The sequence below is a fragment of the Callithrix jacchus genome, chromosome X (genome assembly GCF_049354715.1).
Source record: "Callithrix jacchus isolate 240 chromosome X, calJac240_pri, whole genome shotgun sequence".
Classification (NCBI taxonomy): domain Eukaryota; kingdom Metazoa; phylum Chordata; class Mammalia; order Primates; family Cebidae; genus Callithrix; species Callithrix jacchus.
Genome location: NC_133524.1, coordinates 131,738,103 through 131,808,562, shown reverse-complemented (window position 1 = coordinate 131,808,562; position 70,460 = coordinate 131,738,103). Strand labels below are relative to the sequence as shown.

The following is a 70,460-nucleotide window of genomic DNA, read 5'->3' as shown; positions in this document are numbered from 1 at the left end:
CGTTCATACATCACAGGTCTCATTAGTATCTTAACTCTCCACCCGGGATGTGTTTTTGACTATTATAATGAGCAAAGGGTCAGTGTGAGGACAGGTCAAATCGAAACACAGAGGAAATTCCCGAATGAAGATAGCTTTGCCTGAATGCGCTTCACTACAGTGGGGATGCTGAGCCTTATTGGTGTTGATTGTATATGCTCACCACGACTGCTATGTCCCAAGGACGTGGTCGCTTCCTTGACTCCCTATCCTGCCTCACTGTGTTTACGTTATCATACCTTTGTATATAAAAGAATTTACCTCATGAAAGATTGCAAGAAATTATCGAAAGTCCACATGCTTTAAATTTCTAAATTTAGGCGAACTTACAGGTGTGTATAATGTTGTTACAGCTAACCATAGGCCATCATGGGTCTTATTGGTCGTAAAAATTCAAAACGAATATTTAATGTTTCTGGGAAATCGTGCTAAATCTCGTGAGAACCAAACAAGCAAACCGTGTATTCTCCCTTCTTGATTGTACCCCAGATGTAACCAATTCTGAATGAATGTTTCAGACGATAACGCATATTTACATTAACAACCATGTTATAACAATAGAAGAATTTTTTTAACTTCATTGAAATGAAAAGAGTTGGGTAGAGTCTAGTTTATAAAATGATTAACAAATTAGAAGATTCTAATGGCATAAAAGTACTCAGAGCTAGGGATATGATAAGAGAGCACTTACGGCAGGTGTATCAAGAGTACATAGCTGCCGGAATTTATGCAGAAGTAATTATGCCAAATACTAGACTCACTGGGCTCATTTTTTGCATGATTTCAATGAGTATAGGGAAATTCTTGTGTCTGTTCCTAATAATACATTAAAGTATTTCTGGAAAATATATATTTATGTGAAGATATACTGGGCATCAAGATAACAGCAATCGAGACACTAGAAACTAACTAAAGATGGTTATCAACTATTAAAACACAAGACATGAAATGACATAAAACATTATGCCAAGCACCAAGGGGCTTGTCACATGTAGATTACAAAATTTCGTGGAACTTTTTTTGTTTAATAATGTTTTCTGCCAAGTAGAAGCAGTTAATAGAGCTCTATAATTTTTTTAAAACATAAGGAGGCCAGGTGCAGTGACTCAAGCCTGTAATCCAAGCACTTTAGGAGGCTGAGGTGGGTGGATCGCTTGAACCCAGGAGTTCAAGACCAGCCTGGACGACATGATACGATGCTGTATCTAAGAAAATATATAAACATTAGCTACGTGTGCTGGTGCACACATGTAGTCCCAGCTAATAGAGTGCATGAGATGGGAGGATCACTTAAGCCCAAGAGGTCAAGGTTACAGTGAGCTGTGATTGTGCCATGGCACTCCAACCTGGGCAACAGATCAAGACCCTGCCTCAAAAAAAACCCCCAATAACCACACATACAAGAAAGCAAAGCTACATTTGTTTATAGCAAGTGGAAGAAAGAATCTTTGAAAGTATGTTTCATGGAGGTGAAAGTTTCACAAGATAAAAGAATGCATTTCCTTGATTTGAAAACATTGGGAACAGAAAAGTAGAGAAGTTAGAAATGTCCAAATCACCAGCTAAGAATATAGATCTTACTTCAGATTATTTTGGGAAAACTACAATTCAAACAGAAAGTAAGATGTTTACAGATGTCCTAATTTCATAGTAATAATGGAGATATGACAAGGTAAACAGTGTTTGGAATCTTTACATGGAGAAATATTACTTCCTATGAATACATCTGATCTACAAAAGAAGCCACTGATGTAACTTGTAAATATTTGGTTGATAGGTCTTGTAGATTTTCACCTACAATAATTAGTTTGAAGCAGAACCTAGTATCAATACTTTGTAACACATCAACATCAGGTTTGGATCTTGTAAAACTGAGTCACTAATCTCCCTTTGCACAGTCTTATCCAAATTTAGCCCTAAAATTTTTATTAAACAATACCATTCACAGTGGCATCCTGCAAAAGGACTTTCGGTAAGCTGAGGTTGAAAAAAAATCACCTCAGATCATCATTTTGTCAAGAGAAATTGTCACACATGGCAATTCTTCTCACTGAAAACGAGATCAACAAAGTAGTATATTTTCAAAGTATGATGAGTTTGCTTCTATTAGAGCCAGAAAGTAAGATGTTAATAAATTCTATTTGGAGCATAAATAAAAATTCCTATTTAAAATAATGTTGCAGATGGGCCCAGTGTCTCACGCCTATAATCTCAGCACTATGAGAGGCCCAGACAGGCGGATCCCTTGAGTCCAGGAATTCAAGACCAGCCTGGGCAATGTGGCAAAACCATCCCTACAAAATATACAAAAAGTAGCCACGCATGGTGGTGTACACCTGTAGTCTCAGCTACTTGGGAAGCTGAAGTAGGAGGATTGCTCAAACCCATGAGGTTGAGGCTGCAGTGAGCCATATAGTGCCACTACACTGCAGCCTGAGTGACAGAGCAAGACCCTGTCTCAATATATATATATATATATATATATATATATCTATATATATATATATATATACACACACACACACACACACACACATTCATACATATATATATATATACATCATATATATATAATGTATGTATATATATATATGAGAGAGAGAGAGATGGAGAGAGAGAGAGAGAGACAGAAAGAGAGAGAGAGGGTATTTCAATATCTCTGCGACAACTTTAATGCCCTGGAAACACTAATTGTTTAAAAAATTATGAAAACATGTTCATCGAGGTGCACATTTCCCCTGTGCTTCGGGCTCCAGTGTGACCCCGCTCAGCACGAAGTGGGGGCAGGGGAGTACGGCTCTCCACATCCAGGCATGGTGAGCGACTCTTCCTGGAATATAAAAAGGAGAGAAATGGAAGAAGGTAGGGGTGGCTCTGAAAGCAGAGGTTTTCCCAGGCCATCTCAGATGACATCTCACTGTCAACAGCTGTGTCAGAGGACCACCCACACTGCAAAGGGTTTAAAATGGAAAACGGTTTTTAAAAGTATGCCCAAAACAAAATCATTGCTCCAATAGAGAGGAAGAAAGTGGAATGGGTAGTGTGCAGTTAGGTAGCAATGCCTGCCCACGAATGAGACGCTGAACCATGAAATGGATAGACTGTCGGCGAGTTGTAGTGCTGTGATGAAAATAAGGGGCTGAACTCACTGAGGGTCTTACTTTAGACTGGATGACACAATGGTCGCTCCGAGGGAGTGGTATTTAAGGAGAAATAGAAAAGATGACCAGGCATCGTGGCTCACGCCTGTCATCCCAGCACTTTGCAAGGCCAAGGCAGGTGGAGTGCTTGAAACCAGGAGTTCAAGACCAGCCTAAGCAACAGCAAGACTACATCTCTATAAAAAATGTTTAAATAAAATAAAGAAAAATGGACAAAATGAGAAAGACTGATTTGGGCAGAGGAAAGAACAACTGCAAAGGCCCTGCAGAAGACACATCCCTGTCATGTTTGAGGAACAGCAAAGAGGTCAGAGTGGCTTCAGCACAGGGATGGATGGGACAGGAACAGGTAGGTGGCCCCACGTGTGGTTGGGAATATGCAGCAGAGGCCTCACTATGCAAAGCTCTTTTAACGGCACTTTCTGTGATTGCCTCATCACTCCTTCTTGGCTGAAAGGTCTAAGATTATGGTTTGGGTTTTTGTGTTTTGGCCTCCATCCACAATATCCATCCTGCCCATCACGGAGTTGAGACGGCCAAGGCAGAAGCCCATGATTCCTCCAGTTCCTCCAGAAGCCTCAGCTTGGGACTGGTTTTTCTGCCAACCTGCTAGCTGATGCACAGGGGATGAGGCCTCAGCCTGCGCTCACAGCATTCCCTAAAGCACTTCTCTTTAGAGTTGGCCCGGCTTCTTGGGACTGCGCTTCTGCTCAGTTTCCTTGACCAGTGCCTCTGGACCTTGTAAAATCTGGGGTCCACCAAACCTTTCATGAATTTTTCTAAATTCTGGAATTTCTATAACCTTGCAAATATTATTCCACTGGAGGCCCAAACCTGCTCATTATGTCTCCTTTTTCTTACCTGTTTCTTAAAGAGATTGGCCAGGGAGAACCACCTGGATTGTACTCTTCCAGTAAGCTTGCTTGTTGGGATCTCAGCTGTCCGCTTAGGAAACACAATATTGAGGACCTAGGACCTGCCATCAAACTCTGGCCTTGTAGATGACAGATTCCCGTGTCCCCTGGGCACTGGCCCATCCTAAATCCTTCTTTCCAGTTCAGAAAAAAACCCACAGTGTCCGTGAAGAGCAGATGAAGAATGGCCAAACACAAATGGAGAACGTCTCGTGAAATGTTCTATCAGGGCTTATGAGTACGGCAGGAGCTGGCATCCCAGCGACGATTACCAGGCATCTGTGTGTGTGTGTTTATTAGTTGCGGTGTCCTCCTTGGTTTCCATATGCATGTGTAGTATCATGAAGGGAATAAGGTGGTTTTGTTGAATTATCTTTCCTGGTCCCAATTTGGGGGGATTTAGATCATTATATGGTGTATTCTCCTGCTTTATGGGATAATTTCCCAGAACCTTAGTATCAGTGGGATATACAAGTGGGGTGGACATAAAATGCACTTACCTCACAGCTCAACCTCTTCCTTTGGTTTCCAGATGCTATCATCAATCATCAATCACATCCTCTCTTGGTGAAGAGAGGATGCAAAATAGCCAATCCAACATGATAATTTCTTGTCAACTATTCCACCAAGGCTAGGTCATATGGCAGCAGCTGGTATTCCATCCATGAGTACCAGGGTTCAGTGAATGCTTACCAGTTATACTATCGTACATGGTTTCCGTATGCATGCAGTGTCATGCAGGAAAGAAGGTGGTTTTGTTTTATTATCTTTTCTGACGTATATTTGAGGGGCCCCAGACCACCACCTCACATAGCCCCCTGCTTTATGGGATGATTTCCTAGAAGCTGAGCATCAGAGGGACATACCTGTGGCATTGACATAATGCACTTCACTCGCAGCTGAGACTTCTCATTCAATTTCCAGATGCTACTGTGTCTCACAATATCTGTATAGAGAGAATGTAAAATGGCCAACCGCAACCTGATCATGTCTTGTTTACTGGTCCGACACAGCTTATTTGTATGGCAGCAGCTGGTATTCCGGCCATGAGTACCAGGGATCTTTGTATGTTTGCTTATAAGTTGTACTTTCTTACTTGGTTTTCATATGCATGCACAGTGCCTTGAAGGGAGTAACGTGGTTTTGTTGTATGATCATTTCTGGCCTAAATCTGAGGGCTCTCAGATCAGCAGCTGATAGATCCTCCTGATTTATGAAATAATTTCATAGAAACTGGGCATCAGAGGGATGTACTTGTGGTTTGGCATAATGCACTTACCTAAGCGCTCAACCTCTTCCTTTGGTTTCCAGATGCTACCATCTTTCACAATGTCCATGAACAGAAGATGGAAAATGTCCAACCAGCACCTGAGAATGTGTTGTTGACTTTTCCATCAGGGCTTAAGATGGCAGCCACTGGTATTTCATCGATGAGTACCAAGGATCCAAGTAATTTTGTTTGTTAGTATTACTGTCCTACTTGGTTTTCATATGCATGCATACTATCAAAAAGGGTAGGAAGTGGTTGTGTTGTATTAACTCTCCTGGCCTCAATTACTACTTGCAATAGCATAAGCATTTCTACATATCTAAGGTTTCAAATCCTGTTTTATGAAACAAGTCATTTGTTATCCCTGAAGTTTTAAATTGATATATTTAATACAAGCAAGTAGAAGGAGGGGAATGATGAAAATTAAAGTAGAAGAAAATCAACAACAACAAAAAAACAACAAAGAATGAAATCAAAAGTTGGTTCACTGAAAAGGTGAAAAAAAAAACAACAACCATTTAGCTTGACTGACCAAGAAAAAACAGAAAACTATACAGATTCTGACAATCAAGAATAGAAGGGGGTATATTAATACTGACCTTATAGAAATCAAAAGGAATACATTCTGAACAACGTTCTGCCAAAAATTAACTTGGACAAAATAGAAAAGTTCCTTGAAGACAAATTACTGAAATAGGACTATAGCATAAAAAGGGATTTAATTAGTAGTTTAAAATCTCCCCACAAATACAAGCCAAGCCAAGGTGGCTTTGCTTGCAAATTCTACCAAACATTTAAGGAAGAAATAATACCAACACTTAGCGATGTCTTCAAGAAAATAACGGAGGAAGAAACACTACTTCATTCTGTGAGGCCAGTATTACTCCGTTATCAAAGCCGGACAAATATATCACAAGATATATATGCCTGGCAGCTCCAAATTCATTCTTTTATCCCGCAGAGTGAGAAGGTTCTGCGTTCCTCTGCCTATGTGCGCGGTGCAGTTGATACAGAAGGCCGCCGTTAGAGGGCGCCAGAGTCAGCGAAGGGGAGCGGTCCTCTTCCTCGGTCTGTCTGGGCTGGCGCGCTTGGTCCTGCTGCGTTCGAGGCTTCTCCTCTGGACTCTGGTGCCCCCAACAGGTTCCCAGTGGCCGGCAGCTTCCCTTCCTTCCGTCTCCCTTGGTCACTACGGGATCTGTGCTTCTGGTGAGACGCGACCCATGCACATCACTCCCAGGTGCCCTAGGGGGCACATTTCCCACAGTTCTCAGAGGGCACTTTTCTAGAAAGCTCAACCGGGGGGGAGGCGCCACAACAGTTTCACTGCCATTTTGTGATGTGACGCTTCCGCTTCTCTGGCAAGGTCAGGGCTTCAGGACTGTGAGTGGAGCAGTTTTTCCCTGAATGCTTTCATTTCACCCCGGAAAGGCTCCTTTGTCCTAGGAAAGCCTCTTTTCTGGGGTGCTCTCCGTCGGGTGTGTGGTACGGATCACTGGGCTATGTGTTCCCGCTCTGAGGACACCGCCGTGGGGGAACATTTTCCTTGGGCATCCAGTCTCAGCTATGTTGTGGGACTGGGGGGTTTTCTCGGGGGCTCTCTCTAGGTGATGCGAGGGACTTTTTCTGCTGAAATCACCTGAACCAGGACATAGGGATCCTGCCTTGGTTGCCTGTGTCAGCCTCGGGTTTAGGGGTGTGTCTTCCCCGCTCAGTCGCAGCCCTGAGGGGAGACTCTGCCTTGTGGACTCTGCCCGTGCTCATGGGCCGGGGTGGGGGTGTCTGTGCCCCAGACGCACTATCACCTCTCTGTGGGGTCACTGTCGTGGGCTTTATCTCAGCCCGCGAGGGACTCTTTTCTTCGAGTGCTGATGTCCTCTGTGGGGCGCATTTGTCTTTGGATGTTGCTCATGCTCAGCTAAGATGTGTTGGCCTTTCTTGGGTTCTGCTCGTCCCGGATGGGGATGCTTACCAAATGCTTTCCCTTGGTGCTGGTTTTTTTAATTATCTGTGGGTGCTGTCTCCCGGTGCTGCGGGGGAGTGGGGTGCTTGTTCCTTGGATTCTCTAAGCCTACAGTGGGACACGGGGAGCTCTGTGTCGGCCATGAGGGAGGCCACCTGACCCTGGGAGCTCTGTCTCGCCCCGGATTGGGGTGCTTTTCCTCCATTGGTTGATCTCAGTTCTGAAGGAGCTCTTCCCCGGGGTACTATCTGACCTTTCAGCCACAGCCTGGAGTGTCTGTGTGGGAGTCGGTGTACAGAAATATTCGAAGATTGTGCCACATTCACACACTCGCTGTACAGTTAATCTTTCATTCCAGTTGCTCTGAAGGGTGTGCAGTGGTCTCTCCTTATGTCTGCACTTGAATTTCTCTGCTGATTGAGAATGAGCGCATCTTTTTAAAAATTGTTTTAATTAATTAATTTATTTACTGTTTATTTATTGATTGATACTTGTTTTTGTTTTGAAATGGGGTCTCCCTCTGCCTCCCAGGGTGGATACAGCAGCACTTCCACCTCCCGGGCTCGAGCAATTCTTGTGCCTCAACCTCTGGAGTACCTGGGACTACAACCGTGCACCGCCATGCCCGGCTAATTTTTGTATTTTTTTACGCAGAGAGGGGTTTTGCCAAGTTGCCCTGGCTGGTCTCCAACTTCTGGCTTAAGCGATTCACCTGCCTCAGCCTCCCAAAATGCTGGGATTACAGGTATGAGCCACCAATCCCAGCTATTTATTAATGGTTTGGGAGCACGTTTTTATGTATTTATTGTCATTTAACTGTGCCCTTTAGGAAGTTCCTTTTCCAGCCCCTACCCCCAAATTTTACTGAGATGTTTGTACTTTAAAAATGGATTTACATATTTTCCGGATTTCAGTTATACACACATACACACAGGCATATATGTACATAGATAGAATACACATATAATTTTAATGTCTTCTATAAATCTGTTTTGCTTTTACACTGTCTTGATAAAGTGTTTTTGATGAACAGACTCTTAATTTTATTACTCAGTGTGTTATTTATGGCTACTGCTTTTTATTATTTTAAGAAAGATCTTTGCCTTGCCCAATGCCATGACGATTATATTCTGTTTTCTTCTAGGTTTCAAATTCATCTCAAATAAATTCTCGTTGAATGGAGTAAAGCCAGAGTCTGGGTGTGTTTTACGTGTTTATTAGAGTCATATATAAATGTGACTGTCATGAAGTGTGTATTCAGCTCCCCCTCAAGTTTTATTGGGATGTTTGTTTCTTAAAAATTGAAGTGTAGTTCTGGATATGTTGTGTATTCCACTCGTTTTTTGTCATACATACATACATAGATACGTATATATATGTGTGTGTGCTTGTGTGAGTGTGGTTAATATATATTTTTACATATAACCTATACAATCTAATCTATGATATGTAATCTACAAATATGCTTTGCTTTTTCACTGTCTTAGTAGTGTCTTTGGAGGAACAGACATTTTCCATTTAATTATGTCAAATTAAAGAATTCATTCTTTATGGTTAGTGCTTTTGTATCCTCATTAGAAACATCTTTGCCTGTTCTATAGTTGTGAAGATAATATCTCAAGTGTTTTACTAGATTGTCTCTCCATCTTTAATAATGTTTTTTGGAGCGGATGAGATAAGAGTCAAGGTTTATATTTTCCCTGCATTTATAAAGTGCATTTATTAAAAGCACAGCCCTTTCCACAATGATTTACAGAATCTCCTTTGTGGTAAATCTCGCTCTTTTGTGTTTCCAGACTCTGTGTCCTCTTCCTTTGGTGTATTTGTCTGTCATTGCTCCAATACTACACTGTTTTAATTACTCTACCCTTACAGTAAATCTCATATTTAGTAGTGCATATCTACCAAATTAGTTCTTCTTCTTATAGATTGTCTTGGCTTTTCCAAATCTTTAATTCCCATATACTTTTTTCTTTTTCATTTTTTAAGACAGAGTCTCACTCTGTCACACAGGCTGGAGTGCAGTGGCACGATCCTGATTCACTGCAACCTCTGCCTCCTCAGTTCAAGTGCTTCTCCTGCCTCAGCCTCCCGAGTAGCTGGGACTACAGGAATGAGCCAGCACACCCAACTAATTTTTCTGTTTTTAGTAGAGACGGGGTTTCACTATGTTGGTCAGTATGGTCTCAGTCTCTTGATGTCGTGATCAGCCTGCCTCAGCCTCCCAAAGTGCTGGGATTACAGGCTTGAGCCACCGCGCTGGCAATTCCCATATACTTTTAAAAAAACTATCAGCTCGTCAGTTTTTGGAAAATTTATTTTACATGGTGGAATTTTAAGGAAGATTGGCATGATCATTCAGGGAGAATTAACAGTAACATCTCTTAATAATGTCTTCCATTCCATGTAAAGAATACTTTTTCCATTTACTGCAGCCTTGAATTTCTCTCAGTGATGTTTTATAATTATTGTGTAGTGCTCCAGCACATCTTCATTAGATTTATTCCTAAGTATTTGATGTTTCTGGTGCTGTTTTTAATGACATTTGAAATTTCATATTCTAACTATTTGTTTCTATTAGTTATAAAGAAATACCAGTGGTTTTTATTATATCTAGTAACTTGACTAAGTTTGTTTATTAACCCTAATGATTTTATTCTTTTACATTGTCTATGTACAGAACAGTGTTGTATGTGAATAATAACAGTTTCATTTCTTTCCAGTTTTTAAACCTATTATGTCTTCCTGATGCCACTGCACTTCTTAGATTCTCCAGTAAATTGCTGAATGGATAGTTGATATTTTTGTCGTGTTTCCAAACTCAGGGAGAAAATACTGATATGTCACTATTAAGTATGGTATTTACCATGATTTTTTGTGTGTGCATATGCTTACCACCATTAGAAAGTTGCTTTCTTTTCTAAGTTACTGATGGTTTTTGTCATGAATAAATGTTAAACATTGACCCATCTATGAAAATAATCCTGTGGTGTTTCCCTGTTTTTTTTTTTTTTTTTTTTTTTTTTTTTTTTTTTACTTTTTGTTAATGTGGTGCATTGCATTTATTGATTTTCAAATGTGAAATCAATCTCGCCTTTCTGCAATATGTTTGACAATGGTTGATGAACGTTGTTTCTAAGTACTATTGCATTTTGTTCGCTAAACTTTTGTTTAGAATTCTTGTGTTTAAATTCAGGGTGATCTTGGCTTGTAGTTTTGGCTTGATCTTATCATTTACTTTTTTTCTAAAGTCCTTGTCAGATGTTGTTACCAGGTTTGTATCAATCTCCTAAAATGAGGACAAAGAAAAGGAATCCCTTTTTCTAACAACGGTTGATACAAATTGATTTATAATCTTCAAAGAGTTAATAATAGTTTAATCTACATTTGGTTGATGGTCGCTGCCTATTCTGCAATCATTCTCATTGATTTTGATTAAACTATCTTCCTTCTTTTTAACTTAGCATGCATTAAAAATAGGTTTCTTTTCATGAGAACAGAGTGTTTCTTGGGGCTTGGTAAATTTTGGCTCATGATTAAACGTCAAATTAATGATTCACATTCTTGGTTGGATACACATATGCAGACTGTTTGCCATTTGGTGATTGTTAGATTTTTGTCATGAGTGGGAGGCGTTCATTGATATATTTCAGGAAACCATGACCCATAAAGGAGAGAAGGTGGCTGTAGAACCTGAAAATGTGTTTGAACGTCCCAGGGAATCTGACAGTCCTTCATATCAGAAAAGGCAGAAGATGGCCCTGTCGGCACGGACAGAAGGAGCAGGAGACGGTGGTATTGGACGCTCTGCCATGTCTACGGAAAAGGGTAAGTCAGCCTGTCCTCGCCTCCTTTTCGTGCTGTATCCAGTGCAGCTGGCCTCCTGCCTCTTACCCTCCTGTCCTTGTCAAGGTCAACAGTTTTGGCTTGCATTGCCATAAATTTTACAACAGCATTTGACAGTTGTTCCCTTGCTCCTTCATGGAAACCTTCTAGGATTTCCATTTTCCACAATGTGTACTTTTAAAATTTTCTTATCCTTACTAGTGAGCCCCTGTTTTCTTTTTTCTTTTCTTTATTTTTGAGACAGAGTTTCAGTCTTGTCAGCAAGGCTGGAGTGCAGTATTTCAATCTTGGCTCACTGCAAATTCTGTCTCCCAGTTCAAGTAATTCTCCTGCCTCAGCCTCCCGAGTAGCTGAGATTACAGGCACCTGCCAGCATTCTCAGGAAATTTTTGTATTTTTGGTAGATATGCGGTCTCACTATGTTGGCCAAACTTGTCTCGGACTCCTCTCCTCAGATGATCCACCGATCGCAGCCTCCCAAAGTGCTGGGATCACAGGCATGAGCCACCACTTCCGGCCCCTATCATTCGTTTTTTCTACCTTTCTTTTTCTTCTCTTCTCTAAACACTGTAAACATTCCTTGAATCCCAGCATTTCTCTCTCCTTCTATTCCACTTTGCCATGATGAGTCACTGAGCTACTGTGCTATCTCCATGTCTCCCATTATTGCCCCCATCTAACGCACACCCTCCAGCCCTGCAGCCAGGTCATCGTGTTGGCAGGTAAATGACATCATGCCACATCACTCCTGAAAATCCATCCCCAACTCTCCTAAGCACTCAGAACAGACCGTAAACCAGCTTTGGTCTGCGAGGCCTTCTTCACCCTCTACTAACACGGGTCCTATTCATCTCCTGGCTCTCTCTGCTTATCTCCTTCACTCCATAGTGCCCGGTCCATCCTCACTACAGCCCATACCCTTAGACTCATTGCAGCCTGGAAATCCCCCTCTGCCTCTGCACAGGTAGCCCCACTTCTTCCTCCAATCCCTGCCCAAGGGCACCTCCTGAGAAGGCCCTGCCCAACCAGCGGCAGCTCCTGGGGCTCCCTCTGCTGCTGTCTCCCACAGGCCTGTGGATGTCTTCCCCACCACCAGCCTAACGCTGCTTTCTTTCATTTCCTCATTACGTATGTACTGTCTGACTGCCCCTTGAGGGTGTGAACTCCACAAGGGCAGAGAACTTTGCTCTCTGGGCTGTTTACTACTGATCCCTAGATCCTGGCATGCTGCCTGCCACAGACAATGAAGAAATGAAAGAGGTGACAGACCTGGAGTGAAAGGAAAGTCACTTTTCTGAGGCAGAAAAAAGAAAGAGGAAGATCATATGCTAAACGGGATTTTAGGTGATGAGTGGGTATAGAACTTTCAGCATTAACAGCTGCCTATATTTTCTCAGAATATATTTGACATAGCGAGGAGACAGGTTGAGGTGTATCCAAGTTTTCCGGCTTCCAGCTGAGTAAAGCGTGGCAGTTTGTATGTGAACCTGAAAAATCATGATATCAAGTGAAACTTGCTGCTTTCAACTTATAAAGCATGACAAGCTGACACTAACAGATGAGTACCAGGGACCTGTGAATGTTTGTTAGAGTTATACTGTCTTACTTGGTTTCCATATGTATTTATAGAGCCAGAAACTAAGAAATGGTTTTATTGTTTTATGTGTCCTGGCCTCAATTCATCAGGCCTGGGATTTCCCCCTGGTATACCTCCCATCTATGAAATAAATAATTCCCTAGAAACTGAGGAGCACATAGATATACCCAGAGGGGTGATAAAAGACACATTTCCCACAGCTCAACTTCTCAGTTTGGTTTCCAGATCTGTCGTTCGTGATGTCTATGTGGAGGGGAAAGAACATGGTGAAACTCCAACTGATGGCTTTTTGTCAAAATTTGTTCCACCAGAGCTTAAGGTAGCAGTTGGTATTCCAGCCAGCCAACTGGATTCTCGGATTGATGACTTCACTGGCTTCAGCAAAGATGGGCTGGTGCAGAAACCTGGTAGAAATGCACTTGTAGAAAGAATCATTACCAGCAATTTCTCTGCAGATGACCTAAAATGCAGAGAAATACTCCCTTTTCTAAAAAGCCGAGAAGAAATTAGTGCTGATATAAAATACCAGTTAGTGAAGGAAATTCAATGCTTTGGACAAAGTAAATAGTATAAGAATGTCTGTTTTAAAAAAAATTGAGGAAGTCTCCCTTTCTTTAATTCAGAAGATATGCATGTTGTCTGTTGAGGCTAATTCCTTGCCAGAGTTGAGTTTACCCATAATTTATGGTAATTCGTCTTTTGACTAAAGCACAGTACACCTTTTCTTTCTCTTTTCTCACCGGGTTATGGTTTACAAGACTTTCATTCATAGGTAGGTGCAGGTGTCTTTTTTTATTTTTTAGATTTTGTATGTGCAGGTATCTTGATTTAAGCATTTAAAACATTTTAGCCCATGAAGCAGGATTAGTGAGGTATAGGTTAAGCAAGATTCACTTCTATTCTTCTTTGTATTTGATAATACTCAAGTTTTTTTTTTAACATCTTCAGAATATGAAAAAATCTTCAAATTGCTTGAAGGAGTGCAAGGACCTATAGAAATCAAAAAACAATTTTTTGAATCCAACATCAAGGAAGCAGCAAGGTAGGTAGAGACAGGAACTGTCCAATTTCTTTAAGCACTCGGGTCCAACACAGTACTGGCGGTGAGCATGGGGGAACGGCCTGTGCCTTGAATTTCTCAAACCTTGGCCCTCACTTATACTTACGTCTGTCTCCACAATTACTTAGGTTAATGTCGTCTGAATCTAACTCATTCTTTTAAGCCTATGGAGAATTCAATCTCACCATAGTCTGAGGTAGACATTGTCCCTCAACTGACACTCTTTGTATTTGCTAATTACCTCTTTTTAAGAAATGTGTGTACGTACATAGCAGATGCATATATTTCTGGGGTATATGAGACATTGTGATACAGACAACAATGTGTAATAAACACATCAAGGTAAATGGGGCATCTATCACCTCAAGCATTTATTTTTTGTGTTACAGATAATCCAATTATACTCGTTATTTTTAATGTACAATTAAATTATTACTGGCTGTAGTCACCCTGTCATGCTATCAGATAGTTTGTACGTATTAATCATCTGTAGTTCCGACCACCCCACTAACCTTCCCAGCCTCTGGCAGTCCTCCATTCTACTCTCTATCTCCATTAGTTCAGTTTAAAATTTTTGCTCCCACAAATAAGTGAGAACATGTGAAGTTTGTCTTTTTGTGCCTGGCTTATTCCACTTAACGTAATGACCTTCAGTTCCATCCATGTTGTTGCACAAGACTGAATCTCATTCTTTTCTATGGCCGAACAGCACTCCTTTGTGTCTATGTACCGCGTTTTCCTTACCCATTCAGCTGTTGGTGGACACTTAGGTTGCTTCCAAAACTTGGCTACTGTGGACGGGGCTGCAACCAACACGGGAGTGCAGATATCTCTGCGGTGTACTGACTTCCTTTCTCCTGGGAGTATACCCAGCAGTGGGATTACTGGATCATATGATTGATCCATTTTCAGGTTTTCGAGGAACCTCCAAACTGTTCTTCATAGTTGTCATAGTAAATTATATTCTCAACAAGAGTGTATGAAGCTTCCCTTTTCTTCACACCCTCGCCAGCATTTGTTATTGCCTGGCTAGACTACCCCTTACCATGCAGGTGCATTTCTGTCTCCATGCTGACTGTTACTTCATCCTTCTATCTCCCACAGTGCTTCCTACAGCATAGGTTCTTTGGCTCTCTTTTGGTTAATGACACGTCTCTTTCTTTTCAGGTATGTGCGTGGAGACTTAATTCCGCACCTTGAGAAGAAACTGTAAGAAATGACATCTGGCTACTTGTCCAAGAAGGAACATCAGACCCTAAATGCATAATCTCTTTAATGATTGAGGAGAAAAGAGGATCAAATTGCTGTTTTTTACAATAGAGTAGGATATGGCTGAAACCTCCTAGCATGTGTTAGTGAATAAAATGGCCTCCCAGAGGCTAAGAAATTTCTGTCAGTAAACGTTGGTCTTTTTCCCTAAGCATTTCATTTGAAAGGATAACTTATTTGTTGGTTTGTTGATTTTCCCACCTGTGCTGGCAGACATTATTGACCCATCAAGTAAATACTATTACAGTCGTGGTTTCTGCAGCAGCCCACATTGCTGTAACTGTTATTTATAACTGCCTTCTTTCACTACCCATTTCTCTTTCCCTTTGCCCTAGCGAAAGCATGTCAGCTGCTCGTGGTGCTTGGCCTGGCAGAATGACTCAAACCTTCATTACTGAACAGTCTGAACCATTAGATGTCCTGCCTAGATGGGGTTGCTGTAAGTTTTCATTAACTCTAATCATAAAACATGGGAGTACTAAGAAGCTCTCTAGACATATCAGACATACTGTTCCTTAGCCCATGGTGTAGTAGGAACCCAATATTCATTTTTCTTTCCATCACCCGAGCCAGTAGCAGTCCCCCTACTTTGTCTCTTGGTTGAGAGGAATGAAGAGTTCAAAGCGGTCAGCTTGCAGACACAACTTTCATTTGCTGTAATTTCCATTAACTCTAATCGCAAAACACAGGAGGACTAAGAAGCTCTCTAGACATATAAGACATGCTCTTTCTTAGCCTCTGGTGTAGTAGGAACTCCATCTCCCTTTGATTGTCATTTTCCGTCACCCCAGCCAGTAGCGGACCCCCTTCTTTGTCTCTTGTTTGAGAATGAACTTTCCAAAGGGATCAGCTTGCAGACACAACTTTCATTTCAATGGAATGATTTTTTGATCCGCTATTGAAAAAAAAAATCTCTCAATTTGTAACTAAGATCTCTAGTCCAGCAGAGCCAAATGTTTGCAAAAAGCAAAATTTTACTACTAGATACCCAAAAGTAATAGTGAGAGGAGGCCCTCATCTTGCCTCTTTCATTCTTGAAGACATAGATGTGGCTATAGAAAAATAGCTCCATATACTTGATGCTGGGATACAGCATTGCCACCTCCTAGACTGTTAGCCAAGACCCTTAAGGCATTACCACAAAGCTGGAACTACAAGTCAGGCTTTAGAAGATCATTCCACGGTCCACTTGAGCCCGCCACTTCAGGATGGTGAAGTACATCACGAGACTAGTCTAATTGGCTACCATAGGCCTATTGCCATACTTCATTTCCTGTAAAGTGAGATTCCTGTTTAAAACTAGTACAGTGTGGGATACCACGATGGTGGACACAGCATTTCCTAATACCACAATGTTTGTTTTCTTGAAGTACCATAGGTGAGAATGAAAATCCATATCCAGAATAAGTGTCCATTTGAGCAAATCAAAGTGATGCCCCTTCAATTGTGGAAGCAGATTCAAGTAATCACAGTGCTATCTGGAAGCGGACAGACCACTCTGGGACATGGTTTCATGTTGGGGACTCAGTGTTCGTCTCTGCTGCTGGCAGATTGAATAGCGAGCAGTGGCTATACTGACATAGACCTGGTAAATGAAAGTTGATATTACCAAGACCATGGATATCCTCTATCTCAACCACCATAATCATGATGCACTGTTACTCTTTATAATATGGAAGGGTGCACCTAAGGAAGTCTGGAGGTGATTGATGATAGCATCTGGAAACCAAAGGAAGAGGTTGAGCTGTGAGGTAAGTGCATTTTATGTCAACCCCACTTGTATATCTCACTGATACTCAGTTTCTAGGAAATTATCCCATAAAGCAGGAGAATACACCATATAATGATCTAAATCCCCCCAAATTGGGACCAGGAAAGATAATTCAACAAAACCACCTTATACCCTTCATGATACTACACATGCATATGGAAACCCAGGAGGACACCGCAACTAATGAAAGAACACACACAGATGCCTGGTAATCGTCGCTGGGATGCCAGCTCCTGCCATCTAATAAGCCCTGATAGAACATTTCACGAGACATTCTCCATTTGTGTTTGGCCATTCTTCCTCTGCTCTTCACGGACATTGTGATTCATGATAGATTGTGGAAACCAAATGAGGAGGTTGAACTGTGAGTTAAGTGCATTATGTCAACCCCACAAGCATATCCTTCTGATGGCCAGTTGCTGTAAAATTATCTAAGAATGCAGGAGAGCATATGCCAGGCAGCCATTGGATACCCCTCAAATTGAGGCTAGGAAAAAATATACAACAAACCAACCTTCTACCCTTCATGAAAATATGCCTGTTTATTTGGAAACCAAGTAGGACGGAACAACTAAGAAGCAGACATACACAGATCCTGGTCCTAGTGGATGAAATTCCAGCTGCTGCCATATCACCAAGCCATGGTGGACCAGTTGATAAGATGTTATCATTTTGGGGTTAGCGGGTTTCCATCCTCTGTCAAAGAAAATGTTTAAGCTGTGAGGTAAGTACATTATGACAACCCCACTTGTATATCCCACTGATGCTCAATTTCTAGGAAATCGTCCCATGAAAGTGGAGGATATGCCAGGTGGCCATCTGAAACCCCTCAAATTGAGCTCACGAAAGAAGGTACAACTGAACAACCTCCTTCCCTTGATGACACTATGCATACATATGAAAACCAAGTGAGACTTTCCAACATACACAAACATACACAGATCCTTGGTACTCATGGCTGGAATACCAGCTGCTGCCATGTTAATACACCCTGGTGGAAAAGTTAACAAGATGTTACTAAATTGCAGTTGGGCATTTTCCATCCTCTCCTCACGGATGTTGTGAGTCGTGGTAGCATCTGGAAGCAAAATGACCAGGTCAAGCTGTGAAATAAATGCCTTATTTAAACACACAGGTATACTCTTCTGATGCAGAGCTTCTAATAAATTATTGCATGGAGGAGGAGGACATGACGGCAGTGTTCTGAGACCCCTCAAATTGCACTTAAGGAAGAGAATAAAACAAAACCACTTTCTCCCCTTTATGACACTATGAGCGGATTTGGAAAACAAGTAAGAAAATCCAACTAATAAGAGAAGATACACAGTTATATGGTACTCGTGGCCAGAAGAGCAGCTCCTGCCATATTAGTAAGCCCTGAAGGAACATTTGACTACATGTTATGCGGTTGCGGATTTGCCATTTTCCATCCTCTCCTCATGGACATTGAAATGGACTATAGCATCTGAAAACCAAATGAAGAGGTTGAGCTGTGATGTACGTGCGTTATTTCAACCACACAGGTACATCCCTCTGATGCTGAGTTTCTAGGAAATTATCAAAGAGAACAGGGGTGGATATGCCAAGTTGCCCTCTGATACCCTTCATATTGAGGCTAGGAAAGTATATACCACAAAATTACCCTCTACCATCGAAGAAATTATGCCTGCTTAGGGAAACCGAGTAGGACAGCACAACTAAGAAGCAGACATACACAGATCTCTGGTCCTCCTGGATGAAATTCCAGCTGCTGCCATATTACCAAGCCCTGGTGGAGCAGTTGACAAGACGTTATCAGGTACTGGTTGGCTGTTACTTCTCTTCTCTTCACGGACGCTGTGCGTGACTGCAGCATCTGGAAACCAAATGAAATGGTTGAGCTGTGAGTAATTTGCATTATGTAAACCACACAGGCATAGCCCTCAGATGCTCAGCAGCTAGGAAATTATCACTTGGAGAAGAATATACCAGGTAGCAATCTGAGAACCCTAAAATTGAGGCCAGGAAAGATAGTACAACAACACTAGATTCTGTCCTCATGACACTATGCATGCATATAAAAAACAAGTAGGACATTATATCGAGTGAACAAACATACACTGATCCCTGGTACTCATGGATGAAACACCAGCTGCTCCCATATTAATAAGTGCTGGGGGAATAGTTGAGAAGACATTATTGTGTTCTGCTTCAGCATTTTTAATCTTCTCCTCGCGGACGTTGTGAGTGATGGTAGAATCTGGAAAGACAATGAAGACGTTAAGTTTTGAGTTAAGGTCATTATGTCAGCCCACAGGTATATCCCCCTGATGATCAGTTTCTAGACAACTATTTCAAAAAGCCAGAGAGGATATGCCAGATGGGCATCTGAGAACACTCAAATGTGCTCACGAAATATAATACAACAAAATCACTTTCTCCTACTCAGGACACTAGTCATACCTATGAAAACAAGGTAGGATAGTACAAAGGAATAAGCAAACATACACTGATTCCTGGTGCTCATGGCTGGCAGAACAGCTTTGGCCAAAAATGTAAGTGTTTGTAGAACAGTCAACAAGTCGTTATTAGATGTTGGTTGCTTATTTTCCAGCTCCTCTTCACGGAAATTTTGAGTGATGGTAGCATCTGAAAGAAAACCAACTGAAGAGGTTGAGCTGTGAAGTAAATACATCATGTGAACTGCACAGGTATATCCCTCTGATGATCAGTTTCTAGGTAATCATCAAAAAAAGCAGGGGTGCATATGCCAAGTGGACATCTGATAACCCTCAAATTGAGGCTACTAAGGTATTTACAACAGAGTTACCCTCTACCATTCATGAAATTATGCCTGCTTAGGGAAACCGAGTAGGGCAGCACAACTAAGAAGCAGACATACACAGATCTCTGGTCCTCCTGGATGAAATTCCAGCTGCTGCCATATTACCAAGCCCTGGTGGAGCAGTTGACAAGACGTTATCAGTTGCTGGTTGGCCATTATTTATCTTCTCTTTACGAACATTGTGAGTGACTGCAGCATCTGGAAACCAAACAAAGTGGTTTTGCTGTGAGGTAAGTGCATTATGTCAACTACATAGGTTTACCACTCTGATGGGTAGTATCTAGGAAATTATCTCATACAGAAGAAAGATATACCAGCTAGTAATCTGAGAACCCTAAAATTGAGGCCAGGAAAGACAGTAAAACAACACTACATTCTTTCCTGCTTACACTATGCAAGCATGTGGAAACCAAGTAGGACAGTGCACTGAGTGAACAAACTTACACTGATCCCTGGTCTTCATGGATGAAACACCCGCTGCTGCCATATTAATATGTGTAGGGGAAACAGTTGGGAAGACTTTATTGGGTGCTCCTTCAGCATTTTTTATCCTTGCCTCATGGACAGTGTGAGTGATGGTAGCATCTGGAAACAAAATGAAAAGGTTTAGATTTGAATTAAGTGCATTATCTAAACCCCACATGTATATCAGCCTGATGCTCAGTTTCTAGAAAACTATTTCATAAAATCAGAAATGATATGCCAGATTGCCATCTGAGAACACTCAAATGCAGCTCATGAAAGATAATACAACAAAATCACCTTCTCCCATTCAGGACACTAGGCATGCCTATGAAAACCAAGTAGGATAGTCCAAATGAATAAGCAAACATACACTGATCCCTGGCGCTCATGGCTGGGAGACCAGCTGTTGCCAAATAAGGAAGTCCTTGGAGAACAGTTGCCAAGACGTTACTAGGTGTTGGTTGCTTATTTTCGGTCTTTTCTTTGCAGACATTTTGAGTGACGGTTGCACCTGAAAACCAAAGGAAGAGGTTGAGCTGTGAGCTAAGTACATTATGTCAACCCCAAAGGTATATCCCTATTATCCTCACTTTCTAGGAAATTATCAAAGAAACCAGGCTAGGGTATGCCACGTGGCTATCTCATACCCCGCAAAGTGAGGCTAGGAAAGTACATACAACAAAATTAACTTGTAGCATTCATAAAACTATGCCTCCTTAGGGAAACCAAGTAGGACAGTACAACTAAGAAGCAGACATACACAGACCTGTGGTTTTCATGGATGAAATTCCGGCTGCTACCATATTACCAAGACCTGGTGGAGCAGCTGACAACACGTTGTCAGGTGCTAGTTGGATGTTATTTATCTTTGCTTCACGGATATTGTGAGTGACTGCAGCATCTGGAAACCAACAGAAATGGCTGGGCTGTGAGGTAAGTGCATTTTGTGAACGGCACAGGCATATCCCTCTGATGCTCAGTATCTAGGAAATTATCTCATAAAGAAGAAGGACATACCAAGTAGCAGTCTGAGAAGCTTAAGATTGAGGCCAGGAAAGATAGTACAAAAACTACATTCTCCCCTCATGACACTATGCACGCATATGGAAACCTAGTAGGATTGTAAACCAATTGCACAAAGGTACACTGATCCCTGGTGCTCATGGATGTCACAACAGCTGCTGCCATATTAATAAGTGCTGGGGGACTAGCTGGGAAGGTTTCATTGAGTGCTGCATGGGCATTTTTAATCTTCCCTCACAAACATTGTGAGTGATCGCAGCATATGGAAATGAAATGAAGGGGTTCAGTGTTCAGGTATGGGCATTATGTTAACCCCACAGGTATATCCTCCTGGTGGTCACTTTCTAGAAAACTATTTCATAAAGCCAGAGAGGATAGGAAAACTATTTCATAAAGCCAGCAGGGGTGAATATGCTAAATGTACATATGATGCCCCTCAAATTGAGGCTTGGAAATTATAGACAACAAAATTAATTTGTAGCATTCATCAAACTATGCCTGGTTAGGGACACCAAGTAGGACAGTACAACTAAGAAGTAGACAAACACACACCTCTGGTCCTCGTGGATGAAGTTCCAGCTGCTGCCATATTACCAAGCCCTGGTGGAGCAGTTGGCAAGATGGTGTCAAGTGCTCGTTGGCCGTTATTTATCTTCGCTTCATGGACATTGTGAGTAACCGCAGCATCTGGAAACCAAATGAAGTGGTTGAGCTGTGCGTTATGTGCATTATGGCAACCGCACAGGCATACCCCTCTGATGTTCAGTAATGAGGAAATTATCTCAAAGAAAAAGAAGGACATACAAAGTAGCAATCTGAGAACCGTAAAGTTGAGGCTAGTAAGGATAGTACAACAACACTGTATTCTTCCCTCATGACACTACGCATGCATATAGAAAACAAGTAGGACAGCACGCCAAGTGAGCAAACTTACACTGATCCCTGGTACTCATGGATGAAACACCCGCTGCTGCCATATTAATACGTGCTGGTGGAATAACTGAGAAAACATTATTGGGTGCTGTTTGTGCATTTTTAATCTTCTCCTCATGGACATTGTGAGTGATGGCAGAATCTGGAAATGAAATCAGGAGGTTCAGTTTTGAGTTATGTGTGCTATGTCAACTCTACAGGCATATCCTCCTGATACTCAGTTTGTAGAAAACGATTTCATAAAGCTGAAGAGGATATGCCAGATGGCTATCTGAGAACACTCAAATGCAGCTCACAGAACACAATACAACAAAATCACCTTCTCCCGTTCAGGACACTAGGCATGCCTATGAAAACCAAGTAGGATAGTCCGAATGAATAATCAAACATACACTGATCCCTGGTGCTCATGGCTGGGAGACCAGCTGTTGCCAAATAAGGAAGTCCTTGGAGAACAGTTGACAAGACGTTATTACGTGTTGGTTCATTATTTTCCATCTTCTCTTTGCAGACATTTTGAGTGATGGTAGCATCTGAAACCCAAATGAAGAGGTTGAGCTGTGAGGTAAGTACATTATGTCAACCCCAGAGGTACATCCGTCTGATCCTCAGTTTCCTGGAAATTATGAAAGAAACCAGTTTAGGATATGCCACGTGGCTATCTGATCCCCCTCAAATTGATGCTAGGAAACTATATACAACAAAATTAACTTGTAGCATTCATCAAACAATGCCTCCTTAGGGAATCCAAGTACGATGGTCCAACTAAAAAGCAGACATACATAGATCTCTGGTCCTCGTGGATGAAATTCCAGCTGCTGCCAAATTACCAAGCCCTGGTGGAGCAGTTGACAAGACGTTATCAGGTGCTAGTTGACCATTATTTATCTTCGCTTCACGGACGTTGTGAGTGACCGCAGCATCTGGAAACCAAATGAAGTCGTTGAGCCGTGTGTTTCATGCATTATGTCAACCGTACAGGCATACCGCTCGTATGCTCAGTATCGAGGAAATGATCTCATAAAGAAGAAGGACATACCAACTAGCAGTCTGAGAACCGTAAAGTTGAGGCCAGTAAAGATAGTACAACAACAGTGTATTCTTTTCTCATGACACTACGCATGCATATAGAAACCAAGTAGGACAGCACGCCAAGTGAACAAACGTACACTGATCCCTGGTACTCATGGATGAAACACCCGCTGCTGCCATATTAATACGTGCTGGTGGAATAGCTGAGAAGACATTATTGGGTGCCGTTTGGGCATTTTTAATCTTCTCCTCACGGACAATGTGAGTGATGATAGAATCTGGAAATGAAATCAGGAAGCTCAGTTTTGAGTTATGTGTACTATGTCAACTCTACAGGCATATCCTCCTGATACTCAGTTTCTAGAAAACTATTTCATAAAGCTGAAGATGATATGCCAGATGGCGATCTGAGAACACTCAAATGCAGCTCACAGAAGATAATACAACAAAATCACCTTCTCCCGTTCAGGACACTAGGCATGCCTATTAAAACCAAGTAGGATAGTCCAAATGAATAAGCAAACATACACTGATCCCTGATGCTCATGGCTGGGAGACCAGCTGTTGCCAAATATGGAAGTCCTTGCAGAACAGTTGACAAGACGTTATTAGGTGTTGGTTGGTTATTTTCCATCTTCTCTTTGCGGACATTTTGAGTGATGGTAGCATCTGAAAACAAATGAAGAGGTTGAGCTGTGAAGTTAGTACATTATGTCAGCCCCAGAGGTATTTCTGTCTGATCCTCAGTTTCTAGAAAATTATCAAAGACAGCAAAGTTGCATATGCCATGTGGCTATCTGATACCCCTCAAATTGACGCTAGGAACATGTATACAACAAAATGAACTTGTAGCTTTCATTGATCTATGCTTCCTTAGAGAAATCAAGTCGGACGGTACGACAAAGAAGCAGACCTACACAGACCTGTGTTCCTCGTGGATGAAATTCCAGCTGTTGCCGTATTACCAAGACCTGGTGGAGCAGCTGACAAGACATTGTCAGGTGCTAGTTGGCCGTTATTTATCTTGGCTTCACGGATATTGTGAGTGACGGCAGCATCTGGAAACCAAGAGAAATGACTGGGCTGTGAGGGAAGTGCATTATGTCAACCACAGCATACCCCTCTGATGCTCAGTATCCAGGAAATTATCTCATAAAGAAGAAGGACATACAAAGTAGCACTCTGAGAACCTTAAGATTAAGGCCAGGAAAGATAGTACAACAAAACTACATTCTTCCCTCATGACACTATGCACGCATATGGATACCTAGTATGATAGTAAACCAATTGCACAAAGGTACACTGATCCCTGGTGCTCATGGATGACACAACAGCTGCTGCCATATTAATAAGTGCTGGGGGACTAGCTGGGAAGGTTTCATTGGGTACTGCTTGGGCATTTTTAATCTTCTTCTCACAGACATTGTGAGAGATCATACCATCTGGAAATGAAATGAAGGGGTTCAGTTTTGAGTTACGTGCATTATGTTAAACCCACTGGTATATCCTCCTGATGCTCACTTTTTAGAAAATTATTTCAGAAATCCAGAGAGGATATGCCAGGTGGCGATCTGAGAACACTCAAATGCAGCTCACGAAAGACAATACAACAAAATCACCTTCTCCCATTCAGGACACTAAGCATGCCTATGAAAACCAGGTAGGATAGTCTAAATGAATAAGCAAACATACACTGATCCCTGGTGCTCATGGCTGGGAGACCAGCTGTTGCCAAATAAGGAAGTCCTTAGAGAACAGTTGACAAGACCTTATTAGGTGTTGGTTGGTCATTTTCCATCTTCTCTTTGCGGACATTTTGAGTGATGGTAGCATCTGAAAACCAAATGAAGAGGTTGAGCTTTGATGGAAGTGCAGTGTGTCAACCCCAGAGGTATATCCCTCTGATCCTCACTTTCTAGGAAATTATCAAAGGATCCAAGGGTTGATATGCCACGTGGCCATCTGATAACCCTCAAATTGATGCTAGTAAACTATATCCAACAAAATTACCTTGTAGCATTCATGAAACAATGCCTCCTTAGGGAAACCAAATAGCACAGTACAACTAAGAAGCAGACGTACACAGATCTCTGGTCCTCTTAGATGAAAGTCCAGCTGCTGCCATATTACCAAGACCTGGTGGAGCAGTTGACAAGAGGTTATCAGGTGCTGATTGGCCGTTATTTATCTTCTCTTCGAGGATTTTATGAGTGACTGCAGCATCTGAAAACCAAGTGAAGTGCTTGAGCTGTGAGGTAAGTGCATTATGTCAACCCCACTGGTATGATATCCCTCTGATGCTCAGTTTCAAGGAAATTATCAAACAAAGCATGGGTGAATATGCCAAGTGCACATCAGATACCCCTCGAATTGAGGTGAGGAACGTATAAAGAACAAAATTGACTTGTAGCATTCATCAAACAATGCCCCTTAGGGAAACCAAGTAGGACGGTACAACTAAGAAGCAGACATACACAGATCTCTGGTCCTCGTGGATGAAATTCCAGCTGCTGCCAAATTACCAAGCCCTGGTGGAGCACCTGATAAGACGTTATCAGGTGCTGGTTGGCGGTTATTTATCTTCTCTTCACGGACATTCTGAGTGACCGCAGCATCTGGAAACCAAAGGAAGTGGTTGAGCTGTGAGGTAAGTGCTTATGTCAATGCCACATGTATGTCCTTCTGACAATGAGTTTTTAAGAAATTGTTCCATCACACAAGAGGCTGTATCAGGTGGCGATCTGAGACCCTTCAAGTTTAGGTCGGAAAAGATAATACAACCAAAGCACCTTTTTCCCTGCATGATACTGCAGGTTTATGGAAACCAAGTAGCAAAACGTAGTTAGTAAATAAACATGCAGAGATCCCTGGTACTCGGGGGTTGAACACCTGCTTCTGTGAAATTCCTAAGCCCTGCTGTAATAGTTGACAAGAATTCATGAGGTGCTGTTTTGTCACTTTTTATCTTTTCTTCACAGACATGTTGAGCAATGGTAAAACCTGCAAACCACATGAAGAGTTTCAGCTGTGAGCTAAGTGCATTATATCAGCCCTATAGGTCTATCTCTCTGACGCTCAGTTTCTAGGAAATTATCTAATAAAGCAGGGGAGGATATGCCAGGTGGCCCTGTGAGAACCCTCCAATTGATCCCAGGAAAGTATATGCTATAAAACCACTTTGTACCTTTCATGAAATATGCAATCATATGGAAACCAGTGATGACACTACAACTAATTAAGAGACATACACAGATCCCTGGTACTCATGCATGGAAGAGCAGCTGCTACCATATGACCAAGCAGTGGTGGAACAGGTGACATGAGATTACCAGTTTGGGATGGGCCATTTTCCATCTTCTCTTCATGTACATTGTGAGAGATGCTACCATCTGGAAACCAAAGGAAGATTTTGAGCTTGAAGTAAGTGAATTACGTCAATGCCACCAGTATATCCCATTGATGATCAGTTCCTAGGAAATAATACCATAAAGCAAAAGAACACATCAAATAATGATCTGCGGCTCCTCAAATTGAGGCCAAGGAAGACAATTCACAAAACAACCTTCTTCCCTTCATGGCACTATGCCTGCATATGGAAACCAAGGAGGACAGTACAAGTAAAAAATGAACATACACAGATCCCTGGTACTCATTGCTGGAATACCAGCTCCTGCCATATTAATAAACCATGCTAGAATATTTGGCCAGACGTTATCCTGTTGTGGTTGGTCATTTTCCATCCTCTGTTCATGGACATTGTGACTGACGGTGGCATCTGGAAAACAAATGAAGAGGTCAAGATAGGAGTAGGTGCATTATGCCGCCCCCACAGGTATATCCCTGTGATGCTCAGCTCCTGAGAAATTTTTGCACAAATCAAGATGACATGAGCGGCATCTGGGACCCCTCAAACTGATATCAAGAAAGATAATACAACAAGATCTCCATCTCCCCTTCCTGACAATATACATGCATATGGAAACAAAGTAGGAAAATCCAACTAAAAAGTGAACATACACAGACCATCGGTACTCATGGCTGGAATAGCAGCTCCTGCCACATTAGTAAGTCCTATTGGAGCAGTTGATGAGATGTTGCCATGTTGGTGTTCGCCCTTTTCCATCTTCTCCTTAAGGACATTATAAGTTTTGGTAGCATCTGGAAACCAAATGAAGAGATGTGAGTAAGTGTATTATGGTAACTCCACAGGTATATCTGTGCTCAGTTTCTAGGAAATTATCTCATAAACCAGAGGATATACCAGGTTGCCATCTGAGACCCCTGAAATTGAGGCCTGGAAACATAGTATAACACAACCACCTCCTACCTTTTTTGACACTATACATGCATATGGAAACCAAGTAGGACAGTAATACTAACACACAAACTTACCCAGATCCCTGGTACTCATGGATGAAATACCAGTGCCTGCCATATTAATAAGTCGTGGTGGACGTGTCAACAACACGTTGTCAGGTGCTGGTTGGACATATCCCATCTTCTGTTCATGGACGCTGTGAGTGATGGTAGCGTCTGGAAATCAAAGGAAGAGGTTGAGCTGTGAGGTAAGTGCATTAGGCCAAACCATAATTATATCCCTCTGATGCTCACTTTCCATGAAATTATTTCATAAAGCAGGAGGATATATAAGGTGGTGTATATATCTGGGACCACTCAGATTTAGTTCAGAAAATATAATACAAGAAAACCACCTGCTTCCCTTCAGAAGGTACTACCAATGCTTGTGAAAAGCAAGTAGGACAGTACAACTTATAAGCGGACATATAGCGATCTCTGGGACTCATGGCCGGAATAGCAGTTGCTACCATATTACAAAGCCCTGTGGAATCAGTTGACAAGACGTTACCAGGTTGGGGCTGGCCATTTTTCATTCTCTCTTCATTGATATTGTGAGTGACGGTAGCATCTGGAAGCCAAATGAAGAGTTCAAGCTCTGAGGAAAGTGCATTATGTCAACCCCACAGGTATATCCCTCTGGTGGTCAGTTTCTATGAAATTAACCCATAAAGCAGGACATATCAGGTGGAAAATGAGACGCCAGAAATTCAGACCAGAAACAATAATAAAACAAAACCACCGTTTTCCCTGCATGTCATTGCATGCATACGGAATCCCAGTAGGACAGTATAACTAGTAAACAAACATACGCTGATCCCCAGTACTCAGGGGTGGAATACCAGCCCCTGCGAAATTTATAAACCCTTCTATAACACTTGACAAGAATCTATCAGGTGCCATTTGTTCATTTTCTATCTTCTCTTCACAGACATTCTGAGGAACAATAGAATCTGGAAACCAAAGGAAAAGGTTGAGCTGTGATGTAAATGCATTATGTCAGTCCTACAGGTGTATCCCTCTGATGCTCAGTTTCTACGAAATTATCTAAGAGACAGGGTAGGATATGGCTGGGCACGGTGGCTCACGTCTGTAATCCCAGCACTTTGGAAGGCTGAGGCGGGTGGATCTCGAGGTCAAGAGATCAAGACCATCCTGGCCGACACGGTGAAACCCTGTCTCTACTAAAAATACAAATATTAGCTGGGCGTGGTGGTGCATGCCTGTTATCCCAGCTACTCAGGAGGCTGAGGCAGGAGAATCACTGGAACCCGGGAGGTGGAGATTGCAGCGACCGAGATAGCATCACTGCGCTACAGCCTGGGCGAGAGAGTGAAAATCAGTACTGAAAGAAAAAAAGAAAAAAGAGAGAGATAAAAGAGGAAGGAAGGAAGGAAGGACGGAAGGACGGACGGATGGACGGATGATATGCGGCCATCTGAGACCCCTCAAATTGAGAGTAGGAAAGAAAATACAAGAAAACTGACTTCTACCATTCATGCACATATGCATGTTAGGGAAACCAAGTATTCAGTATTACCAATTAAAAGACATACACAGATCCCTGATACTCATGGATGGAATACCAGCTGCAGTCATATGACCAAGGCATAGTGGAACAGTTGACAAGACTTTATCAGTTTGGGGTTGGCCATTTTCCATCTTCTGTTCATGGACATTTTGAGTGACAGTAGCATCTGAAAACCAAACAAAGAGGTTGAGCTGTGAGGTAAGTGCATTATGACAACCTCACTGGTATATCCCTCTGATCTTCACTTTCTAGGAAATTATCTGATAAAGCAGGAGCAGACATCATATAATGATTCGAGTTCCATCAAATTGAGGTTGGGAAAGATAAGTCACCAAAACGACCTTCTCCTCTTCATGACATTACGCATGCATATGGAATCCTAGTAGGATACTACATCTAATAAACAAACATACACACATCTCTGGTATTCATCACTAGAATACCAGATCCTGTCATATAAATCAGCTGTGACCGAACATTTGACAAGACACTATCTGGTTGCAGTTGACCATTTTCCATCCTTTCCTCACGGATATTGTGATTGACGGTAGTAGGTGGAAACCAAGTGAAGAGGTTGAGCTCTGAAGTAAGTGCATTATGTCAACCCCACAGGACTATGCCTCTGATGCTCAGTTTCTAGAAAATTATCTAAAAAATCAGGAGAGAATATGCCATGTGTCCATCTGATATCCCCCAAATGGAGGCTAGAAAAGAATATGAAAGAAAACCACCTTCTACCGTTCATGAAAATATGCCTGCTTATGGAAATCAGGTAGGATAGTACAATAAAGAAGCAGACATACACAGATCTCTGGTCCTCGTGGATGAAATTCTAGGGGCTGCCAAATTACCAAGACCTGGTGGAGCAGTTGAACAGACGGTATGAGGTGCTGGTTGGCCGTTATTCATCTTCTCTTCATGGATGTTGTGAGTCACCACAGCATCTGGAAACCAAATGAAGTGGTTGAGCTGTGTGTTATGTGCATTATGTCAACCGCACAGGCATACCCCTCGGAAGCTCAGTATCTAGGAAATTATCTCATGAAGGAGGAGGACATACCAGTTAGCAATTTCAGAACCCTAAAATTGAGGCCAGAAAAGATAATACAACAAAATTACCATCATCTGTCATGACGCTATCTTTGCATACGGAAACCAAATAGGACAGTATAACAAGTGAACGAACTTACACTGATCGCCGAAACACAGGGATGAAATACCAGCTGCTGTAATATTAATAAGCGCTGATGGAACAGTTGGAAAGACATTATAGGGTGTTGGTTGGCCATTTTTAACCTTTTCTTCACAGACATTGTGAGTGACGCTAGCACCTGGAAACCAACTGAAGAGGCTCAGTTGCAAGATAGGTGTGTTTTGTCCCATCATCCCGGTGAGACAGCTATGTATGAATCAGTTTCTATGGAATTATTCATTTCACGAAACAGAAGGACTTACCACATGGAAACATATATCAGGTCACATTACACAATAAATCTACTTATGTATCTCTTGGCATAATGATGGTATGTAGTAAGTACAACAGTAGAATAAACATTCACAGATTTCTCGCACTCATCATTTTGTATCATCTTGCTGCCCTTTACAATTCTCATTTGATTTCGCTTTTATAGTTCACCTACACATGCCATGCTGTGCGCAGCAGGAAAGCCAGACTAACTGAGGCCTTGTTAACTTGCCTTCTTTCTACGTCAAATATTCTGAGAAAATAGAGGTGGCTATTGGAGTTGAACACTCTTATCTCCACTCCATCGTCACACATCCCTGGTTTTCACGTGATTCTACAGATCCTCCCCTTTTGCTTGGAAAAGTAACATTCTTTTTACTCCAGGTCTGTCACCTCTTTCATTTATTCATTGTCTGAGGCAGGCGGCATGCCAGGAGCTGGGGATCAGCAGTAAAGAGGACGGAGAGCAACGGTCCCTGCCTTTGTGGGACTCATATCCCCATGGGGCAGTCAGACAGGACATACACAATGAGCAAATGAAACAAGCAGCATTGGGATGGTGTTGGGGAAGTAGTCCACAGGCATGAGGGAGACAGCAGCAGAGGGAGCCTCAGGGGCTCTGGCTCCTTGGGCAGAGCCATCTGAAGAAGTGCCATTGGACAGGGCTTAGAGGAAAAAGCAGAGCCTCCTGTGCAGAGGCAGAGGGAGAGTTCCAGACTGCGGTGAGGCCAAGGGTAGGGGCTGGAGTGGGAATGGACCGGGCACTACAGGGTGTTAGACAGAGGCAAAGAGAGCCAGGAGGATATGGATGGGACCCTTGTTAGGAGAGGGAGAGTTGACGATGGGGTTTTAGGAGGGAAATGGCATGCTGACATAATTTTCTAGCCACAGGGTTAGAGAGTATGCTACAGATGAGGGAAGATTAGAAAGACAGCCAAGAAGATGTTGTACTACCTTGGTCAGCGATCACGGCAGTGTGCACTGGAGTGATAGCGGGAAATGGTGTGATGCAGAGTTTATACTGGGCATTGACTGCTGAACTTGATAAGAGATTGGAAATGAGAGAATAATAAAAGAATGATAAGAGAAATCATAAGTGACTTTAAGTATTTTGGGGTGACCTACTAAGTAAAAGTATACCAGGGATGTGCAGGAGGGGTTAGGCAACCGACTACGGGAGCGGAATGCTGCCAACTCTTCCTGATTCTGGTTCAGTGACCTTATGTCGACAGCTTGAACTAGGCCATGGTGGGATTATTTGTACCGTGGACAGCTGAAAACTCTAAAACCAGGACTTCTGAATCCCCCATACCTGTGAACAGCTGCTTGTTACACCTTTGTGGATGTTTCACCTAATGGACAGTGTCTTTAACTGAAACAGTGAAGGCTGTGAGTAAAGTATTTTTGGAGAGAGGGAGGTCAGAAATTTGAACTTGCAGAGCTGGTTGAAATGCAGATGCCTATTAGACACCCTATAGAGATACTACACGTGTAGTTGTTTATGAGTTTGGATTTCAGGAGCAAGTCGTAGCCTAGAAGTTTAATGGTGACAGTTCTTGAAGTGTCAATCATTTAAAATTCTAAGACAGCATGACATCACCTATGGAGATAGTATATTGAAGAGAAGAGAGGCTAAGATCAAGTTTTGGTGCCCTGAAGTATTTAGAGGTGGGAAGGAAGAGGAGAAAAACAAAAAAGGAGAAGGAAAATGAGCCCTTAGTAACAGAGTAAGAAATCCAGGTGTCTGGGGACCCAAGAAGTTTTCCGTGCAGGAGGGCGTAAACAACTGTGTCACATGCTGCTGAGGAATTGATGTCAAAGTGCAGCAAACATGGCGACCTCGTTGGCACTATTTTCATTGGAGTAGACTAAGAAGAAGCCATACTGCACTGGGTTAGAGAGGAGTGTGTGGACAGGCGGAAAGTGAGCAGACCTGTCCTCTTGTTGTGCCCACCACCTCCTTCTGCCTCAGGAACCTGCTTTATTCATCTCACGCTTGCAGCAACTGCAAATTGTTTCACCTAAATAGTACCTTGCCCTTCCACTTGCAAATGTGCCCATATCTGTTCATCCTTCAAGGACAAGGGCACAAATGTCCTTTGACACGATTGAAGCCCAAAGATTGGATTCCCCCTCAGCTTCCTGTTGGTGTAACCACAGGGACGTACCCTGCCTTGTCGTAGAATAATAGCGTCTCTTGGATTTTCTGGAACGTCTCCTTTTCCTTCAATGCCTTCTTGCAGCCTGATTTACTTTGTCACTCCTCATTTGCTGAAAAACATCAGTGAACATATTCCATTAAAGACAAATACAACCATTGCAAAGTCACAGTCTTCATATGCATACACAGCCATGCATTTATATCATTAAGTTTTAGCCAAAGGTCAAAGATTCATCATCACACACGGTGCTCCCAGAAAAGGCAAGCCAACTATAATGTAGTTTCAGTGAAACAAGCGAAGGCAAAATACAAGGTGTTTTCCAAAGTCAAACATGGTACAGTCATGATTAATCGGAGTGCTTGGGGATTGAGTGGCTTTCATCAACCAAGGCAAGAAACATGCTTATCTCTCTAATGTAGTACACATAATTGTCTCTCAGCCCTTGTTAGGGGACAAATAATAGCAAATACCGTTTTTATTTTTTAGTTGTTGAAAGTTACTTATTAACAAATACTGATTAATATATTATTAGATAATATAGGTAGACAGTGAAAGGTAGCATCGATTGAAAAGGTAAATTTTCCCACCTCCAACCTTATGGAGACTCAAATATGTTCATTTTGGAGCCAGGCAGGGGCAGGAGGTGCTTTGAAATACTGGTGGTAAATAAAACATGAAATTGAAGGATATACTAGGTTAACTAAAAGGTCCTGCCATCAAAAGATAACCCGAGAATATGCTCCTGCCTACTTAAAAAGTACAATTTGGCACTATTTCTACTGAAACTATATCAAAAAATTGAAAAGGAGGGACTCCTACTTCATTTTAGGAGACCAGCATCATCCGGATACCAAAATCTGGCAGCGATACAGCAACAACAAACCCTTCAGGCTGGTGTTCCTGATGAGCAATGACACAAAAATCCTTAATAAAATACTGGCCAACTGAATCGAAAAGCACATCAAAAAACTTATCTACCATGATCAAGTTGGCTTCATTGCCAGGACTCAAGGTCAGTTCAGAATAGGTAAATCAATCAATGTAATTCATCACATAAATAGAAATAAAGGCGAAAACCACATGATTATCTCAATGGATGCAGAAAAGGCCTTTGATAAAATTCAACATTCCATTATATTAAAAGCTCCTGGGCCGGGTGCGGTGGCTCAAGCCTGTAATCCCAGCGCTTTGGGAGGCCGAGGCGGGTGGATCACGAGGTTAAGAGATCGAGACCATCCTGCTCAACATGGTGAAACCCCGTCTCTACTAAAAATACAAAAAATTAGCTGGGCATGGTGGCGCATGCCTGTAATCCCAGCTACTCGGGAGGCTGAGGCAGGAGAATTGCCTGAACCCAGGAGGCGGAGGTTGTGGTGAGCCGAGATTGCGCCATTGCACTCCAACCTGGGTAACAAGAGCGAAACTCCGTCTCAAAAAAAAAAAAAGCTCTAAAGAAACCAGGTATTGAATGAATAGAATCTCAAGACAGTAAGAGTCATATATGACAAACTCACAGCCAATATCATATCAAATGGGAAAAAGCTGGAAGCATTCCTCTTGAAACTTGCACAAGACAAGGATGCCCTCCCTCACCAGTCCTATCCAACATAGTATCAGACATTCTGGCCAGGACAATCAGGCAAGACAAAGAAAGAAAGGGTATTCAAATAGGGAAAGAGGACATGAAGTTATCTTTCTTTGCAGATGACATGGCCCCATATATAGAAAATACCATCATCTCAGTCCAAAAGTTTCTGAAGATGATAAGCAACTTCAGCAAACTCTCATGATATAAAATCCATGCGCAAAAATTGCTAGCATCCCTATATACCAAAAACAGGCAAGCAGAGAGCCAAATCATGAATGAACTCCCATTCACAATTGCTACAAAAAGAATAAAATACTTATGAATACAGCTAACAAGGGAAGTGAAGGACTTCCTCAGAGAGAACTTCAAACCACTGCTCAAAGAAATCGAGGAGGACACAAACAAATGGAAAAACACTCCATGCTCATGGATAGGAAGAATGAATATCGTGAAAATGGCCATACTGCCCAAAGTAATTGAGAGATTCAATGCTATTCCCATTAAACTACCATGGACATTCTTCACAGAAGTAGAAGAAACCCTTTTAATTTTCATATGGATCCCCCCAAAAAAGGCCACAATCGCCAAGACAATCCTAAGCAAAAGGGAGAAAGCTGGAGGCATCATGCTACCTAACTTCAAACTATACCGTGGGGCAACAGTAACCAAGACGGCATGGTACTGGTAGAAAAACAGATACATGGACCAATGGACCAGAACAGAGAACTTGGAAGTAAGATCACACAATGATAAACATCTGATCTTGACAAACCTGACAAAAATAAGAAATGTAGACAGGATTCCCTATTTAATTAATGATACTGGGAGAATTGGCTAGCCATATACAAAAATTGAAACTGGGCCCCTTCCTTACAACTTATACAAAAATTAACGGAAGATGGATTAAATACTTAAATGTAACATCCAAAACTATAAAAACCCTATAAGAAAATCAAGGCAATATTATTCAGGACATAAGTTCGGCCAAAGATTTCATGACAGAAATGCCAAAAGCCATGGCAACAAAATAAAAATCTGACAAATGGGATCTAATGAAACTAAAAGCCTTCTGCAGAGCAAAATGAACAATGATCAGAGTGAACAGACAACCTACAGAATGGGAGAAAACTTCTGCAATCTGTCTATCTGACAAAGGTCTAATATCCAGAGTCTACAAGAAACTTAAACACATTTACAAAAGAAAACTAAACAACCCCATTAAAAAGTAGGCAAAGGACGTGAACAGACACTTCTCAAAAGAAGATATTCATGCGGCCAACAAACATATGAAGAAAAGCTCAACATCACTGATCATTAGAGAAATGCAAATCAAAACCATAATAAGATACCATCGCACACTAGTCAGAATGGCGATTATTAAAACGTCAAAAAACTACAGATGCTGGCAAGGTTGCGGAGAAAAAGGAACATATATATATTTGGAAAAGCTAAGACAATATTTAAGAAAAAGAACTAAGTTTGTAGACATACACTACTAAACATGAGATTTACCATAACGGTAGAGTAATTGAAACAGTATGGTATTGGAGCAATGACAGACAAATACACTAAAGGTAGAGGACATGGAGGCCAGAAAGGATCTAGAAATGGAAAACAGCTAGATTTACCACAGAAGAGTGGAAAGACGAGTGTTTTTAAAAAATGCACTTCATAAATGCAGGGAAAATACAAACTTGGACTCTTACCCCATCCCACTCCAGAAAAAGTTACTAAAGATGGATAGTAAATCCAGTAAAAAACATAAGATATTAGTGTTACAGCTTTAGAATAGGCCAAGGTATTTTTGATTAGGATAAAAAGGCACTAACGATAAAGAATACATTGTTTAATTAGACATAATTAAATGTAAAACTTGTATTCCTCAAAAGACAGTCTTAGGAGTGAAAAAGCAAAGCATATCTGTAGATTACATATTATATAATATATAGTATAGGTTATATATAAAAATATACATTAATCATATGTATGTATATATCTGACAAAAAAATGAGTGGAATCCAGAATATAACCAGAACTACAAATCAATTTTAAAAAATAAACATTGCAATAAAACGTGCAGGAAACAGCTGAGTACTCATTCATAAGAGTCATACTCAAAGATGACTTTAATCATCACATAAAATATACCCAGACTATCACTTTACTCCAATCCATGAAAATTTATTTGAGATGAATGGGAGATCTAAAAGACAGCTTAGAATATTATCATCATGGCATTGGGCAAGGCAAAGATTATTCTTAAAATAATAGGAAGCACCAGCCCTAAACAAGAAACTGATTAATAAAGTTAAGAGAATCTGTTCATCTAAAACACAATATTGAGATAGTGTAAAAGCAAAACAGATTTGTAGAAGATACTAAAATTGTGTGTGTATTTTAATACATGTACATATATGCCTGTGTGTATGTGTCTAACTGAAACCCAGAACTTATATGTAAACCACGAATCCATTTTTAAAATACAAATATCTCAATAAAATTTGGAGGAAATGTGCTGAAAAGGGACGTCGTAAAAGACATATTTAAATGGCGAATAAACACATTTAAAAAGTGCTCTAAAAATAATAAATAGCTGGGCACAGTGGCTCATACCTGTAATCCCAGCACCTTGGGAGGCTGATGCAGGCAGAGGCCACTTGAGCCCAAGGGTTCGAGACCAGCCTGGGCAACTTGGCGAAACGCCATCTCTACCAAAAAATACAACGATTAGCCAGACTTGGCGGCATGCCCAAAACTGCAAATGCAGACATAAGGAGAGATCACTGCACACCCATCAGAGTGGCTGAAATGAAAGACTAATTGCACACCCAGGATGTGCATCTGGAACCTTCAAACATTTCTGGACAGAAATGTTTCCTACACAGACACCCGATGGGTACTGCTGAAAGGTGAGATAGTTCCCGGGGAAAGAGCTCCTTCACGACTGAGAACCAACGGAGGAAAAGCACCCCAACCCGGGGCCAGATAGAGCTCCCAAGGTCAGGTGGCCTCCCTCATGGCTGACACAGAGCTCTGAGAGTCCCACCATAGGCTTAGAGAATCCAAGAAACAGCACCCCACTCCCTCGCAGCACTGGGAGACAGCACCCACAGATAATAATTTAAAAACCCAGCACCAAGAGAAAGCATCCGATAGGCGTCCCAATCGGGGATAAACAGATCCAAAGAAAAGCCAACACATCCTAGCTGAAAGTGAGCAACATCCAAGGCCAAATGTGCCCCACGGCTGACATCAGCACCCAGCGAAGAGTCTCTCGCGGGCTGAGATAAACCCCGCGACAGAGAGTGAACCCACAGGGCAGTGATCATGTGTCCGCAGGACAGCCACCCTCACCCCAGCCCCGAACACAGACAGAGTCCCTAAGGCAGAGTCTCCCCACAGGGTCGTGGCCAAGCGGGGAAGAAACACCGCCGCACCCGAAGGTGACACAGGCGACCAATGTAGGGTCCCCACCCTTGGGTTCAGTCATTGCAGCAGGAAAAGTTCGCATCACTAAGAGGGAGTCCCCAAGAAAAGCTCCCCAGCCCCACAACATAACCGAGACGGGGTGTCCAAGGAAAAGGCTCCCCGACAGCTGACACACGCGCCCATGGTAGTGTCCACAAAGCGAAGCGGTACCACTCACCGGACAAAGAACACCCCAGAAAAGAAGCTTTCCTAGGAAAAAGGACACATTCGGGGGAGAAATTAAAGCATCCAGGGAAAAACTGCCCACTTACGTAGTCCTGAAGTCTTGACCTTGCCAGAGGAGCTGCGGCTGCACTTCCCAAAATGGCAGAGAAGTTGTGGCGCCTCCCCACTGCTGGAACTTTCTAGAAACTTGCTCTCTGGGAGTTATGGGAAGTGTGCCCCGGATGCCTGTGAGTGATGCTCCTTGGGAGGCGTCCCACCAGAAGCACCAATCTGGTAAGGCTCAAGGGAGGCAGAAGGCAGGGAAGCTGCCGGCCACCGCGGGCCCCGCCCCAGCCGAACACTGGGAGCCTGTTGGGGGGGCCAGAGTCCCGAAGTGAAGCCTCGTGCACTGCGAGACCGCCGGCGCCAACCGGAAGAACCGGGAAGCGTGGCGTCCCCGCCCTTCGCTAACTCTAACCCTCTTTATGCGCAGCCTTCGGTATCGGCAGTACGGCGGACATAGGCAGAGGAACGCGGAACCTCACACAGCGGAATCAAAGGGTGAATTTGGAGCTGACGGGCAAAAATATCTTATAATATGTTTGTCTGGCTTTGATATCAGGGTAATATTGGCCTCATAGAATGAAGTAGTGTTCCTTCCTCTTTTATTCTTTTGAAATCCTTTGCTAAGTATTGGTATTACTTCTTCCTTAAATGTTTGATAGAATTTACATGCGAAACCACCTCGGCTTGCCTTCCATTTGTGGGGAGATTTAAAATTACTAATTAAATACCTTTCCATGCTATAGTCCTATTGCAAATTTCTATTTCTTTTGAGTCAGTAATTTGTTCTCTAGGAATTTCTCTGTTTCACCTGCGTTGTTTAATTTGTTGGCATAAAGGTGTTCATAATGTATGTCTTTAAATTTCTCACTTTCTTTGTGTGTGTGTGCACGTGAGACGGTGTCTCACTCTTTTGCTGAAGATGGAGGGTGGTGGCGCGATCTGGGCTCATAACTACTTCTGCCTTTCTGGATCAAACACTTCTTCTGTCTCGGTCTCCTGGGTAGCTGGGGCTACAGGTGGCATCATATCGCCCGGCTAATTTTTTGTGTTTTAGTAGAGTCAGGGTTTCACCATGTTGGCCAGGCTGGTCTCAAACTCCTGACCTCAGGTGATCCGCTGGTCTCGGCTCCCCAAAGTGCTGGGATTACGGGAGTGAGCCACCGCGCCTGGCCCCTTTTAATTTCTGTAAGGTCAGTATTCATAACACCCTTTTCATTCTTGATTTTGGTAATCTGTGTAGTCCTTTCTTTTATTCTTGGTCAGTCAAGCTGAAAGATAAGTTAGTTTTTTTTTTTTTTCCAACTATTCTGTGAACCAATTTTTTATTTCATTGATTTTTATTTCACTGATTTTCTTTAATTTTCATCATTCCCCTCTTTCTGCTTGCTAGTATGAAATACATCAGTTTAAAACTTCAGGAATAACAAATGGTTTGTTTCATAAAGGAGGATTTGAAACCTTAAACATATAGAAATGCTTATGATATTGCCAAGTAGTAGTCATTTTCGACCAGTTAACCAGAAGGAAATTTGGTATGCTGAAACCAGACAAGTTTTTTGTACCAGGTTTTATTAATTTTGAAAATATAAATCTAGTTGGTAAGAAGGTGTTTTTTGCATGAGAAGTTTGTTTTTTTAATATTTAGACTTCTCATTTTCACTTAATCCCCCAAATTTATTTTTTTAAAGCTTCGAAGTATGTATCAACCAGCACATTCACTATCCTCTTTGTGCTTTATCTCTGATAATCCTTATAAGAGCACCATGAGTTAGGTACTGTTTTATGCCCATTTTACGGAAATAGAATCTTAGGGTGCACATTTAAGTAGCTCTTTCAGGTTTAACCAGTTGGAAAGTGACAAAATCTAGGTATGTCAGATTCCAGAGATTGCACACACAAATACTATATCACACTGCTTACTGCTGTGAGTTTGGCAGAGAATTCCTTGTTTATATGGAAATCACCAAACTGATAATATCCAGGATAATTGGCAGCAGTTTATAAACCCTCTTTACCGCTAATTTGGTGATTTTGTGTGCGGTCACCTGTCCACTAATCTAATCGGATCTTAGGCTGGTCACACTTCTGAATTTGCACACCAAGTTTGTGTGTAAGGGTACTTCTCCAGGGGAAAATATCTGTAGATTTCATCAAATTTTCCAAAGAGGGTTAGGCCCGCTACTCAGCGTTCCCTGGAAGGTAAGAGAATGCCATGTAGCCTACACCCTTCTCCACCTGAACAACTTCATACAGTTGGCTATGGCTTTACAAATGATGGGCAGGTAGGACAACTAGGAAAGTGTATGTGCTCATTAATACATACTTCTCCTTTAAGCCTGAAAAGATGAACTTGTGGAATTACAAAAATTGGCATTCTAAATATTTAAGTATTACTATTTAGAATTATAGATCTTTTAGTCGGGATGGTGGCATAAGGAAGGTCATTCTGTTCTCAAACTAAGCTGGAGGCATAAGGGATTTGTTTAACCTAGTGGTGTGAACCTACAGGAAGTCGTGATGGTAGCGTGAGTCATCACTTAGATAAAGTGAGATTTAGAGATCACAGAACACGATATAGATTCTAGATATGAGATTCTAAACTCTGTTTGCTACCAAGGCACCCATTGCTAAAACAGTCTGTGATCATGTGCTCTCAGGAGGATCATATATTTCAGCTATATAGTGCCAATTTATGTGCCAGTTATGTTCCAGGTATAAATGAAAGTGTTCTAGTAACACACATAGATAATTATCAGACATATCTGCAGATGCCGGTTTCTCCACTTCAGACGAGTCAGCCAACTCCACCTGGAAAACGTCACACTGTTGGCTCTGTGCTTACAAATGATGGCCAGGTAAGATAACTTTCTATTTCTGCCCTAATTGTGACATTCTTAGTATAAGTATTTTCTCAGTGGAAAGATGAATATAAACTATATGTGTTAATTCTCTTGATTTAAAAGATAAGAATATGACACAGGAATTCTCATGTGAACATAAAATGGGAACTTTTTGGTCCAAGAGTAGATTCATTGGACTAGGAGCTGATGTTTTTAATGATCACATTTAATGCTCATAATTGTTCTGCAGATGTGTATTACTATCTCGCCTTTAATGAGAAATCAAGGCTGACAGCGGTCAAATGGCTTGCCCTACGTGACACATGGTAGGACACAGAGCCAGGGTTCGAATGCATATCTTTCTGACTCCAGAGTCTATATTCTCTCCCACTCCTCAATTAATTAGACTCTTCCCTAATTTTCCGTGCCTTTATCTTCGCTTTCTTAAGGAAAGAGATAAGAATCACACCTCACTCATAGGGATTGGCCAAGGATTGAGTTAATACATGCAAAGCATTTAGAACAGTACCTGGAGGGTAGTAAATGTTCAGTAAAAATATCTTCACACATTCTCAGCTCCTCTTTCATAGGATGTGAAAATGCTTTGGAAAATTTTAAAATCAAAATTATATATTATATACGTTCTATATATTACATGGTATATATACATATATTATATGTATTTCTTGAAATATATGCTGATACTCTTTCCTATTTAATGCGGGAGCATATTCGTTATTACTTCACCTATTATTTTAAGTTCTGGGGTACATGTGCAGGATATGGAGGTTTGTTACATAGGTAAATGTGTGGCACGGTGGTTTGCTGCACCTGTCAATCAATCACCTTGGTATTAAGCCCAGCATCCATTAGCTATTCTTCCTGATGTACTCTCTCCCCCCAGCCCTCCCCCAGAAAGACCCAGCGTTGTTGCCCTACCTGATGTGTCTGTGTGTTCTCATCATTCAGCTCCCACTTAAAAGTGAGAACACGCACTGTTTGGTTTTCTTTCTCTGCATTAGTTTGTTGAGGATAATGGCTTCCAGCTCCGTCAATGTTTCCGCAAAGGACATGATCTCATTCCGTTTTATGGCCGCATAGTGTTCCCTGGTGTATGTGTACTACATTTTCTTGATCCAGTCTATCATTGATGGCCATTTGGGTTGATTCCACATCTTTGCTATGGTAAATAGTGCTGCAATGAATATACGTGTGCATATATCTTTATAATGGAATGATATCTATTTCCTTGGGTGTATACCCAGTATAACTTGATTGGTGAATCAAGTTATATTTCTGCCTCTATATCTTTTGGGAATCACCACACTGTCTTCCACATGGTTGAAGTAATTTACATTCCCACCAACAGTGTAAAAGTGTTCCTTTTTCTCCGCAACCTTGTCAGCATCTGTAGTTTTTGACGTTTTAATAATCGCCATTCTGACTAGTGTGCGATGGTATCTTATTATGGTTTTGATTTGCATTTCTCTAATGATCAGTGATGTTGAGCTTTTCTTCATATGTTTGTTGGCCGCATGAATATCTTCTTTTGAGAAGTGTCTGTTCACGTCCTTTGCCTACTTTTTAATGGGGTTGTTTAGTTTTCTTTTGTAAATGTGTTTAAGTTTCTTGCAGACTCTGGATATTAGACCTTTGTCAGATAGACAGATTGCAGAAGTTTTCTCCCATTCTGTAGGTTGTCTGTTCACTCTGATCATTGTTCATTTTGCTCTGCAGAAGGCTTTTAGTTTCATTAGATCCCATTTGTCAGATTTTTATTTTGTTGCCATGGCTTTTGGCATTTCTGTCATGAAATCTTTGGCCGAACTTATGTCCTGAATAATATTGCCTTGATTTTCTTATAGGGTTTTTATAGTTTTGGATGTTACATTTAAGTATTTAATCCATCTTCCGTTAATTTTTGTATAAGTTGTAAGGAAGGGGCCCAGTTTCAATTTTTGTATATGGCTAGCCAATTCTCCCAGTATCATTAATTAAATAGGGAATCCTGTCTCCATTGCTTATTTTTGTCAGGTTTGTCAAGATCAGATGTTTATCATTGTGTGATCTTACTTCCAAGTTCTCTAATCTGGTCCATTGGTCCATGTATCTGTTTTTCTACCAGTACCATGCCGTCTTGGTTACTGTTGCCCCACGGTATAGTTTGAAGTTAGGTAGCATGATGCCTCCAGCTTTCTCCCTTTTGCTTAGGATTGTCTTGGCGATTGTGGCTTTTTTGGGGGGATCCATATGAAATTTAAAAGAGTTTCTTCTACTTCTGTGAAGAATGTCCATGATAGTTTAATGGGAATAGCACTGAATCTCTCAATTACTTTGGGCAGTATGGCCATTTTCACGATATTCATTCTTCCTATCCGTGAGTATGGAGTGTTTTTCCATTTGTTTGTGTCCTCTTGGATTTCTTTGAGCAGTGGTTTGAAGTTCTCTCTGAGGAAGTCCTTCACTTCCCTTGTTAGCTGTATTCATAAGTATTTTATTCTTTTTGTAGCAATTGTGAATGGGAGTTCATTCATGATTTGGCTCTCTGCTTGCCTGTTTTTGGTATATAGGGATGCTAGCAATTTTTGCGCATGGATTTTATATCATGAGAGTTTGCTGAAGTTGCTTATCATCTTCAGAAACTTTTGGACTGAGATGATAGTATTTTCTATATATGGGGCCATGTCATCTGCAAAGAAAGATAACTTCATGTCCTCTTTCCCTATTTGAATACCCTTTCTTTCTTTCTCTTGCCTGATTGTCCTGGCCAGAACGTCTGATACTATGTTGGACAGGACTGGTGAGGGAGGGCATCCTTGTCTTGTGCAAGTTTCAAGAGGAATGCTTCCAGCTTTTTCCCATTTGATATGATATTGGCTGTAAGTTTGTCATATATGGGTCTTACTGTTTGGAGATGTGTGCATTCAATACCTGGTTTCTTGGGAGCTATTTTTTTTTTTTGAGATGGAGTTTCACTCTTGGTACCCAGGTTGGAGTGCAATGGCGCAATCTCGGCTCACTGCAACCTCCGCCTCCTGGGTTCAGGCAATTCTCCTGCCTCAGCCTCCCGAGTAGCTGGGATTACAGGCACGCGCCACCATGCCCAGCTAATTTTTTGTATTTTTAGTAGAGACGGGGTTTCACCATGTTGAGCAGGATGGTCTCGATCTATTAACCTCATGATCCACCCGCCTCGGCCTCCCAAAGTGCTAGGATTACAGGCTTGAGCCACCGCGCCCGGCCCGAGAGCTTTTAATATAATGGGATGTTGAATTTTATCAAAGGCCTTTTCTGCATCCATTGAGATAATCATGTGGTTTTTGCCTTTAGTTCTATTTATGTGATGAATTACATTTATTGATTTACCTATTCTGAACTGACCTTGAGTCCTGGCAATGAAGCCAACTTGTTCATGGTAGATAAGTTTTTTGATGTGCTGCTCGATTCAGTTGGCCAGTATTTTATTAAGGATATTTGCGTCATTGCTCATCAGGAACACCAGCCTGAAGTGTTTGTTGTTGCTGTATCGCTGCCAGATTTTGGTATCCGGATGATGCTGGTCTCCTAAAATGTAATAGGAGTCCCTCCTTTTCAATTTTTTTATATAGTTTCAGTAGAAATAGTGCCAAATAGTACTTTTTAAGTAGGCAGGAGCATATTCTCGGGTTATCTTTTGATGGCAGGACCTTTTAGTTAACCTAGTATATCCTTCAATTTCATGTTTTATTTACCACCAATATTTCAAAGCACCTCCTGCCCCTACCTGGCTCCAAAATGAACATATTTGAGTCTCCATAAGGTTGGAGGTGGGAAAATTTACCTTTTCAATCGATGCTACCTTTCACTGTCTACATATATTATCTAATATAGTATTAATCAGTATTTGTTAATAAGTAACTTTCAACAACTAAAAAATAAAAAACGGTATTTGCTTTTTTTTGTCCCCTAACAAGGGCTGAGAGACAATTATGTGTACTACATTAGAGAGATAAGCATGTTTCTTGCCTTGGTTGATGAAAGCCACTCATTCCCCAATCACTCTGATTAATCATGACCGTACCATGTTTGACTTTGCATAACACCTTGTATTTTGCCTTCGCTTGTTTCACTGAAACTACATTAGAGTTGGCTTGCCTTTTCTGCGAGCATCGTGTGTGATGATGAATCTTTGACCTTTGGCTAAAACTTAATGATATAAATGCATGGCTGTGTATGCATATGAAGACTGTGACTTTGCAGTGGTTGTATTTGTCTTTAATGGAATATGTTCACTGATGTTTTTCAGCAAATGAGGAGTGACAAAGTAAATCAGGCTGCAAGAAGGCATCGAAGGAAACGGAGTCGTTCCAGAAAATCCAAGAGACGCTATTATTCTACGACAAGGCAGGGTACGTCCCGGTGGTTACACCAACAGGAAGCTGAGGGGGAATCCAATCTTTGGGCTTCAATCGTGTCAAAGGACATTTGTGGCCTTGTCCTTGAAGGATGAACAGATATGAGCACATTTGCAAGTGGAAGTGCAAGGTTCTAATTAGGTGCAACAATTTGCAGTTGCTGCAAGCGTGAGATGAACAAAGCAGGTTCCTGAGGCAGAAGGAGGTGGTGGGCACAACAAGAGGACAGGTCTGCTCACTTTCCGCCTGTCCACACACTCCTCTCTAACCCAGTGCAGTATGGCTTCTTCTTAGTCTACTCCAATGAAAATATTGCCATCAAGGTCGCCATGTTTGCTGCACTTTGACATCAATTCCTCAGCAGCATGTGACACAGTTGTTTACGCCCTCCTGCACGGAAAACTTCTTGGGTCCCCAGACACCTGGATTTCTTACTCTGTTACTAAGGGCTCATTTTCCTTCTCCTTTTTTGTTTTTCTCCTCTTCCTTCCTACCTCTAAATATTTCAGGGCACCAAAACTTGATCCTAGCCTCTCTTCTCTTCAATATACTATCTCCATAGGTGATGTCATGCTGTCTTAGAATTTTAAATGATTCACACTACAAGAACTGTCACCATTAAACTTCTAGGCTACGACTTGCTCCTGAAATCCAAACTCATAAACAACTACACGTGTTGTATCTCTACAGGGTGTCTAATAGGCATCTACATTTCAACCAGCTCTGCAAGTTCAAATTTCTGACCTCCCTCTCTACAAAAATACTTTACTCACAGCCTTCACTGTTTCAGTTAAAGACACTGTCCATTAGGTGAAACATCCACAAAGGTGTAACAAGCAGCTGTTCACAGGTATGGGGGATTCAGAAGTCCTGGTTTTAGAGTTTTCAGCTGTCCACGGTACAAATAATCCCACCATGGCCTAGTTCAAGCTGTCGACATAAGGTCACTGAACCAGAATCAGGAAGAGTTGGCAGCATTCCGCTCCCATAGTCGGTTGCCTAACCCCTCCTGCACATCCCTGGTATACTTTTACTTAGTAGGTCACCCCAAAATACTTAAAGTCACTTATGATTTCTCTTATGATTCTTTTATTATTCTCTCATTTCCAATCTCTTATCAAGTTCAGCAGTCAATGCCCAGTATAAACTCTGCATCCCACCATTTCCCTCTATCCCTCCAGTGCACACTGCCGTGACCGCTGACCAAGGTAGTACAACATCTTCTTGGCTGTCTTTCTAATCTTCCCTCATCTGTAGCATACTCTCTAACCATGTGGCTAGAAAATTATGTCAGCAAGCCATTTCCTTCCTAAAACCCCATCCTCAACTCTCCCTCTCCTAACAATGGTCCCATCCATTTCCTCCTGGCTCTCTTTGCCTCTGTCTAACACCCTGTAGTGCCCGGTCCATTCCCACTCCAGCCCCTACCCTTGGTCTCACCGCAATCTGGAACTCTCCCTCTGCCTCTGCACAGGAGGCTCTGCTTTTTCCTCCAAGCCCTGTCCAATGGCACTTCTTCAGATGGCTCTGCCCAAGGAGCCAGAGCCCCTGAGGCTCCCTCTGCTGCTGTCTCCCTCAGGCCTGTGGACTACTTCCCCGACACCAGCCCAATGCTGCTTGTTTCATTTGCTCATTGTGTATGTCCTGTCCGACTGCCCCGTAGTGATATGAGTCCCACAAAGGCAGGGACCGTTGCTCTCTGTCCTCTTTACTGCTGATCCCCAGCTCCTGGCATGCCGCCTGCCACAGACAATGAATAAATGAAACAGGTGACAGACCTGGAGTAAAAGGAATGTTACTTTTACAGACGAAAGGGGAGGATCTGTAGAATCACGTAAAAACTAGGGATGTGTGACGATGGAGTGGACATAAGAGTGTTCAACTCCAATAGCCACCTCTATTTTCTCAGATTATATGAGGTAGAAAGGAGGCAAGTTAACAAGGCCTCACTTAGTCTGGCTTTCCCGCTGCACACAGCATGGCATGTATAGGTGAACTATAAAAGCGATATCAAATGAGAATTGTAAAGGGCAGCAAGATGATACAAAATGATGATTGCAAGAAATCTGTGAATGTTTATTCTACTGTCGTACTTACTACATACCATCGTTATGCCAAGAGATACATACGTAGTTTTATTGTGTAATCTGACCTGATATGTGTTTCAATGTGGTAAGTCCTTCTGTTTCGTGAAATGAATAATTCCATAGAAACTGATTGATACATAGCTGTCTCACCGGGATGATGGGACAAAACACACCTATCTTGCAACTGAGCCTCTTCATTTGGTTTCCAGATGCTAGCGTCACTCACAATGTCTGTGAAGAAAAGGTTAAAAATGGCCAACCAACACCCGATAATGTCTTTCCAACTGTTCCATCAGCGCTTATTAATATTACAGCAGCTGGTATTTCATCCCTGGGTTTCGGCGATCAGTGTAAGTTTGTTCACTTGTTGTACTGTCCTATTTGGTTTCCGTATACATTCATGGCGTCATGAGGGAAGATGGTAATTTTGTTGTATTATCTTTTCTGGCCTCAATTTTAGGGTTCTGAAATTGCTAACTGGTATGTCCTCCTCCTTTATGAGATAATTTCCTAGATACTGAGCATCCCAGGGGTATGCCTGTGCAGTTGATGTAATGCACATAACACACAGCTCAACCACTTCATTTGGTTTCCAGATGCTGCGGTGACTCACAACGTCCATGAAGAGAAGATGAATAACGGCCAACCAGCACCTCATACCGTCTTTTCAACTGCTCCACCAGGTCTTGGTAATTTGGCAGCCCCTAGAATTTCATCCACGAGGACCAGAGATCTGTGTATGTCTGCTTCTTTATTGTACTATCCTACCTGATTTCCATAAGCAGGCATATTTTCATGAACGGTAGAAGGTGGTTTTGTTTCATATTCTTTCCTAGCCTCCATTTGGGGGATATCACATGGCCACCTGGCATATTCTCTCCTGATTTTTTAGATAATTTTCTAGAAACTGAGCATCAGAGGGATATTCCTGTGGGGTTGACATAATGCACTTACTTCAGAGCTCAACCTCTTCACTTGGTTTCCACCTACTACCGTCAGTCACAATATCCGTGAAGAAAGGATGGAAAATGGTCAACTGCAACCAGATAGTGTCTTGTCAAATGCTCGGTCACAGCAGTTTTATATGACAGGAGCTGGTATTCTAGTGATGAGTACCAGAGATGTGTGTATGTTTGTTTATTAGATGTAGTATCCTACTACGATTCCATATGCATGCGCAATATGATGAAGAGAAGAAGGTGGTTTTGGGGAATTATCTTTCCCGACCTCAATTTGATGGAACTCGAATCATATGATGTCTGCTCCTGCTTTATCAGATAATTTCCTAGAAAGATCAGAGGGATATACCAGTGAGGTTGTCATAATGCACTTACCTCACAGCTCAACCTCTTTGTTTGGTTTTCAGATGCTACTGTCACTCAAAATGTCCATGAACAGAAGATGGAAAATGGCCAACCCCAAACTGATAAAGTCTTGTTAACTGTTCCACTATGCCTTGGTCATATGACTGCAGCTGGTATTCCATCCATGAGTATCAGGGATCTGTGTATGTCTTTTAATTAGTAGTACTGAATAGTTGGTTTCCCTAACATGCATATGTTCATGAATGGTAGAAGTCGGTTTTGTTGTATTTTCTTTCCTACTCTCAATTTGAGGGGTCTCAGATGGCCGCATATCATCCGTCCATCCGTCCTTCCTCCCTCCCTCCCTCCCTCCCTCCCTCCCTTCCTTCCTTCCTCCCGTTATCTCTCTTTTTTTCTTTCTCTCTCTCTCTTTTTTTTCTTTTTTCTTTCAAAACTGATTCTCACTCTCTCGCCCAGGCTGGAGTGCAGTGATGCTATCTCGGTCGCTGCAATCTCCACCTCCCGGGTTCAAGTGATTCTCCTGCCTCAGCCTCCTGAGTAGCTGGGATAACAGGCATGCACCACCACGCCCAGCTAATATTTGTATTTTTAGTAGAGACAGGGTTTCACCGTGTCGGCCAGGATGGTCTTGGTCTCGGACCTCGAGATCCACCCGCCTCAGCCTTCCAAAGTGCTGGGATTACAGACGTGAGCCACCGTGCCCAGCCATATCCTATCCTGTTTCTTAGATAATTTCGTAGAAACTCAGCATAAGAGGGATACACCTGTGGGACTGACATAATGCATTTACATCACAGCTCAACCTTTTCCTTTGGGTTCCAGATTCAACTGTTACTCAGAATGTCTATGAAAAGAAGATAAAAAAGGAACAAATGGCCCCTGATAGATCCCTGTCAACCGTTATAGAAGGGCTTATAAATTTCACAGGGGCTGGTATTCCACCCCTGAGTACTGGGGATCAGCATATGTTTGTTTACTAGTTATACTGTCCTACTGGGTTTCCGTATGCATGCAGTGACATGCAGGGAAGACGGTGGCTTTGTTTTATTATTGTTTCTGGTCTGAATTTCTGGCGTCTCATTTTCCACCTGATATTTCCTGCTTTATGGGTTAATTTAATAGAAACTGACCACCAGAGGGATATACCTGTGGGGTTGACATAATGCACTTTCCTCAGAGCTTGAACTCTTCATTTGGTTTCCAGATGCTACCATCACTCACAATATCAATGAAGAGAGAATGAAAAATGGCCAGCCCCAACCTGGTAACGTCTTGTCAACTGATTCCACAGGGCTTTGTAATATGGTATCAACTGCTATTCCGGCCATGAGTCCCAGAGATCGCTATATGTCCGCTTATAAGTTGTACTGTCCTACTTGCTTTTCATATGCATGCGTAGTGCCTTCTGAAGGGAAGCAGGTGGTTTTGTTGTATTATATTTTCTGAACTAAATCTGAGGGGCCCCAGATATATACAACACCTTATATATCCTCCTGCTTTATGAAATAATTTCATGGAAAGTGCGCATCAGAGGGATATACTTATGGTTTGGCCTAATGCACTTACCTCACAGCTCAACCTCTTCCTTTGATTTCCAGACGCTACCATCACTCACAGCGTCCATGAACAGAAGATGGAATATGTCCAACCAGCACCTGACAACGTGTTGTTGACACTTCAGCCAGGACTTATTAATATGGCAGGTGCTGGTATTTCATCCATGAGTACCAGGGATCTGGGTAAGTTTGTTTGTTAGTATTACTGTCTTACTTGGTTTCCATATGCATGTATAGTGTCAAAAAAGGTAGGAGGTGGTTGTGTTATACTATGTTTCCAGGCCTCAATTTCAGGGGTGTCAGATGGCAACCTGGTATATCCTCTGGTTTATGAGATAATTTCCTAGAAACTGAGCACAGATATACCTGTGGAGTTACCATAACACACTTACTCACAGCTCTTCATTTGGTTTCCAGATGCTACTGAAACTTATAATGTCCTTAAGGAGAAGATGGAAAAGGGCGAACCTCAACATGGCAACATCTCATCAATTGCTCCAATAGGACTTACTAATGTCGCAGGAGCTGCTATTCCAGCCATGAGTACTGATGGTCTGTGTATGTTCACTTTTTAGTTGGATTTTCCTACTTTGTTTCCATATGCATGTATATTGTCAGGAAGGGGAGATGGAGATCTTGTTGTATTATCTTTCTTGATATCAGTTTGAGGGGTCCCAGATGCCACTCTTGTCATCTTGATTTGTGCAAAAATTTCTCAGGAGCTGAACATCAGAGGGATATACCTGTGGGGGCGACATAATGCACCTACTCCTATCTTGACCTCTTCATTTGTTTTCCAGATGCCACCGTCAGTCACAATGTCCATGAACAGAGGATGGAAAATGCCCAACCGCAACAGGATAACGTCTGGCCAAATATTCTAGCATGGTTTAGTAATATGGCAGGAGGTGGTATTCCAGCAATGAGTACCAGGGATCTGTGTATGTTCATTTTTTACTTGTACTGTCCTCCTTGGTTTCCATATGCAGGCATAGTGCCATGAAGGGAAGAAGGTTGTTTTGTGAATTGTCTTCCTTGGCCTCAATTTGAGGAGCCGCAGATCATCATTTGATGTGTTCTTTTGCTTTATGGGATAATTTCCTAGAAACTGATCATCAGTGGGATATACCGGTGGCATTGACGTAATTCACTTACTTCAAGCTCAAAATCTTCCTTTGGTTTCCAGATGGTACCATCTCTCACAATGTACATGAAGAGAAGATGGAAAATGGCCCATCCCAAACTGGTAATCTCATGTCACCTGTTACACCACTGCTTGGTCATATGGTAGCAGCTGCTCTTCCATGCATGAGTACCAGGGATCTGTGTATGTCTCTTAATTAGTTGTAGTGTCATCACTGGTTTCCATATGATTGCATATTTCATGAAAGGTAGAAGGTGGTTTTATAGCATATACTTTCCTGGGATCAATTGGAGGGTTCTCACAGGGCCACCTGGCATATCCTCCCCTGCTTTATTAGATAATTTCCTAGAAACTGAGCGTCAGAGAGATAGACCTATAGGGCTGATATAATGCATTTAGCTCACAGCTCAACCTCTTCATTTGGTTTTCAGATGCTACCAGCATTCAAAATGTCTGCAAAGAGAAGATGGAAAATAACCACCCAACACCTAATAATATCTTGTCAACTGTTCTTCAAGGACTTCCTTATTTGGCAACAGCTGGTCTCCCAGCCATGAGCATGAGGGATCGGTGTATGTTTGCTTATTCATTTGGACTATCCTGCCTGGTTTTCATAGGCATGCCTAGTGTCCTGAATGGGAGAGGGTGATTTTGTTGTATTGTCTTTCGTGAGCTGCATTTGAGTGTTCTCAGATCGCCACCTGGCATATCCTCTCTGGCTTTCTGAAATAGTTTTCTATAAAGTGAGTATCAGGAGGATATACCTGTGGGTTAACATAATGCACGTAACTCAGAACTGAACCCCTTCATTTAATTTCCAGATGGTATGATCTCTCACAATGTCTGTGAGAAGATTAAAAATGCCCAAGCAGTACCCGATAAAACCTTCCCAGCTAGTTCCCCAGCACTTATTAATATGGCAGCAGCTGTTGTGTCATCCATGAGCAACAGAGATCAGTGTACCTGTGTGCAATTGGTTTACTATACTACTAGGTTTCCATATGCGTGCATAGTGTCATGAGGGAAGAATGTAGTTTTGTTGTACTATCTTTCCTGGCCTGAATCTTAAGTTTCTCAGAGTGCTACTTGGTATGTCCCACTTCTTTATGAGATAGTTTCCTGGATACTGAGCATCAGAGGGGTATGCTGTGGTTGACATAATGCACTTACCTCACAGCCCAGCCTTTTTTGTTGGTTTCCAGATGCTGCAGTCACTCACAATGTCCGTGAAGCGAAGATAAATAACGGCCAACGACTACCTGACAACGTCTTGTCAGCTGCTCCACCAGGTCTTGGTAATATGGCAGCAGCTGGAATTTCATCCACGTGGAACACAGGTCTGTGTAGGTCTCCTGTTTGTCTTACCGTCCTACTTGATTTCCCTAAGGAGGCATAGATCCATGAATGCTACAAGTTAATTTTATTGTATACACTTTCCTAGCATCAATTTGAGGGGTATCAGATAGTCACAGGGCATATCCAACCCTGCTGTCTTTGATAATTTCCTAGAAACTGAGGATCAGACGGATATACCTCTGGGGTTGACATAATATACTTACCTTACAGCTCAACCTCTTCATTTGGTTTTCAGATGCTACCATCACTCAAAATGCCCGCAAAGAGAAGATGGAAAATAACCAACCAACACCTAATAACGTCTTGTCAACTGTTCTCCAAGGTCTTCCTTATTTGGCAACAGCTGGTCTCCCAGCCATGAGCACCAGGGATCAGTGTATGTTTGCTTATTCATTTGGACTATCCTACTTGGTTTTCATAGGGATGCCTAGTGTCCTGAACGGGAGAAGGTGATTTTGTTGTATTATATTCTGTGAGCTGCATTTGAATGTTCTCAGATAGCCATCTGGCATATCCTCTTCAGCTTTATGAAATCGTTTTCTACAAACTGAGTATCAGGGGGATATGACTGTAGAGTTGACCTAGTACACATAACTCAAAACCGAAACTCCTGATTTCATTTCCAGATTCTAACATCACTCACAATGTCCATGAGGAGAAGATTAAAAATGCACAAACAGCACCCAATAATGTTTTCTCAGCAATTCCACCAGCACATATTAATATGGCAGCAGCGGGTGTTTCGTCCATGAGTACCAGGGATCAGTGTAAGTTAGCTCCCTTGGCGTACTGTCCTACTTGATTTCTATATGCATGTGTAGTGTCATGAGGGAAGAATACAGTGTTGTTGTACTATCTTTACTGGCCTCAACTTTACAGTTCTCAGACTGCTCCTTGGTATGTCCTTCTTTATGAGTTGATTTCCTCGATACTGAATATCAGAGGCGTATGCCTGTGCGGTTGACATAATGCATGAAACACACAGCTCAACCACTTCATTTGGTTTCCAGATGCTGCGATCACTCACAACGTCTATGAAGCAAAGATAAATAATGGCCAACTAGCACCTGATAGCATATTGTCAACTGCTCCACCAGGGCTTGGTAATTTGGCAGCAGCTGGAATTTCATCCACGAAGACCAGAGATCTATGTATGTCTGCTTCTTAGTTGGACCGTCCTACTGGGATTCCCTAAGGAGGCATTGTTTGATGAATGCTACAAGTTAATTTTGTTGGATATAGTTTCCTAGCATCAATTTGAGGGTTATCAGAGAGCCACGTGGCATATCCTACCCTGGTTTCTTTGATAATTTCCTAGAAACTGAGGATCAGAGGGATATAACTCTGGGGTTGACATAATGTACTTACCTTACAGCTCAACCTCTTCATTTGGTTTTCAGATGCTACCGTCACTCAAAATGTCCGCAAAGAGAAGATGGAAAATAACCAACCAACACTTAATAACGTCTTGTCAACTGTTCTCCAAGGACTTCCTTATTTGGCAACAGGTGGTCTCCCAGCCATGAGCACCAGGGATCAGTGTATGTTTGCTTATTCATTCGGACTATCCTACTTGGTTTTCATAGGCATGCCTAGTGTCCTGAACGGGAGAAGGTGATTTTATTGTATTATCTTCAGTGAGCTGCATTTGAGTGCTCTCAGATCGCCATCTGGCATATCCTCTTCCGCTTTTTGAAATCGTTTTCTAGAAACTGAGTATCAGGAGGATATACCTGTAGAGTTGACATAGTACACATAACGCAAGACTGAACCTCCTGATTTCATTTCCAGATTCTACCACCACTCACAATGTCCATGAGGAGATGATTAAAAATGCCCAAACGGCACCCAAGAATGTTTTCTCAGCTATTCCACCAGCACATATTAATATGGCAGCAGCGGGTGTTTCATCCATGAGTACCAGGGATCAGTGTAAGTTTGTTCACTTGGCGTACTGTCCTACTTGATTTCTATATGCATGCGTAGTGTCATGAGGGAAGAATACAGTGTTGTTGTACTATCTTTACTGGCCTCAAATTTACGGTTCTCAGACTGCTACTTCGTATGTCCTTCTGCTTTATGAGATAATTTCCTCGATTCTGAGCATCCGAGGGGTATGCCTGTGCGGTTGACTTAATGCACATAACGCACAGCTCAACCACTGCATTTGGTTTCCAGATGCTTCGGTCACTCACAACGTCCGTGAAGCGATGATAAATAACGGCCAACGAGCACTTTACAACATCTTTTCAACTGCTCCTCCAGGTCTTGGTCATAGGGCAGCAGCTGGAATTTCATCCACGAGGACCAGAGGTGTGTGTATGTCTGCTTCTTAGTTTTCCTGTCCTACTTGGTTTCCCTAAACAGGCATAGTTTGATGAATACTAGAAATTAATTTGGTTGTATATACTTTCCAAGCCTCAATTTTAGGGGCATCTTATGCACATTTAGCATATTCACCCCTGCTGGCTTTATGAAATAGTTTTCATATCCTCTCTGGCTTTATGAAATAGTTTTCTAGAACGTGAACACCAGGAGGATATACCTGTGGGGTTAACGTAATGCACATACCTCAACACTGAACCCCTTCATTTCATTTCCATATGGTGCGATCACTCACAATGTTTGTGAGGGAAGATTAAAAATGCCCATGCAGCACTCAATGAAACCTTCCCAGCTAGTCCCCCAGCACTTATTAATATGGCAGCAGCTGTTGTGACATGCATGAGCACCAGGGATCAGTGTACCTTTGTGCAATTGGTTTACAATTCTACTAGGTTTCCATGTGCGTGCATAGTGTCATGAGGGAAGAATGTAGTTTTCTTGTACTATCTTTTCTTTTTTTTTAAATTTTTTATTGGATTTTAGGTTTTGGGGTACATGAGCAGAGCATGGAAGACAGTTGCGTAGGAACACACATGGCAGTGTGCTTTTCTTTCCTTCTCCCCTTCACCCACATTTGGCATTTCTCCCCAGGCTATCCCTCCCCACCTCCCCCTCCCACTGGCCCTCCCCTTTTCCTCCCAATAGACCCCAGTGTTTAGTACTCCCCTTTCTGTGTCCATGTGTTCTCATTTTTCATCACCCGCCTATGAGTGAGAATATGCGGTGTTTCATTTTCTGTTCTTGTGTCAGTTTGCTGAGGATGACGTTCCCCAGATTCATCCATGTACCTACAAACGATACAAACTCATCATTTCTGTTTGCTGCATAATATTCCATGGTGTATATGTGCCACATTTTTCCAATCCAGTCTATTATCAATGGGCATTTGGGTTGATTCCAGGCCTTTGCTATTGTAAACAGTGCTGCAATGAACACTCGTGTACATGTGTCCTTATAGTAGAACGATTTATAGTCTTTTGGATATATACCCAGTAATGGGATTGCTGGGTCAAATGGAATTTCTATTTCTAAGGCCTTGAGGAATCGCCACACTGTCTTCCACAATGGTTGAACTAATTTACACTCCCACCAACAGTGTAAAAGTGTTCCTTTTTCTCCACAGCCTCTCCAGCATCTGTTGTCTCCAGATTTTTTAATGATCGCCATTCTAACTGGCGTGACATGGTATCTCAATGTGGTTTTGATTTGCATCTCTCTGATGACCAGTGACGATGAGCATTTTTTCATATGATTGTTGGCCTCATATATGTCTTCTTTCGTAAAGTGTCTGTTCATATCCTTTGCCCACTTTTGAATGGGCTTGTTTGTTTTTTTCCTGTAAATCCGTTTGAGTTCTTTGTAAATTCTGGATATCAGCCCTTTGTCAGATGGGTAAACTGCGAAAATTTTTTCCCATTCTGTTGGTTGCCGATCCACTCTAGTGACTGTTTCTTTTGCCGTGCAGAAGCTGTGGAGTTTCATTAGGTCCCATTTGTCTATTTTGTCTTTTGTTGCCCATGCTTTTGGTGTTTTGTTCATAAAGTCCTTGCCTACTCCTATGTCCTGGATAGTTTTGCCTCGTGGCCTCAATCTTAAGCTTCTCAGACTGCTACTTGGTATGTCCTTCTTCTTTATGAGATAATGTCCTAGATACTGAGCATCAGAGGGATATGCCTGTGACGTTCACAGGATGCACTTACCTCACAGCCCAGCCATTTCTGTTGGTTTCCAGATGCTGCAGTCACTCACAATATCCATGAAGTAAAGATAAATAACATCCAACTAGCAACTGACAACGTGTTGTCAGCTGCTCCACCAGGTCTTGGTAATATGGCAGCAGCTGGAATTTCATCCAGGAGGACCGGAGGTCTGTGTATATCTGCTTCTTAGTTGTACTGTCCTACTTGATTTCCCTAAGGAGGCATAGTTTGATGAATGCTACAAGTTAATTTTGTTGTATATAGTTTCATAGCATTAATTTGAGGGGTATCAGATAGCCACGTGGCATATACTACCCTGATTTCTTTGATAGTTTTCTAGAAACTGAGGATCAGGGGGATATACCTGTGCGGTTGACATAATGCACTTTCATCACAGCTCAACCTCTTCATTTGGTTTTCAGATGCTACCATCACTCAAAATGTCCACAAAGAGAACATGGAAAACAAGCAACCAACACCTAATAACGTCTTGTCAACTGTTCTCCAAGGACCTCCTTATTTGGCAACAGCTGGTCTCCCAGCCATGAGCACCAGGGATCAGTGTATGTTTGCGTATTCATTTGGACTATCCTACTTGGTTTTCATAGGCATGCCTAGTGCTCTGAAAGGGAGAAGGTGATTTTGTTGTATTATCTTTCATGAGCTGCATTTGAGTGTTCTCAGATGGCCTTCTGGCATATCATCTCTGATTTTATGAAATAGTTTTCTAGAAAGGGAGCATCAGGGGGATATACCTGTGGGGATGACATAATGCACTTAATTCAAAACTAAACCTTTTCATTTCGTTTCCAGATGCTACCGTCACTCACAGTGTCCATGAGGGAAATATTAAAAATGCTGAAGGAGCACCCAATAAAGTCTTCCCAACTGTTTCCCCTACACATATTAATATGGCAGCACCTGGTGTTTCATCCATGAGTACCAGGGATCAGTGTAAGTTTGTTCACTCGGTGTACTGTCCTACTTGGTTTCCACATGCATGCATAGTGTAAGCAGGGAAGAATGTAGTGTTGTTTTCCTGTCTTTCCTGGCCTCAATTTTAGGGTTCTCAGATTACTAGCTGGTATATCTTTCTTCTGTATGAGATAATTTCCTAGATACTACCCATCAGAGTGGTATACCTATGTAGTTGACATAATGCACTTACCTCACAGCAAAAGCACTTTGTTTGGTTTCCAGATGCTGCAGTCACTCACAATGTCCGTAAAGAGAAGATAAATAATGGCCAACCAGCAACTGATAACATCTTGTCAACTGCTCCACCAGGGCTTGGTAATATGGCAGCAGCTGGAATTTCATCCACGAGGACCAGAGATCTGTGTATGTCTGCTTCTTAGTTGTGCTGTCCTACTCGGTTTCCCTAAGCAGGCATAATTTCATGAATGGTAGAGGGTAACTCTGTTGTAAATGCCTTAGTAGCCTCAATTTGAGGGGTATCAGATGTCCACTTGGCATATGCACCCCTGCTTTTTCTGACGATTTCCTAGAAACTGATCATCAGAGGGATATACCAGTGCAGTTCACATAATGTATTTACTTCACAGCCCAACCTCTTCATTTGGTTTTCAGATGCTACCGTCCTTCAAAGTGTCCGTGAAGAGGAGCTGGAAAATAAGCAACCAACATCTAATAACGACTTGTTGACTGTTCTACAAACACTTACATTTTTGGCCACAGCTGGTCTCCCAGCCATGAGCACCAGGGATCAGTGTATGTTTGCTTATTCATTTGTACTATCCCACCTGGTTTTCATAGGCATGACTAGTGTCCTGAATAGGAGAAAGTGATTTTGTTGTATTATATTTCGTGAGCACATTTGAGTGTTCTCAGATGGCCATCTGGCATATTGTCTCTGGCTTTTTAAAATAGTTTCCTAGAAACTGATCATCAGGGGGATACACCTGTGGGCTGACATCATGCGCTTAAATCAAAACTTAACGTCTTCATTGTCTTTCCAGATTCTACCATCACTCACAACGTCCATGGGGAGATGATTAAAAATGCTGAAGCAGAACCCAATAATATCTTCTCAACTATTCCCCCAGCACTTATTAATATGGGAGCAACTGGTTTTTCATTCATGAGTACCAGTGATCAGTGTATGTTTCTTCACTCGATATACTGTCCTACTTGGTTTCTATATGCATGCACAGTGTCATGAGGAAAGAATCTAGTGTTGTTGCACTATATTTCCTGGCCTGAATTTTAGGGTTCTCAGATTGCTACCTGCTATATCCTTCTCCAAGTGATAATTTCCTAGATGCTGAGCATTTGAGGGCTATGTCTGTGTGGTTTCCATAATGCAAGTAACTCACAGCTCAACCATTTCATTTGGTTTCCAGATGCTGCAGTCACGCACAGCGTCCGTGAAGAGAAGAGAAGTAACAGCCAACCGGTACCTGATAACGTCTTGTCAACTGCTCCACCAGGGCTTGGTAATATGGGAGCAGCTGGAATTTCATCCAGGAGGACCAGAGATCTGTGTATGTCTGCTTCTTAGTTGTGCTGTCCTACTCGCTTTCCCTAAGCAGGCATAATTTCATGGATGGTAGAGGGTAATTTTGTTGTACATACTTTCCTGGCCTCAATATGAAGGGTATCAGAGGGCAACTTGGCATATCCACCCCTGCTCTCTTTGATAATTTCCTAGAAAGTCAGCATCAGAGGGATGTACCTGTGGGGTTGAAATAATGCACTTACCTCACAGCTCAACCTCTTCATTTGATTTTCAGATGCTATAGTCAATCTCAATGTCCATGAGGAGAGGATGGAAAATGGCAAATCCGCAACCGCATAACATATAGTCAAATGTTCCTTCAGGGCTTACTAGTATGGCAGGAGCTGCTCTTCTGGCCACGAGTACCATACAACTGTGTATCTTCTCTTATTAGTTGGATTTTCCTATTTGATTTCAGTATATGCTCATAGTGTCATAAATGGGAGAAAGTGGTTTTGTTGTATTCTCTTCCTTAAGTGCAATTTGAGGGGTCTCAGAACACTGCCGTCGTGTCTTCCTGCTCCATGCAATAATTTATTAGAAGCTCTGCATCATAAGAGTATACCTGTGTGTTTAAATAAGGCATTTATTTCACAGCTTGACCTGGTCATTTTGCTTCCAGATGCTACCACGCCTCACAACATCCGTGAGGAGAGGATGGAAAATGCCCAACTGCAATTTAGTAACATCTTGTTAACTTTTCCACCAGGGTGTATACACATGGCAGCAGCTGGTATTCTAGCCATGAGTACCAAGGATCTGTGTATGTTTGTTTATAAGTTGGAATGTCTCACTTGGTTTTCATATGTATGCATAGTGCCATCAAGGGAAGGAGGTTGTTCAGTTGTACCTTCTTTCGTGAGCTCAATTTGAGTGTTCTCAGATCGCCACCCAGCATATCCTCTCCTGCTGCATGAAATATTTTCCTAGAAACTGAGAGTCAGAGGGATATACCTGTAGGGTTACCATAATATACTTACCTTACAGCTCAACCTCTTCATTTGGTTTCCAGATGCTGCAGTCACTCACAATGTCCATGGAGAGAAGATGAACAATGGTCAAAGAGCACCTGAGAACTTCTTGTCATCCATTACACCAGGGCTTATTAATGTATCAGGAGCTGGTACTCCACCCATGAGTACCAGGGCTCAGTGTATGTTTCCTGGTTGTTTCTGCTTGGTTTCCTACTTGGTTTCCATAATCATGCAGGGTCATACATCAAACAAGGTCGTTTTATTATATTATCTTTTGTGAGCTCATTTTGGGAGGTCTCAGATAGCCACCTGGTATATCCTTCTGCTTAATGAGATCATGTTCTAAAAACTGAGCATCAGAGGTATATACCTGCAGGGTTGTTGTAATGCACTGACCTCACAGCTTGACGTCTTCTCTCGGTTTCCAGTTGCTACTGTCACTCATAATGTCCGTGAAGAGAAGATGGAAAATGGCCAACAAGCACCTGATAACATTTTGTCAGCTGTTCCTCCAGGGCTTATTAACATGGCAAAAGCTGGTATTCCAACCATGAGTAGCAATGATCTGTATATGTTAGCTTATAAGTTGGATTGTCCTCCTTGGTTTCCACATGCATGCATGGTGTCAGGAAAGGGAGGAGGCAATTTTGTTGTATTATCTTTTGTGACCTGAATTTAGGGTTTTCAGAACACCGCCTGGCCTGTCCTCCTGCTTTATGCAATGATTTCCTAGAAACTGAGCATCGGGAATATACCCGTAGGGTTGACATCATGTATTTTTCTCACAACTCATCCTCTTCATTTGGTTTCCACATGCTACCATCACTCACAATGTCGGTGAAAAGAAGATAAAAAACAGCCAACTAGCACCTGATAACTTCCTGCCCACTGTTACACCAGGGCTTAATAATTTGGCAGGAGCTGGTATCATAGCAAGACTACGAGGGATCTGTTTACTAGTTGTACTTCCTACTTGGTTTCCATATGAATGCATAGTGTCATAAAGAGAAGAAGGTGGTTTTGTTGTATTATCTTTTGTTAGCTTAGTTTGAGGGTTCTCAGATCGTCACCTGGCACATCATCTCCTGCTTTATGGCATAATTTCCTTGAAACTTAGCCTCAGTGGAATATACCCGGGGCTTCACATAATGCACGTACCTCACACCTCCTCCTCCTCACTTGATTTCCAGATTCTTCCATCACTCACAATGTCCATGAAGAGAAGATAAAAAACGGCCAACCAGCAACTCAAAACTTCTTGTCAAATCTTCCATCAGGACTTCCTAATATGACAGGGGCTAGCATCCTAACCATGAGTACCAGGGATCTGTGTATGTTTCCTTATAAGTTGTGTCCTACTTGATTTCCATATGCGGGCATAGTGTCATCAAGGGAAGAAGGTGGTTTTGTTGTATTATCTTTTCTTGCCTCAATTTCAGGGTTCTCTGGTTGCCACCTGGTATATACTCATGCTTTATGGGATAATTTTCTAGAAACTGAGCATGAGCGGGATATACCTGTGGGGCTCTCATTATGCACTTAACCTCACAGCTCGGCCTCTTCATTTTTTTTCCAGATGCCACCGTCTCTCACAATGTCCATGAGAAGAAGACGAATAATGGCCAACAAGCACCTGATAACTCATCATCAGCGGTTCCACCAGGGCGTAGTAATCTGTCAGGAGCTGGTGCTTCATCCAGGAGTAGCAGGGATCTGTGTATGTTTGTGTATTGGTTGTACTGTCCTACTTGGTTTCTGTATGCATGCATAGTGTCCAGCAGGGAAGCAGGTGGTTTTGTTGTATTGTCTTTTTTGAGCTCAGTCCGAGGGGTCTGGTATCGCCACCTTGTATATCCTCCTGCTTTCTGACATAACTTCCTCGAAACTGAGCCTCCGAGGGATATACCTGTGGGAGTGACATAATGCACTTACCTCGCAGCTCAATTTTTCCATTTGGATTCCAGATGCTACTGTCATTCATGATATCCAGAAGGAGATAGAAAATGGTCAGACCCCACCTGATGGCTTCCTGTCAGATTCTGCTCCCCCAGAGCTTATAAATATGACAGGAGATTGTATGCAACCCAACACATTAGATTCTTTGTCTTACAACTGCACTAGTCTCAGCAAAGATAAGCTGCTTTACAAACCTGATAGTAACGAATTTGTGGTAGGAGCCCAAAACTACCGTGTCTCTGCAGGTGATTCACCAGTCACAGGAAGGTCTCCGGTGGAAACTGTGCCAAATACAGCACGAATATCTCCTGCTATGGCAAAGAAAGTTAATGATGATATAAAACATCAATTGATGAAAGAAGTTCGAAGGTGTGGGCGAAGTAAGTAGTGCAAGAATGTCTATCAATGAAAGCCTGAGAAGTCTTTCATTCTATGATTTAGAACACAATTATGCTGCCCCTTGAGCTCATTGTTTGGCTAAATTGGATCTGTCTGTAATTTAGCAGGGCTTCTATTTAATTTCACTGAAAATTTCAAATACATCTGCTTAGGTGTTTTTCTTTGTTAGTGTTCACAATAGTTTCCTTAGTAATATACTGATGTGATTTAAGCATTCAAAACACAAACACTGTGTAACATTGTAGCCCATAAAAAATGTATACTGCGGTAGTGGATGCAATGAGATTGAAGTATATTTCATTTTCATAATTTTAGAAATACTAACTTTTTAATACCTTCAGATTATGAAAGAATTTTCATTTTGCTTGATGAAGTACAAGGATCTATGGAAGTCAAGAAACAACTTGTTAAATTTGCCATTAAGGAAGCAGCAAGGTGGGTGCCAAAAGGAAACTCTTCTATTGTTTTAAGCACTTGTGCGCAGTTTGGGACAGGAGCAGGAAGAAATCATGCCTTGTTCTTCCTAATCCCTGGCCCTCAGTCATAGTTCATGCTATTTCCCCAAGCATTTAGGTTGATATTTTCTTATTCTAACCCCTTTTTCCAATGCCATGGAGCCTTCCAAATTTATGATAATCTGGGAGTGGGTGTGGGCCCTCAGGTGACTCACTTGGTCTTTTTCTAGTTTGTATTTTCCATGAGCATGCATTTTCTATCTGCATGTACATTGTAAAGTCTGTTTTGTATCCACTACTACCTCTTACATATCACAGATGCCGTGGGTATCCTCTGGTTAATGGAATACCTCTTTCATTTCAGGCTTAAAAATTTTGCCTTAATTCAGCAACTCAAGAAGGTGCTAAAAGAGTAGATTCCCACTGCCATCTCAGCAAAGTTAAGCACATGAGAAAAAATAATTGTGTTAATGCAAATACCAAGGAGAAACAAGGATATGTGCTGTAAAGTGGTGTACGTCATTGCTGAAGCTTCCTGTAATTTTGAAGTGAAGAAAATTCCCTTCCTGAAGCTAAGAAAAGATGGAGCTTTTGAAATTTAGTAAATTTCTGTTAGTAAAAGCTAGACTTTTGTGGTTTGTTTGTTGGTTTATTCTTCCACCTGAGGAGGGATACGAGTTGATAAATCACCAATGTATTTAGTATTACGGTCATGGTTTCTGCATAGTTGTAGCCGGTATTTATAACTGCCTTCGTTCACTACCCATTTTTCATTCCCTTTGCCCTGAGATAGTATGTCATCTGGTCATGGTGCTTGACCTGGCAGGATGACTCAAACCTTCCTCACTGAACAGTCTGAAGGACCATTAGATACCTGCCTGGATTGGGTTGCTGTACTTTTCCATTAAGTGTAATCAGAAAACATGGGAGGACTAAGAAGCTCTCTAGACACAGCAGACATACTCCTTTTTAGCTCCTGGTGTAGTGCAACTAATCCCCCTTTGATCGTCAGGTTCATCATCCCAAGCCAGTGGATGACCCCCTCCTTTGCCTCTAGATGGAAAGTGATGAAGAGACCAAAAGGGCCAGCTGGCAGTATGAATGTCTTTTCAATGGAATCACTGTTGTGTCCCTTGGTGAAAGCATTTCTTCCTTTGGAAATAAGACTTCTAGTTCAGCAGAGCCTAACGTCAGGAGAATAGGAAACGTTTTTGCTAGTGGGTCACTGGGGTATAGAGTATGAGTAGAGACACCCCCAGTTATACCCCTTGAATCTAGGACCAAGAATCCTGACTATGGGAAAGAAAGCAAACTGTGTTGGATGCAAATATACAGCAAACACTGCTTCCTAAGTGATTTCTCAGATCTGCAAGACATTGCCACCTAGCTTGCACTATAACTGAGTTCCACAAGTCCATTGCACAGTTCTGTTGATCCAGTCATCTTCAGATAATGTGGGACAGCTCGGGAGCCTGACTTGGAGGTCAAGGCCAATGTGGGTAAGCCAATACCACCTTAAAATAAAACCTGATAGAGGATAAGAGAATATAAATATTAAGACCAGTGAATTCCTATGAGGGTGGGCCCATCGCTACACTTTATTATCTGTGAGTGCCTTGTGTGGAATACCCTGGTGGTAAATAAGGCGTTTTTTCTAACTGCACAAATGTTGATTTTCTCAAATTACTGTGGGTGGAAATGAAGATCCATAGTCAGTATACGTGTCTATTTGAGTAAGAACACAGCCCTGTCCCTTCTATATTGAAAGTGGTCCAATGTAAGCACCTGCCATCTGGTAGCTAGCTGATCACCCTGGAGACAGTTGCCATATAAGAGACTCAGTGTTGCTCTCTGTTTCTGGCAGATTGTACACTCAGCAATGACTATGTTACAGAATTTTGTTCCTTAGTTCAGCTGAAACTGAGTTCTTGTCACATGACCAGGAAAGATTAAGTTCACGCACACATTACAGGGTGAGGAGGGGAATGTGTCGGTTGAAAAGGAAAATTAGGGAGGAAAGAACTCTCAGCAAAGCGAGAGGGAATCCTGCTAACAGGCCCCCACCTCCCAGATTGTTTCTGTGCCATCACACAGAAACCGAAGAGACCAGGCTCCCCATTGCCACTCCTGCACGAGACACAACTTTCCCATGGCTCTACCCTCTTCCCCCGGGTACCCGGCAGCATTAATGAGAAAGACTCAGTTGGGAAAGGGCAAGCAAACAGTGACAATCCTTTTTCTGGGTTGTGGGTTTCATTCAAGACCAGCAGTCTGGTTTTTCAACCTTCAGGCCGTTTTAGGCTTGAAAGTGGAGTTTAGCCAGGGACCCTTGGCTGTCTGATGTCTCTATCGACTGTAGCCAGGTTGGCCTTGGTGAGTGGAAGTCCATGCCTCTGAAGCATAATCTCTATCCCTGTCACTTTGGCCACTTTGTGAGCTCATGAGGCTGTGACACAAGTGTTGGGGAGAGAGGCTGATTAATATTTAGATAATAGGTACCTTATCCTTCAGATTATTAAACTTCTGCTCTGCTGAGGTTACCCTTTGGTGAGAACTCTCATGAGACTCAAATATCTTCACATTGAAAGTCCACTCGGACAGGTCTGTCCACATATTTTTCCCCAGACCTCCTTGTCACAGATTTTCAATCATGTGTCCTCAAAGTCCCTAATCATTCGGCCAATAAATGAGACACAGCCTGTACAAGGATACACACTTAAAAGTCTGGCCATCTCTCCTCCACACAGGAGCAATGCTCAAAGTTCTTTCCTCTGGGAGGATTTCCCTTCTCTACTGTCCTTCAGGGCTATCCCAGTTGGTCCTGTCGTAATGCTGCTGCCCACTTCTGGCTTGCGTGGTTGGCAGGCATTATGAACGGACTGAATATGTGTGACCTCTGAGAATTCATACGATGAAACCCTAAATCCCAATGGGATGATATTTGGAGGTAGACTGTTTGGGAGGTCATTAGGTTTAGATGTGGTCATGATGGTTGGGTCCCTATGATGAGATTAACGCCCTTCTAATTAGAGAAAAGAGAATTTGTTCTTCCATGCCTCTTCAAAATGTAAGGATATAGCAAAGTGGCTGACTACAAGCCAGGAAGAGGACCCCCACCAGAATTTGAGCACGCTGGCATCCTGATCTTGGACTTCTAACCTCCAGAACTATGAGAAAGAAATGCCTGGTGATGAAGCCACCCAGTCTGTGGTATTCTGTGATAGCAGCTGGAGCTGACTGAGACAGCTGTAGTCTGATTCCCCAGATTCCCATCTCCCGGATACTCAATCAAGCACTAATCCTAATACTGCTATGGTGGGATTTTGCCGGAGAATTAAGGGGTCAAGTCAGTTAACCTTGAGACATGAGTGTGGTGTGGCTGGGCCAGACCTGGCAGCGGAATCCTTGAAAAGTAGAGCATTTTCATCACACAGGAGCAGAAGAAGAGCTAAGAGAGTCAAAGCACAAGAAGGATGTGACACAGCAGGCCCTCTTTGAGGATAAAGCAGTGCTCCCGAGAAGGTATAGGGTGGCTCTAAGCGTTTAAAGCAGTCCCTGGATGACAGCCAACCAAAACATGGGATCCACACTCCTACCACCTTAAGGAACTAGATCTAAATGAGCAATAACCTGAATAAGCTCGGAAGTGGATTATTCCACAATCTCCACATTAGCACCCAGCCGGCCCATTTAGAGTTGGCCTTGGGAGAGACTCAGCAGAGAGGCCGGTTGAGCCTTCCTGGTCTTGACTTGCAGAACTGTGGATAATACACGTGTGTTGTTTTAGGCCGATTAATGTTCTTCTAATGCTGTTTCCTGCTGAGTGGGGCATTCTCCCTGCCTAGCCTGGGCCCTAACGTCTCTTCCTGCCTGATCCTACGGGGTGGGAACCACATGTTTCACTGGACTGGTGGGCAAGACATGAGATAGCTCATTAGCAACCCAAGGTTGAAAACCTTGCAAGACCATCATATGGACCTGGAGAAGCTGTAAGCAAGAGAGTAAGAAATCAGCATTTTAAACACACTGGGACAAAAAGTCAAAGCTAAAAGTATGTTAACGACTGGCAATGTTAAAGGGAGCAGAGCAGACAATAGCTAATGCTTCCAGTTCCCATGGAAGTTCCTAAAGTGTTCATTTCGTTTGCCTGGGTGATGACATTTCTGATATTTTCTTGGGCTAAACCAGACTGATTGATGTAAAAAGAGCATTCATCTCTCACATACCAACGTGTGTCTTTGACCGTCTGTGAGAAGATTGAAGGCTTTTCGGTTTTGTCGGACTATAATGGCTAGGGAGTCCAGCTGCTGTTGAAGTGTAGGGTGGCCCTCTGCCGTTCGTGGGAGGGCCACCGTCATCTCCTCAAACCGGTTATGCTGGATGTCGAGGCTCTACCTCCCGTAGCTGACCATGATAATCCCCATAGAGAGGGCAGTAGTAAACTTAAGGGAATACAGGGTCTTGCTGGGAGCTGAATCTTGCTACGCTGGTACACGGGGAAAGGGAGAGACGTGTTAGCCCATGTGAAAGTTAGATAAGGGAAACGTAAGTGATAGAGCATCGCCCCTTCCACAGTGGGTAATTGGAGATATGCTGAAGATCCTCAAACCCCCAAAATTTGTTTCATGCTGAAATTTCTGCTGCAAAAGTATTTTGCATTAAAGTGGTGAAAGCAGTGGAGGGCCGATAAAAGGGGTCTCCCGTTTTCTGGCGTATAATTGAAAGTTTCTGTGCCGCTAAGTCGGCAGTGGTTACTGGACCCGTTAATGAATGGTAGAGTTCAGTGGCGGCATTAGTAAGATCTTTCAGTGGACTTCCCCTTTTAGGGTTGGACCACAGGCAGAGTTATCTTTAGACAGGCTATGTTGAGAGTCCCTGGGGGATGCGTTGAGATGGGGCGAACAAGGGCTTTTCATGCAAGGATGGCCTCAGCAAAACCTAGAGGTTGTAGCTTTGTTGACAGGAAATAGAGGTGGTGCCAGTCCAGGGACATCATAGAGCAAAAAAATTGGTTTCCTGGGTGAGGTGTCCACTTATTAGTTTAGTTCCTGCAGATGCATTGACTCAGATAGGTGACCCGGTGACAAAGTTTCAGCTACACTGTCTGTCCTGGAGTTCTACGAAAGTGGGAGCACTGGCATGATTACTGTAAAGGCAGAAGGGGAACTGCTCTGGATAAAAGGTATGTAGGAAAGCACTTTTTCCTTTTGGGACATTTGAACTACTGTTGATAATTAAGAGGAGGAACTTAAGGAACCCATGACTTGATGCAACAAAATCCCTTGGAATTGACTGTTGGGCCTGACATCCCCATTCTTTGGTCCAGTGAGTTTGCCCCTGGAGATGTGCTGGGATGCCAGGCCAGTCTTCTAAGGATCCAGGTCTGGCATATCCCCAGTTTCGGTAGTTACGCAAAGTCAACAAGGTTAAGTTTTGGGTTTGTTTTTTTTTTGTAATAGGTGCTTGTTTTAGCACATTCCTCAATGTTGTTCAGTACCGTGACTCATTGACAAGTGACTGAAACCCTGTTAGCATGGATTGGGCCCAGAAAAAAGAGAAAATTCTCTCATCCTACACCGGTGGTCTCATGTGTAGTTCCCTGTGACCAGTAGACTAGATAATAAAAAACATCATAACTGATTTTCATTTGTTACTTCCGAATATGCAGGCACCACATGTATTAGTTTGTTACTGCGGCAAAAGAATCATCCCCCATTTAGCAGCTTAGAACAATGCAAATATATAAGCAGTTCTGTAGATCAGAAATCCAGGCTGTCTGGATATGATTCTCTGCTTAGGGTCTCACAAAATCAAAGTAAAGGTATCAACCAGGCTGGTGACTAATTGAAGACTCAGAGAAAAAGTCTTTTCAAGCTCATTTGGGTTACTGGCAGGTCTAACTTCTTAAAGTTGTAGAACTGAGGTACCCATATACTTGTGGTCTCCGCCGAGGCCACAGTAAGCTACTTGACCCACATCCATACCTCCTTAGGTGCACCCCGCTATCTTTTAAGCAGTCATGGCGCATCATGACTATGGTGGCTGAGACAGAGGTTGTTCATGGGCTTGGCAACACTAACTTTCATTTACCAGGTCCACGTCACTACAGTAACTGCTGACTATTCCACCTGCTAGCTGCAGAGACCAATGCTGATTCCCCAGTATTGCACCATGTCCCAGACTGGTCAGTCAGCTTCCAGGTGGCACGCTGATTACTTTGGTCTGCTTCCACAGGTAAAGGGGCATCACTTTGATCTTCCTCAAATAGACTTTTCTTCTGCATAAGGATTTTCATTCCTACCCACGGCGCTTCAAGAAAACCAACACTGTGGTATTAGGAAAGGCTGTAACGAAAGGCTGTATCAACTCTCGTGGTATCCCATACTGCACCAGTTTTAAACATGCAACTCACTTTACAGGAAATGAATATGGCAATGAGATCATACTAATGCATTACCCGAGTCTCCTGATGTTCTTCCCCATGCTGAAATGGTTGGCTCAATAGTACAGTGCAATGATCTTTTAAAACCTGAGATTTAGGAATGCCTTCCCGGCAGTGCCTTGGGGGCTTGGCTGACAGTCTAGGAGGTGGCAATGCTGTATCGCAGCATCAAGTATATGGAACTATTTTTCCTATAGCTACATCTATGTCCTCAAGAATGAAGGAGGCAATATGCAGGCCTCTCTCACTGTTACTCCTGGGTATCTAGTAGCAAAATTTTGCTTGTGCTGCAAAACCAAACTTTGATATCAAGAAGCAAACTTTTGGCTCTGCTGCACTAGAGGTATTAGTTACGAATTGAGAAATTTTTTCAACAGGGGAACCAAAAATGATTCCATTGAATTGGAAGTTGTGTCTACAAGCTGACCACTTTGAACTCTTCATTCATCTGAACTAAGAGACTGGCTTGAGGGGATCCACTACTGGCTCGGCTGATGGAAAGTAAAAAACAAAAACAAAACAAACTAAAACGGATATTGGGTTCCTACTAGACCAGGGGCTAAGGAACACTATGCCTGACATATCTAGAGAGCTTCTTAGTACTCCTGTGTTTTATGATCAGAGTCAATGAAAAATTACAGCAACGCCATCTAGGCAGGACATCTAATGGTTCAGACTGTTCAGTAATGAAGGTTTGAGTCATCCTGCCAGACAAAGCACCATGAGCAGCTGACATGCCATCTCAAGGCAAAGGGAATCAGAAATGGGGAGTGAAAGAAGGCAGTTATAAATACCAGCTACCACAATGTGGGCTGCTGCAGAAACCACGACTGTAATAGTATTTACCTGATGGGTTAATCATGTCTGCCAGCACAGGTGGGAAAATCAACCAACCAACAAATAAGTTATCCTTTCAAATGAAATGCTTAGGTAAAAAGACCAACGTTTACTGACAGAAATTTCT

The 70,460-nt window shown here is 42.2% G+C and overlaps 5 protein-coding genes across 10 annotated transcripts; 3 read left to right on the top strand and 2 right to left on the bottom strand.

The window, feature by feature from the left end:
- Positions 1-10,947: 10,947 nt before the first annotated feature.
- LOC144581108 (cancer/testis antigen family 45 member A10-like) lies at positions 10,948-14,083 on the top strand. Its single transcript, XM_078363443.1, has 3 exons — positions 10,948-11,172; positions 13,099-13,347; positions 13,736-14,083. Exons 1-3 carry the CDS (start codon positions 11,004-11,006, stop codon positions 13,831-13,833), a joined length of 516 nt encoding a protein of 171 aa, XP_078219569.1. The 5' UTR covers positions 10,948-11,003; the 3' UTR covers positions 13,834-14,083.
- Positions 14,084-17,172: 3,089 nt separating this feature from the next.
- LOC103791029 (uncharacterized) lies at positions 17,173-26,717 on the bottom strand. 3 transcript variants are annotated; one of them, XM_078363436.1, is made up of 19 exons: positions 26,494-26,717; positions 26,054-26,164; positions 25,639-25,779; positions 25,247-25,387; positions 24,857-24,997; positions 24,088-24,222; positions 23,693-23,833; positions 23,302-23,442; positions 22,915-23,055; positions 22,525-22,665; positions 22,134-22,274; positions 21,752-21,886; positions 20,937-21,077; positions 20,547-20,687; positions 20,156-20,296; positions 19,769-19,909; positions 19,375-19,515; positions 18,986-19,126; positions 17,173-18,742 (listed from the first exon to the last, which is right to left on the bottom strand). In XM_078363436.1, exons 5-19 carry the CDS (start codon positions 24,873-24,875, stop codon positions 18,585-18,587), a joined length of 1,998 nt encoding a protein of 665 aa, XP_078219562.1. In that variant the 5' UTR covers positions 24,876-24,997; positions 25,247-25,387; positions 25,639-25,779; positions 26,054-26,164; positions 26,494-26,717; the 3' UTR covers positions 17,173-18,584. The 3 variants fall into 3 exon arrangements, with proteins under 3 accessions (XP_078219562.1, XP_078219564.1, XP_078219563.1); XM_078363438.1 differs by having other exon boundaries at positions 20,943-21,077; XM_078363437.1 differs by lacking the exon at positions 26,054-26,164.
- Positions 26,718-27,703: 986 nt separating this feature from the next.
- On the bottom strand, positions 27,704-38,262 carry LOC144581109 (uncharacterized). The gene is made up of 5 exons (XM_078363444.1): positions 38,007-38,262; positions 32,685-32,787; positions 29,855-29,995; positions 29,077-29,217; positions 27,704-28,091 (listed from the first exon to the last, which is right to left on the bottom strand). The coding sequence occupies exons 3-5, from the start codon at positions 29,958-29,960 to the stop codon at positions 27,850-27,852; spliced, it is 489 nt and encodes a 162-aa protein (XP_078219570.1). The 5' UTR covers positions 29,961-29,995; positions 32,685-32,787; positions 38,007-38,262; the 3' UTR covers positions 27,704-27,849.
- On the top strand, positions 37,981-51,511 carry LOC144581060 (uncharacterized). The gene is made up of 12 exons (XM_078363044.1): positions 37,981-38,193; positions 38,393-38,460; positions 40,734-40,820; positions 45,091-45,193; positions 47,496-47,636; positions 47,883-48,023; positions 48,653-48,793; positions 49,816-49,875; positions 50,210-50,350; positions 50,585-50,725; positions 50,968-51,108; positions 51,354-51,511. The coding sequence occupies exons 1-12, from the start codon at positions 38,124-38,126 to the stop codon at positions 51,509-51,511; spliced, it is 1,392 nt and encodes a 463-aa protein (XP_078219170.1). The 5' UTR covers positions 37,981-38,123.
- On the top strand, positions 51,407-63,664 carry LOC144576552 (uncharacterized). 4 transcript variants are annotated; one of them, XM_078363433.1, is made up of 21 exons: positions 51,407-51,883; positions 52,514-52,648; positions 52,903-53,043; positions 53,294-53,434; positions 53,678-53,818; positions 54,068-54,208; positions 54,459-54,599; positions 54,846-54,980; positions 56,785-56,919; positions 57,175-57,315; positions 57,566-57,706; positions 57,953-58,093; positions 58,343-58,483; positions 58,732-58,872; positions 59,116-59,256; positions 60,283-60,423; positions 61,435-61,575; positions 61,821-61,961; positions 62,446-62,580; positions 62,941-63,034; positions 63,419-63,664. In XM_078363433.1, the coding sequence occupies exons 1-21, from the start codon at positions 51,778-51,780 to the stop codon at positions 63,468-63,470; spliced, it is 2,766 nt and encodes a 921-aa protein (XP_078219559.1). In that variant the 5' UTR covers positions 51,407-51,777; the 3' UTR covers positions 63,471-63,664. The 4 variants fall into 4 exon arrangements, with proteins under 4 accessions (XP_078219559.1, XP_078219558.1, XP_078219560.1 ...); XM_078363432.1 differs by having other exon boundaries at positions 52,514-52,654; XM_078363434.1 differs by lacking the exon at positions 56,785-56,919 and having other exon boundaries at positions 52,514-52,654.
- The last annotated feature ends 6,796 nt before the right edge of the window (positions 63,665-70,460 follow it).

Bases quoted from the DNA above. Each gene is read 5' to 3' on its own strand.
- LOC144581108 (XM_078363443.1), top strand. From the start codon at position 11,004: ATGACCCATAAAGGAGAGAAGGTGGCTGTAGAACCTGAAAATGTGTTT. The intron at 11,173-13,098 runs GTAAGTCAGCCT...TTGTTCCACCAG, and splicing joins TGCCATGTCTACGGAAAAGG to AGCTTAAGGTAGCAGTTGGT. The intron at 13,348-13,735 runs GTAAATAGTATA...TAACATCTTCAG, and splicing joins AATTCAATGCTTTGGACAAA to AATATGAAAAAATCTTCAAA.
- LOC103791029 (XM_078363436.1), bottom strand. The intron at 21,078-21,751 runs GTGTGTGTTTGT...GTTGGTTTCCAG, and splicing joins TTCATCCACGAGGACCAGAG to ATGCTGCAGTCACTCACAAT. The intron at 19,127-19,374 runs GTATGTTTGCTT...TTGTCTTTCCAG, and splicing joins CATGAGCACCAGGAATCAGT to ATTCTACCATCACTCACAAC.
- LOC144581109 (XM_078363444.1), bottom strand. From the start codon at position 29,960: ATGAATAACGGCCAACCAGCACCTCATACCGTCTGTTCAACTGCTCCA. The intron at 29,218-29,854 runs GTATGTCTGCTT...TTTGGTTTTCAG, and splicing joins CACGAGGACCAGAGATCTGT to ATGCTACTGTCACTCAAAAT. The intron at 28,092-29,076 runs GTATGTCTTTTA...TTTGGCTTCCAG, and splicing joins CATGAGTATCAGGGATCTGT to ATGCTACCGTCACTCACAAT.
- LOC144581060 (XM_078363044.1), top strand. From the start codon at position 38,124: ATGGGAAGTGTGCCCCGGATGCCTGTGAGTGATGCTCCTTGGGAGGCG. The intron at 47,637-47,882 runs GTAAGTTTGTTC...TTTGGTTTCCAG, and splicing joins CCTGGGTTTCGGCGATCAGT to ATGCTGCGGTGACTCACAAC. The intron at 50,726-50,967 runs GTATGTTCACTT...TTTGTTTTCCAG, and splicing joins CATGAGTACTGATGGTCTGT to ATGCCACCGTCAGTCACAAT.
- LOC144576552 (XM_078363432.1), top strand. From the start codon at position 51,778: ATGGAAAATAACCACCCAACACCTAATAATATCTTGTCAACTGTTCTT. The intron at 54,981-56,784 runs GTGTGTGTATGT...GTTGGTTTCCAG, and splicing joins TTCATCCACGAGGACCAGAG to ATGCTGCAGTCACTCACAAT. The intron at 58,873-59,115 runs GTATGTTTCTTC...TTTGGTTTCCAG, and splicing joins CATGAGTACCAGTGATCAGT to ATGCTGCAGTCACGCACAGC.